This window comes from Balaenoptera acutorostrata, chromosome 3 (genome assembly GCF_949987535.1).
Source record: "Balaenoptera acutorostrata chromosome 3, mBalAcu1.1, whole genome shotgun sequence".
NCBI lineage: Eukaryota > Metazoa > Chordata > Mammalia > Artiodactyla > Balaenopteridae > Balaenoptera > Balaenoptera acutorostrata.
The window spans coordinates 174,855,126-174,926,843 of record NC_080066.1 but is presented as its reverse complement, the minus strand read 5'-3'; the positions used below and the strand labels follow the sequence as shown (position 1 = coordinate 174,926,843).

The 71,718-nt window shown below is 49.0% G+C and overlaps 1 protein-coding gene across 1 annotated transcript; it reads right to left on the bottom strand.

Moving 5' to 3' along the window:
* Positions 1–12,705: 12,705 nt before the first annotated feature.
* C3H14orf132 (chromosome 3 C14orf132 homolog) lies at positions 12,706–58,181 on the bottom strand. Its single transcript, XM_057544024.1, has 2 exons — positions 57,962–58,181; positions 12,706–13,724 (listed from the first exon to the last, which is right to left on the bottom strand). The coding sequence occupies exons 1-2, from the start codon at positions 57,986–57,988 to the stop codon at positions 13,500–13,502; spliced, it is 252 nt and encodes an 83-aa protein (XP_057400007.1). The 5' UTR covers positions 57,989–58,181; the 3' UTR covers positions 12,706–13,499.
* Positions 58,182–71,718: the final 13,537 nt, after the last annotated feature.

Genomic DNA, 71,718 nt, shown 5'->3' with positions numbered 1-71,718 from the left:
GGTCCCCAGGGTCCCTACACTTCTGTCTGACTGGCTATAAATTGGGGGTTCCCACCATCCCTTCCTCGGGTTTGATACTTTGCTAGAAGAGCTCACAGAATTCAGGGAAACACTTGATTTACATTTACCGGTTTATCGTATTATAAAGGATACAGATGAACAGCTGGATGAAGGGGAACATAGAGTTAAGGCCTGGAAGGGTCCCGAGTACAGGAGCTTCTGTCCCGGTGGGGTCTTGGGTGTGCTCCCCTCCTGGCACGTGGATGTGTGTATCACCCAGGAAGTTCTCCCGACCCCACAGTTTGGGGATGTTTATGGAGGCTTCATCGCAACGGCAGGATGGATAATGAGCCCGGTCTCAGCCCGCACACCTCCCCAGAGGATGAGGGATGCGGGCAGCTGAAAGTTCCAAGCTTCTGATCGTGACTTGGTCTTTCTGGTGACCAGCCCCCATCCAGGAGCCCACTAACAGTCACCTCGTTAGAACAAAAGATGCTCCTGTCACCCAGGAAGTCCCAAGGGATTTAGGAGCTCCCTGTGAGGTGCTCTCATCGCTCAGCAAAGGACAAGGGTCTTAGGAATCCTGAGTCAGAGACCAGGGGCAGACACCAAATGTACATTGCCTTTTTTATTTTATTTTATTTTTTTTTTAAAGATTTTCTTTCTTTTTTTTTTTTTTTTTAATGGCTGTGTTGGGTCTTCGTTTCTGTGCGAGGGCTTTCTCTAGTTGCGGCAAGTGGGGGCCACTCTTCATCGCGGTACGCGGGCCTCTCACTGTCGCAGCCTCTCTTGCTGTGGAGCACAGGCTCCAGACGCGCAGGCTCAGTAGTTGTGGCTCACGGGCCCAGTTGCTCCGTGGCATGTGGGATCTTCCCAGACCAGGGCTCGAACCCGTGTCCCCTGCATTAGCAGGCAGATTCTCAACCACTGCGCTACCAGGGAAGCCCTGTACATCTTTAAGGTACCAAACTCGATGAGTTTGGGGATAAGTATCACCATCCCCATCATTTAGGGAAACCATGACCACCATCAAGGCTGTAGACAAATCCATACCTCCTGAAGTTTCCTCCATCCCCCTTTATTATTATTATTCTTGTTGTTGTTGTTACTGTTAGAACAGTTAATGTAAGATCTACCCTGTTAGCAAATTGTAAGTATACAGTGCAGTATTGTCAGCACCAGACACTGTGATATAAATATTTCTTATGATGTCACAGCTATATTATTTAACTATTTCTTTATTTGCTTCTTATCTCCCATCACCATGAGAGGAACATAGTAGGTGCTCAATCATTAATTATTGAATGAACAAGTACATGAACTTCAGTTTTCCTTTCTAAAAACTGGAACCTCGGCCTCTGGTCTGGGCTGCCAGCCCGGTTAGGAGACCCTCCTCTGGCCGCCCCAGGCTTCCCACTGTCCACACTTACACACCGTTGTCTTCAGCTGATCCTTTGTATCACCATCCTCCCAAGACAAAGAATAGGGGCCCTGCCTTGTTCCAGCCCAGACAAGTGGTGTGGCAGGGGCCAGGTAGGCGTTGGTTGGGAGGGGCCTGTCCAGAGGATCGAAGCTGGATTGGAAAGTGTTTTGCAAACCCTGACGGCAGCACCTCCACCAGTGCTGGTTGCCGTGGTAGTTAATGTTATTCGTTTAGTTTGCAGAAACGGCCCCAGCAGCCTGGCTTGTATAAATATTAATCATGGGACCATTTCTGCTGCCCTAGTCAGGCCAGTGCCCTGCAGGACCCTGAACCAACAGGGGCCTGGCTGGGCCAAAGGGAAAGGCGCCCCCGGAGGGTGGGCTCTGGAGCTCTGTAAACAGGCTGGGAGCCCAGAATCACTAGGGGGCCCATCACCTTCCCTCTCCTCCCCTCCTTTTCCCCCATCCTCAAGGCTCCGACAGCTCCAGAAGTGATGCGGGGAGCGGTCATCCCACCAGGCACTAAAGTGCTGCTGCCCAGCTCCTCTCTTTATTCGCTCACTTGTGTGGAAGCACGACACTGTCCCCACTGAGCATTGTGGGGGACACAGGGGGAGCCCAAAGGAGCCTTTGCCCTCCCGGGCTGCACAGCTAATGGGGGAGGCATGCTTGTTCAGGAGACTGGGGCACGACCACCCCCCTCCAAAGCACACGGCTCTTGGACAAAAGTGAAGAGCTGTGGTTGTTTGAATGATTATTTGTTTTACGGGCCCAATGTTGCATCTGGATATTCTGCCCCAGGAAACCCATTTCAGACCATTAAAATATCAAAGATGATCGGTAGCAGGCAAATAGAATGTGAACGTATGTATTTACAAACCAAATTTGTAAAACCAACAATTTAGTATACGTGCTAGCAGGGAGGGGGGCAGTGGGGGCATTTTTTTGGTAAGGGCTTGTTTGGCTGCAGCCTCTTAAAATGGAAATATAGCAGCTTGGGCTGCAGCTGTCTCCTTCGCTTGAAAAATCTTGCCACCTGCTTCCTTTGTTATTTCCAAATGATGCTCATCAGTCTTGAGAACATAGTCTGTTGGGCTGTGTGACTACCTCTGCCATCTTCTCATGCTGTACCATGGGGAGGAAGACCCAAGACTATTGGTCCAAGCTGGGGGCGGGGCAGGTGCTGGGAAGATGACCAGAGGGGCAGGTTTGAGAGGCAAAGTCAGGAGTCACTTCCTAGCTTCCTTGCTGCCTCCCTGTTCCAGACACTGTGCTCCTCCCTCTGAGGACCAGCCCTGCTTGGGTGCTGCTGATGGCAACCCACTACCTACCATGACCCTCACCCTGTTCTTCGGGGCCCCTTCAAGCTGGCTTGATCGGCTTAGCAGCCTTATCCCCATCACTGCCTTGACCTCCAGGCTCCAGCCTGGCTTCCCACAACCCAGCGCCCATGCACCCCTCTGCTGTGCACCTGCTTCAACAGATTTTATGCAAGGTTGAATTTTGCCTCCTCCAGGCAGCCTTCCGTGATTTATTTAGCTTTACTTGGTGCCTCAGGAGCCCCGTGAAGCACTTACATTGTGGGAAACCTTCTTTGCCTTGGCTCACTCACCTGTGGGGCAGTTGGCAGGCTGTGGGCTTGTGACAGAGGGGTAGCCAGGCCCTGGGCTCCCCTCCTCGGGCCGGCTAGCCTCAGCTCCACAGGGTTCCAAGGTCATCAACAGAGAAAGCTGCAAGCCCTCCCAACACCCAGGGCTGGCCGATCGTCAGTCCTAGTAATCCCTCTGTGTGGACGCATGTTACAAAGCCAGTCCATAGAGCCAGATTCTGGGGAGACAGGCTCCCCCTCGGGATGATGGAGCTGCACAGTCACATTGGGAAGGGAGCTTGCATGTAAGCATGGGAATATTTTCTGGCCATTTCTACATCGCCCACAGTCAACATGGACTTCCCTGAGGAGCAGCCTAGGGCAGCAAATTGCACGGTGTGGTGTGGAGTGAGTTAATCTGCCACTTTCTTCCCCTGGCTGCATGGCTCAGAACAGTGGCGGCCAGGGCTGGCTTAGTGGGCAGGTAATCTGGGCAGTCACACGGAGCCCCGTGCTCAGAGGGCCACACACTTGGTTTAATGCCCTGCGGTCACCATCTTGAAATTCTTCATAATTCTGAACAAGAGCCCTGCATTTTCATTCTACAGTGGGACCTGCAAATTAGGTAGCTGGACCTGAGAGTGGCAGATGTCGGTTATCTGCCCAGCCCAGAATGACCCTGCTCTAGGAGCCCCGAGCACCGGAATCTTCTGACAGTGACATTATTTGTGCCTCTCTCCCCCTCAAAAATGTGTTCCAGGGTTTCCCTGGTGGCGCAGTGGTTGAGAATCTGCCTGCCAATGCAGGGGACACGGGTTCGAGCCCTGGTCTGGGAAGATCCCACATGCCGCGGAGCAACTAAGCCCGTGAGCCACAACTACTGAGCCTGCGCGTCTGGAGCCTGTGCTCCGCAACAAGAGAGGCCACGACGGTGAGAGGCCCCCGCACCACGATGAAGAGTGGCCCCCGCTCGCCGCAACTAGAGAAAGCCCTCGCACAGAAACGAAGACCCAACACAGCTTAAAATAAATAAATAAATAAATAAATAAATAGAGTAGCTATTAATTAAAAAAAAAAAAAAAAATGCGTTCCAGGGCAGCATCCCTGCCCCCTGGTGCGGGGCCTCCAACACAATCGATGCTCAGCAAACACTGAGAGGCATTGTAGAGCCTTCAGAATATGGACCCTGAGCCAGTTCTGGGCTCCAGTCCTGGTGCTGCACTCACCAGCCACATAGCCTTGGGCAGGAAACTGTTCCACGCCTCAGTTTCCTCATTTGTGAAAACAGGAAGGAGAGTATGGATGAAAAATACTGCCTGCCGTATCAGAAGACAACGGGTATTGCAGCCATCAAGCTGGCAGCCCCTGCAGCTGCTCCCAGCCGCGCACCCCAAGGGGAATCATGATGGAAGAAAACCAAGATAGCGACCCTAGATAGTTAAGGTGCATATCGGAGGGGTGACGTCAGTGAGACCGGACTCCTGCATCCTCCTATCCGTAGAAAAGCTCTAAATTCATTAACTTGAGATGTCTGGTTTTCTCTAATTAACAGTAATCTTTTGATGTCCGACTACCTGTTTTTTGTTACAAAAACTCCTGTATATCCTGGCTTCTCCCTTATCTCTTTGGAGAAGTCCCTCAGATCTATCTGAAAGGCTGTCTTCCAGGCTTGAGTCCTCAGTTTTGTCTGCCAAATAAAACATAATTCGCAACTTTTAGGTTGTGCTTTTTTTTTTTTAGTCGGCAAGGTAACAATAGTACCTACTTTATACAACTGCTGTGGAGATCAAGTGAGTTAATATCCATGTTAAGAGCTCAGAAGTGCCCTGAACACCTAGTCACTGCCATGTTTGCCGTTACCAGTGAGTGACTGAAAAAAGCTATAACTGCACACTCACCGTACCACGTAATGTTGAAATTTACTGGGCTGGTCCTTCAGATACCATTCATTCATTCATTCATTCCCTGAACGTCTGTTTTGTGTTTGCCATGTGCCTGGCACTGTGCCAGGTGCAGGGTATTAAAAAGTTGAATAAGATAAATTTTGCTCAGAGGTGACTCAGAGGGTGGGGAAAACTGATGGGTAGGTGAGTGTAGCTTCTGTGATTTGCTGCAGGCAGTGTGATGACGGGGAGGTGCGTGAGGGGCACAGGGGGGAAGGGATCTGTTCTGCCTGGGAGAGGCGGGCAGAAGTGAAACTGCGGAAATGCGTCTGGGGGAGGAGGTGCTCCAAGGAGCTCCGGATCTTTTTTTTTTAATATTTTTTTATTTATTTATTTATTTTTGGCTGCTTTGGGTCTTCGTTGCTGTGCGCGGGCTTTCTCTAGTTGCGGCGAGCGGGGGCTACTCTTCGTTGCGGTGTGCGGGCTTCTCATTGCAGTGGCTTCTCTTGTTGCAGCGCACGGGCTCTAGGCGCGTGGGCTTCAGTAGTTGCGGCTCGTGGGCTCAGTAGTTGTGGCTCACGGGCTCTAGAGCGCAGGCTCAGTAGCTGTGGCGCACGGGCTTAGTTGCTCCGCGGCATGTGGGATCTTCCTGGACCAGGGCTCGAACCCATGTCCCCTGCATTGGCAGGCGGATTCTTAACCACTGCGCCACCAGGGAAGGCCCAGAGCTCCAGTTCTTTGTCTCAGCAAAGAAAGAAGTCAGCTAGAGGCAAAGTGATAGGTAAGAAGTGATTTATTAGAACAGGACGCTTGTGAGGTTTACAAGCGGGCAGGCAAGGGAGTGCCACCTTCAGAACTTTGTGGGCTACAGTTTTATAATCGAAGGAAAAGTGGGGAGGAGGAGAAGACCACCTTCTTCCTCATTCTTGAGTAGATGTCACGCTTCCATGATCAGCTCCTCCTCCACGTAGGGCGGGGGAGTTTTCTTGCCCCTATATGGTCAAACTGGGACTGTCGTGGCACAATGGAAATGAGCAAAAAGGCAGTGACTTACATTAAAATACGGTAAATCATACGGTTTCGGTATAATGTCACCTTTTCCTTATATTTTTGTTTCTAGTGTGCGCAGAGAAGCGTGTCCTAGGGATCATTAACTTATGGACCTCCCTGGGCAGGATGTGGGTCTCCTGCCACCACTGTTTTATTGTTTTGGGGGCAAGTCTCATGCTTCTGTTGCACGGTTTTGTTGCTAAGCAAGCCTGTTCAGTATTGTGGTTAAGCAAACCTGCTTTCTTGAGTGATCATTAACTTACAGGGGGCTCCCATACTTTTTCCTTTACTTATGATCCTTCAGTGGGATTAACTATTTAATCACCTACTTCGTCCCTTTACTCTGTCCCCATCAGGAGGAGCACACGAATGGAGGTAACACTGGCACCAAGCCTCACCAAGGTGAGTCGACAGCAGCCTTTAGACAAAGCACAGCTTGGATGCAGACACAAAGGAGTTAACGTTTTCTTTTCTTTTTTTAATGATCATAATAGAAAATGATGACAACAGCAGCAGTGCCATGAGTCAAAGGGACACGATTCCACACGGCCACATTTTTACATCCGTTAAGGTTAGAGATTCTGAATCAAAAGAGCACATTGAAACCCTACATTAAGAAATAGCCTTTTCACTGTAGTAAAAGTTACCTCATCGCGAAACCTGGGGGCTTCAGTAGCAAAGGACTACAAGAATAGTTAAAATTCCTTTTTATTAAGTAAACTGCTTACACTTACAAGTTGAATATGCAAACGTTAGTAAGACACAGAAACATTTCCGATTCTCTCGGCATGAAGAATTGGCATCTGGACTGCGGCTAGTTACAAGAATAAGGTTTAAAACTTTAAATAGTAGAAAGTTTAAATAGTAGAAAGAGTGTTAGTATGCTTTCAACTGGGAGAAATAGGGTGGGAAAAGGTCAGAACAAGAGAAGATGTAGATTTGCCCAAAGGCTGTGGACCAGCTCCCCTACCTCCACCCTATCTAAGATTTTCCCCAAGAAGCATCTCTCAGATATATTGGTGAGGAGCCAGGTCCCTCAAGGTCCCAGAGACCCACAGTTACTGGGTGGGAGGACGTGGGACAAGTTCATCCCCACTGTCATATCCAATTTGTACGGTTCTCTATCCAGGGTGACTCCCCATGAAAGCCCAAGACAATGGAAAGGGAGAGGACTTGGATTTCCAAACAACTTGCTAGATTCCAGATCACTGCCCTTGGCTGGAATTATTTGAACTTGAGGCAGCAACCGTGTTCACTTCTGTAGCTCAGGAGACCTTTGATTTATTAAATGACTCACAAATGGGGAAAGGTGGAGATTTGGAAGATACCCATAGTTTTGGAGTCAGAGATAGCACGGCCTAAACCTGGGTTTCCCAACCTCGGCGCTCTGGGCATTTGGGGGATGGATGATTCTTTGTCCTGGGGGCTCTTCGGCAGCATCCCTGGCTTCTATCTACTAGATGCCAGCAGAACACATCTCTGCAGTTCATGAAAACCGAAATTGTCTTCAGACATTGCCAAAGGTGCCCTGGGGGACAAAATCACCCCCAGTTGAGAACCACAGTTCTAGTGGTTCAGAAACTTCTTTGATAGATGCCCTGGGCTCAAGACCCCGCTCTTCTGCTCACCCAAACAGGACCTGGTAACTCTCCCGAAACTCTTGGAGACTCAGTTTCCTTGAGGAAAGTGTAAAAGTTTGGAAGCCCCCTTCCTGCCAGCTTACAGAGCCTAGGTCAGAACCATCTGGATTGCTGGGACAATGCTTTGAACTATAAATGCAGTGATTCTCTGGTTCATTAAGACACTGGGGGAAAGATAGCTGATGAGACCGATGCTGGGGCCACTGGTGGCTGCTCAGCCATGTGGAGGGGGCTCGGTGGGGAGGGAGGAGGGGGCTCGGTGGGGAGGGAGGAGAGGACTCAGTGGGGAGGGAGGAGGGGGCTCGGTGGGGAGGGAGGAGAGGGCTCGGTGGGGAGGGAGGAGGGGGCTCGGTGGGGAGGGAGGAGGGGGCTCAGTGGGGGCTCGGTGGGGAGGGAGGAGAGGGCTCGGTGGGGAGGGAAGGCTCTGGATTCCCCCAGTAGCTGTGGCACACAAATTCCTGCAAAGGTGACTCGTACATCTGTCAGGATTTATTCCCAAGGCAGCACGGGTCTCAGACCTCCTCCTGGGAATGGAGGAAGTCAGCTTGCAGAAGGATCCAGGAGCAGACGATGGACCTCATCAAACAGCTGGTTGGAGAGGTCTGGGCAGGTGCAAGTGTGCATGGTGGTGAAAAGGCAGGTGCCCAATACATCCCGGGAACTGTGCAGCCCAACCAACCCCTCCAAGGGCTTTCTCTGCTTTTATTCTCTATCTTGACAAAAAAAAATGTATGACTTTTTACCAAGACTCAGAACAAGCCATGCAGACTTTTCCAAAATTTATGTGGTCCTTTTTAGGTACTTTTGATAATTCCATTGCACTCCTGATAGCTGCTGTTTTCTCACTCTGGGGGGAACTTTCCTACCTTTAATCACCATGGTTTACACTGTTTTGTCCCCTGTCCACCCCCAGCCTCCCATCCAAAAAAAAAAAAAGAAGGAAAGAAAATGCTCAAGGTCTGATCTCAGAAGTGACTTGCTGGGGACACCTGGCCACCACGGAATTCTGATTACCTGGGTTTCCCAGAGCGGCTTCTTCTTCCGCTTGGAGATTACAGACTCCACCCCTGTGGGCTCTCAGTGCTCAGTCACCCAGCCTCCCCTCCATCCCTATCGTGACCCTCTCACCACATGACTGACGTCAGGGCCCTGTGGAGCAGGTGCGCCAGGCAAACACGGTACATTCAGGTTCCAACTGCTCCCTTGGGCCAGAAGCACAGCTCCTTGGGCATCTCCATCATGGCAGCCCAGCCCACCCAGGACTTGCTCTGGGGACAGTCAAAGGGGTGAAGGGGGCCAGATGACAACTGGCAGAGAACATGATGCCTGTCCCAAGGCTGGGACTGGCCATCCAGGGCCCCCCCCCACCGTGTTCCCCAGTGAATGCACAGCGCCCTGGGCCAGGCATCCATCTGGGGACCTGTCAGCTCTCCACTAATTTATGATGTGGAACCCAGCTGACCTCCCGAAAGTTAAGGTCCTGACTAGATGCTCTCTAAAGCCTCTTGCTGCTCTGAGGTTCTGCAACTGATAAATACCTGGGCAGTGCTGCCCGCCCCTTTCTAGGACGTACGCTCAAAATCCCTTCTCCAGGACCAGAACAGCCTAGCCTCAGAGGCCCATCCTGGGCTGGTCCATCCCAGAGGGCTCATCATGGAGGGTGCAGATGCAGGGAGACAGAGACGCAGGGTAACCGCCCAGCCTGCAGAGCCAGCAGACCTGGGTCTGAATCACCGCTCCTCGGCTACGGATTCTCGGGCACACAGCCTGGCCTCAGCTTTCTCAACAGAAAAATGTGACAATAATTACTGTGCACCTCTCTGTACCCTCACTCCTGTCCCCGAGGGGTGATTTGAGAAGTAAATGAGATACATACAGCACACAGCACAAGGAAGGTATGTAATGACAGCAATAATCATTGTTAATAATATCACTAGTAATAATGAGGGAAGGTCAAGTTCCTGCAGAAGGAGAGGACCATTTGTCTGGAAGGAATCGGGCAGCAGTGTAGATGGCAGCCAAGTGTCTCCAGTCTCCAGGGAGGGATTCCGACAGATGCCAGTGGGCTGGCGGGCAGCGAGTCCTTCCATTCAGAACAAGCTGAAAAATGGCCTGTTGTCTCTCGAGGCCAGTGGTACTAGCCTGTCCTCCCTGCTTTTCTCCCTCGGATTCCGGGGGACCCCTGAAAGGAAATATGAGCATCTTTCTCTGGGGGGTAGACAGGGTCAAGGGAGTCTCATTTGCCTCTTGATCCCATGGAAAGGGCAGCAATGACAGAGCAGGGGCCGGCAGAGCGGTTGACTCTCCCAAGGCCTACAGGAGGCGGAATCCCCTTGGGACATGCCCAGCTAAAGTGTCCCCTGGCCTGGCCTCTCCTCCAAAGCTCCAAGGACTGCAACTCACGACCTCATAAAGCAAGAGCTGCTCTGTGCGGTGAAGTGCAAACGCACACAGGTGTGCGACACCCACGCTTGCAGAAGGGAGATGGAGGTGCATGCAGGGGGGCATTTCAGCCATGGTAGGACCCCTTCCCTGAGGAGCAGCTACTAAAGAGGCAAGCCCCTCCTTCCTCAGCACGGACCCGTCAAGCCAGGGTGGGCTCAGGGGCCAGCCTCCCCTGGGAGGAGCCAGGACAGGAGCCCCAGGCTGGGGTCCGAGAGAGGAGCAGCCGTCCGCAGCTGCTCGGGAGAACCCTGGGGCTCAGCGGAAGCCTGAGTCTGGGCTGGGGCCCAACGTGCAACATAGACCAGCCCACGACTCTGCTTATCAATTCTGGCTGCGTGAGTCTCACTCCTCATGTGGGTCCCTCCGTGGGGCTCCGGGTCTGGGCCAGGGCCTTCTTCATGGGTCCCGAGAAAGCTGGTCTCGGGGAACTTCTCTGGCCATGCAGAGAGACTTGAGTTCAACTTAAAGGGGGGGGGCAGGCAACAGGGACCACCACTCCCAAAGCCTGGGCAGAGAGAGGGGGATAAGCATGCCGCATTCCAAGGATGGTCAGAGACTTCAACCTGCAGAAGCCAGAGCCGGCTCGGGCCACGTCATGACGCGGGAGCTCGGGAAACGGCCTCTGGAGACTCAGGGCCTGGTTTAAATGTGCCCTGGAGGTGCCACCCAGCCACTGAAGGCAGCATGGGGTTCCGGAAAAAGCCTGGCTTTAAACCAGATGGTTCAAGTTCAGCCTGAGCCTCACTTTCCTGCTGTGTGGCCTCGGGCAAGTCATTCCACTCCTCGGAGCTTCTGGTCCCTTATCTGCGTGTTGGAGCAATGATGCTCTAAGGTAACCGTGAGGATTAAATCTGTGCCTATGAATCCGGCACAAGGCTTGGACACAAGACTCAAGCGATGATGTCAGATCTCTTGGCCTTTACTTAACATCAAAGACACAACCCCAACTGCAGCAGGAGGGAAAGGGCAGTGCACTCTGGCTAGAAATCTAACATGCGCATCGATCCCTGTTGTTATCTGAGTGAAGGGGGAAAAAAAATTAACAAGAGATGGAGATGGGGTGACCCTGGGCAAGTCACTGTGATCCGTATGATGCACAGTTTAGACAAGAAGCTCTTTAAAGCTCTTGACCATCTATGGCCCTGACACTGAAAAGAAAGACTTGAAAGTTGAATTTAACTGACAACATGTCAGTTTTCATGTCAGGGAAAACAAAACCTTCATAGGGGAGACCTCTGTGCCCAGAAACACCCAGCAAACACGGGGCCCACCAGGGCTGCCCCAGAAGGCTGGCGGTCTCCTTAGAGCTAAAAGCCAACCTTTTCTCTCTTCCCCACTCCTCCCCCTGTTATCAAACATAGACCCTTCTCTCCCACAGCCATCTCCACAGGCCATTTGAGAACGGGGAGCTGCCACCTGCCTCTTACAGGGCTGCAGGCTCCCTGGGGATGTGGGGTCAGAAGGCAAAGAATCAGGGTATTTGGGCTGGATGGTACCCATGAAGACACCTTGTCTCCCCACCCTGGCTCTGGAGTTCCCCCCTTGGGTTCCCTCATAGAGCCGCGTGTCTAAGAAAGACCTTGCTCACGGGGCAGATGCCAGGCCTTGACGGAGAGGAGTTTGCTGGAGAAGCAGCTGGAATGATGTGCTCACAATGGCCACCCCCAGCCCCGCCCCCAGGCTGGTCCTGCCTCCAGACCGCAGGGCCCGGTCAGTGATTCCAGAAGGAGTCCAGGCAAAAGGTACCACAGCCCTTCTCCCGCTCCGCAAAGGTCACGCCAGCAGTCTGTGCTCATGACCTCCGCTTGAACTGAAGCACGTGTGGATGGACGCCAGGCGACAGTGACAGATGCAGCCAATAAGAGCTGGCGGTTGGTGCTGTCTGGAGCGTGGGCTGGTAATCCTGTTATCATGGCAGCTCGGTGCCGACCTCCCACAGGCGAGGGGCTGCCTCTGGACAATTAAGATGTCCCTTTGCGTATCAAAAACACTCCTTTCTCCTGAGACCACAGTGACAAATTCAGCCTTTTTGCAATTGTCCCCAGATATGCATGAGGGCTTCTTTACCAGTCTTTTAAGCTTCTCAACCACAGAGGAGGAGTTTATGCCATCTATTTTCTTTTGTACAGTGCAGGGAGGAAGCAAGAAGAAAGCGGCTCCTGGCTTGTAGGCAAGCAAGCCCGTGTCTGAGCTCCTCCCACTCTTGGGGGCACAGGGAGAGCTGTCTCGGGAAGGGGAGACACTGCACCATCAAGAAAAGTGAGCCCTTTCCTATACTGATCCCCCCAGCACGTGGGTGCAGCCAAAGGCCAACAGCGCTCTGGTCCTGATGAGGGGTTCCCAGGTTTGCCAGCGCCCCAGCCGCTGCCTTTTAAGCTTGTAAGGAAACTGACTCAGGCAGAACACATTTACAACCTGCAAGAGTGCATGGTTGCCAAACCAAGTTTACAGTGTGGGTGTCTCAACTCCCTGCCCACCCTGCACACAACTTCGAGACCCTCTGGATATTCTCCCCAGGGCAGCTGAGAAGGCAGGAATCTGCTCAAGACAGTGCTCAGTTGGGGCAGAGAGAGCCCAGAACTGATGGTCAGGAAATGTCCCTCCTGCTCTGACCCCTGCCTTTACATGCCCTGGGACCACAGGCAAACCACGTCCCCCTCCCTCCCACCCGCCAATCGATGAGGTACACACACCACATCCCTAAAATTCCGTGATTTCTCAGGGAGGAAAGAGCATCTTCAGTGGGTGATCTAAAGAGTTAACTGCCGGGCAGATCTAATTTTTAAAGGCACCTTCTCCTCTTTTCGCAAAGAAGAGAAAGTCCATCCAGCAGATAAAAACCATCACCACTACCACCCCTGAAATCCACGTCACCAGGAATCCCCCATCCTTGGGTTTCATAAGGGGCCAGGTGTCTGGTAACAAAGATGCCATTTCCAAGTCAAATGAGGAACGTTCTATGACCCTTCAAGTGACCACCACCAATATTCCGAGGGGCTGACTGGGAAACCAGATTGGGGTGGGAACACTCAACTTCCGAGGGCTGCCCTTGCCCTCAGGTAAGCTGGCAGAAAAACAAGACACAGAAGTGATTATTTAGTGCCAGCAAGGGATCATTCAACCATGTCTGTATTTTAAACTGACTGGCTTCCCTCTGGTCTCATGTTCGTGGAATGCAGTTTCAAGACCTCCCCAGTCTACTCCTCGAAGGCTCTGCCCCGGCGTGCCTCCGGAAGCTGGAAGCCCAGGCTCCCATATTTTCTGGATCAGCTGGACCACAGCCTGGAGTATCTGAGATCAGGGCCGCTTGGGGAAATCCCAGACGCATGGTGGCTCCCCTTGGAGAGACCGCGCACCTGGTCGGAACTCCTGGTTCTAGAACGCGGGTGCAGCCAAAGGCCAGCAGCGCCAGTGCCCCGCTGTGAGCCCAGCGCGGGGGCGGGGGGCGGGGCGTCCCGGAGCTCCCGCGGCTCAGAAGGTGAAGGCATACACCACCCCCACCACGACAATGTTCCCCAGCGTCGCTATGATGGCGATCCAGAGCAGGACGGCGTCGTTGGAGGACCTTGGCGGCTCCTCTGGCTGACCTTGGCCGTTGGAGGCCGCGTGCACGTTGGTGGAGGAGTTAAAGAGGGAGTACTCGGTGCTGAAGTCCTCGTTGGGCGAGTCCATGAAGGCGCCTCCCATCATGGGCAGCTGGGAAGAAGGAGAGAGAGAATTAAGCAGAGCCCGCGGGAGCTGGGAGGCTGCCCGCGGAGGGGCAGCAGGCTGGTAAAGCAGCCCCCTCGAAGATACAGCCCCGAACTGGGCTTTGCTTTGGGTCTTTTAAATAAATGACAGTGCGTATTTTCACCTAGAAAAATTAGCATTCACGGCAACCTTCTGAGGCAGACACTCATGCCCACTTTGCAGATGAAGAGGTTAAGGCCCCGAGCAGCTCAGCAGACTATCTCAAGGCTAGTTGGCAACTCACTGGGACTTACAGACCCTCCCTCTCTAAATGCCAGGCCCTCCACGACAGCACACATCGTCAAATGTCTTTATTCTTCTAATTGTAAAAATAATATCGGCTCAGCATAGAACATTAAGAAAATACAAAAGAGGAGGAAAAAAAAGAGAATCATAATATCACAACTTTGGGATAATCACTGTTCACATCTTCCTTTCTAATCTTTTTCTGTGTGTGTGTGTGTGTGTGTGTGTGTGTGAGAGAGAGAGAGAGAGAGAGAGAGAGAGAGAACTTTTAAACATGTGGTTTTATATTCCTGTATTTAAAAGCCTATCAAGATACTGTTTTACAGTTGGATAATATTCTATCATAAATACAAGCCATAATTTAACCGTTCCTCTAGAATTGGAGATTTAGGAATTTTGATGCTTTCCTATTATAAATAATGTACTGGTAAACATCCTTGTACATACATTTGGGTATGCATACATGCTTGCATGTGCATTTTTTTAAATATCAGTTGCTTATCTTTATTTTATTTTATTTTATATTTTTTATTATTTTATTTATTTTATTTTTGGCTGTGTTGGGTCTTTGTAGCTGCACGCGGGCTTTCTCTGGTTGTGGCGAGCAGGGGCTACTCTTCTTTGCGGTGCGCTGGCTTCTCGTTGCGGTGGCTGCTCTTGTTGCGGAGCATGGGCTCTAGGCGCGCGGGCTTCAGTAGTTGTGGCACATGGGCTCAGCAGTTGTGGCTCACGGGCTCTAGAGTGCAGGCTCAGTAGTTGTGGCACACGGGCTTAGTTGCTCCATGGCATGTGGGATCTTCCCGGACCAGGGCTCGAACCCGTGTCTCCTGCATTGGCAGGAGGATTCTTAACCACTGCGCCACCAGGGAAGCCCTGCATGTGCATTTTTATTTATTAGGCAGACCCAGATACAGAACTTCCCAGTCAGTGGGTATGATGCTTCAGAGCTTCTAATGCACAAGGACAAACTCCCCAGAAGATTGACTAATTCCCAAGGCCTTGCTTTGCTGCACAAGAAGCGGCTGGTTTGCACTCCAGGGACCAGGGCTTCCTCTTAGCGTTTGTAAAGCCCCTTATTCCTGAGACTCAGGTGCGCAGGTGGGGGTGAGTTGGGCTGCTCAAAAGGAGGGCCTGGCCCTGGATACAGTCCAGAAGACCAATGTCGAGGCCATCCAGGCCCATCCAGACCCGTCCAGAGGCTGACATGACTTAAGCCCCAGGGTTGACTCTGGTAAGTATGAGGCCCATAATAAACGTGTTTTTTTAATGGTACATGAACGAATGAGCACTGAACAGTTAAGCCTTCCTTCAATACACATTTATTGAGCTACTACTACTACTACTACCAGCATGGAGGCCCAGCTATGGTCATGGAATGTGCTAGAGATTTTAAAATAGTCTCATTTAATCATCCAACTATCCTGCTGGAGCATACCACGGTACCCCCATTTCAGATGGGTAAGCAAAGGTCAAGGCCACTGTACTCGTCTGTGCCGGGGTCAGGGCTGAGAGTCGGGTGCGTCCGACTGTAGAGCCAGGGTGCTTCCCGTTCTGCCCACAGCCTCTCCGACTCCCGGGTCAGACTCAGTACTGGGCCCCAGAGATGAACCAGCCACTACCCCCAGGGGCCACGCTCCGGCCGGGCCTATGTGCACTGCCCCGGGGGGGGGGGGTGGGAGCAGAGCGGGGTCCGCTCACTCAGCCGCCCGTCTGACTTGTATTAGGGATGATTAACTAGGGGCCTCAGTCCTAGACTCTGTAGACAGTGGTGAGCCAGACGGGTGAGGGCCACGCTCCAGGTGGGGATGAGAGCAGGGAAGGAGAAGGAGCGAGAAAGAGGGGAGGGAGGGAGGGAGGGAGGGAAGGAGTAAAAAAGAAAGAATATCTGAAGGGAACACGAACCATCAGAGAATTCACACAGAGAGGCTCCTTTCAGGCAGCGCCATGTGTGGCCTGCTCTGAACCTCAATGGCCTCTTGTGGAAGGATGCCCACGACTGTGTCAACGGGTGCCTCCGAGCACCTGCTTGGGCTGAGAAGAGCAGCCTTTGACAGACTCGTGCTGAGAGGAGCTTGGCATTTCATCAGTAACACAGCTTGGTCCTTTAGTTCGGTGGGGACCTGGCAGTTGTCAATCTGGGGCTGTAGTAACAGGAAGAGGCCAACAGGGGGCGCTGAGGATAGGCCACGTGCAGATCCTCGATGGGGTTGCTGGTTACAGGGGTGAGTTCACTTTGTGAGACTTCATCCAGGGCTGCATTTATCTATGGGTCCTTCTTATATGTTTATTATAGTAAACGGTATATTAACATATGTAGTATGTATTAAGAGATATGATGACAAGCACAAATGAGAATGACAATTAACATATATCCTATTAAAAATACAATTGAAAGTTTAATTAAATAGGAGAACTGTGACCTCCTTTTGTCCCCCCGCTGGTGATGCAGACGAGATGGGTTACAGATGAATCAGGCACATCCGTCCCAAGGGGGCAGCAGAGGCAGCGATGCTCTGGCCTGCAGGGAGGGGCCCGGGCTTTCCCATTAGACCTACTCATCCTTCGAATCTCAGCCAATGGTCCTGTCCACTGTAGCCTTCCCTCCCAAGTACCCCCAAGACCACATCCTTTCCTTGGGGGCACCCACCCCAAGATGCAGTTCCCATGTGCATCCCCCAGTGGCCTGGAAGCTCTGAGGGGGGGAGCAGATGAGTTTATTCTCATCGTGGAACTCCTAGAGCCTTGCCCAGGTCGGGAGCACAGTTGTGCCTGATAAATCCCTGTTGAGTGACGGGTGAATGACACCCACCCTCAACTTGAACCAACAACATTGTTGGCTGATTCTGCCTCTCCAGCAGCCCCCCACTGACCCCACCCCTACCTGGCGGATACCCTTTCCTCCTGCTGCCCTGGGACAGCACCGCCCTTCTCTAGGGGAAATCGGCAGAATCTTCATCTGACCCACCCACGGCGAAAGCATCACTCAGGTGAGCGCATGGAGACTATCTGTCAGAGAGCGGGGATCAGGCCAGACAGGAAGCTGCCCTTCTCCCTCCCCTGCTGGTTCCACAGCCCCCTCCCCTGGCGCCCCTGCTGCACTCCCCCTCCCCGGAATTAATCACATGCCCGTTGTCCTCTGCCCAGCGGCCCGCCTCAGCCTCTCCTCCCTCCCCCAGGGCACTGGGGTTTTGGACAGATGCCCCCACCTCGACTCCACTCTTCCGTCCTGTTGAGATCTCTGGACGTAAGCCTGCTCCGCCCTCTCCTCTCTTCAGGACATATGTGGGTTCGATGAGCATTTTCATCCAATTCATTGGGGGAGAAAAAAAGGGGGCACTGGACAAAGTCTTTGGTGGGGGGAGGAGAGAGCGGCCCCCAGGCTGACACAGCCCTGCTGCCAACCTGCACGGGGGCAGCTGCCCTCCCCCTGCGCCCCTCTCCTGTTCTCTGCTTCCCTGTGGGTAGTTAATGCCCTGTGTCAGTTTCCTATGGCTGCTATAATAAATTGCCACACACTCAGTGGCTTAAAATGACACACATTTGTTATCTTACCGTTCTGGAGGTCAGAAGTCTAACTGCGCTCATTCTATTGGGCTCACTTGGATCGTCTCCCATCTCCAGATCCTACACCTTCATCACGTCTGCAAGGTCTCTGGCCACGTAAGGTGACAACCACAGGCTCGGTTAACTGGAGGTAGGTCTCCCACCACACAGGGAACTCTTGAAGGCAAAGCCATGGCCCACTCATCTCATGCTCCCTCAACCCCATTTGTAACACAGAAAGAGTGACAAGTACGACCGTGTGGAATTAATGAACTTGAAATCAGCAGACAGCCTCCCCATCGGCTGCACTTCATACACCGGCTCTCAGAGCTCCCTGGCGCTGAGCCCCTCTCTGCCCTGCACCTCATTGACGGACAGCCCAGCACTGCCAGAGGTCACAGCCAGTGGCGTCCGATTCTGCCGCCTCAGTGTGAGGGATGGAGTGGGTTCTAGTGTCAGAAAGACTCGGGGGTGAATCCTGCTTCATTACAGATAGTACAGCCAAGCGAATCATTTAACCAACCTGCTTCCATTTCTGTCCCTGTAAGTAATGAAGATGATACCGTGGAGCCAGCAGGACCCTCGCAAGGAGGGAATCAGATCATATGTGATAAATCAAACGTGGTACCAGTCGCTCAGTCATTCCTAATGTTCTTTCCTCTTGTTCGTGTAGTAATTCAAAACCGAGAGACATGCATCTCCTATCCAATTGCTTAAGCTAAAGTGAGGGAATCGGGAACCTGGCATTTCCAGTTGTGTGCTTTTGTGCAATCAATTAATCAGACACTCATCTGCATACAGGCGGCCCTCCACTCCCACCAAGTTCTGTTGAGTTCAGCCAGCACTGTCGCTCAATCCAACCCCTCAGGTTTGTTGGTTTTGATGTTTTTTCCTTTGTAAAACAGATTCTACTTCAAAGTGCCGGGTTACACATGAAAATAACTTTACACGGCAAAATCCCACGAATAGAAAACCAAAAAAGGTCAGCCTCAATTCAGCCTCATTTGGAAGTTGGGAAGACTTGATCAGAAACTGACTCATGGTAAGAACGAAGGAATGATGGCTGAAGTCACTTCAGAAGCAGGTGATGGCAGAAGCCTCTGGAAGGTCTTTCCGAAAGGCCCTCCAGCCGGCCAGGTCTAATTTTAAGCCATTTTTGGAAATGACCTCCGGGTCATGCCCTTACTGAGATGAGCAACTGGGCCTTCTCGACCCCGTGGGCAGGTGTAGTCACTGGACCCCTGAGGATGGGGATGAGTGGCTTGGATAAGGTTACGGCTCAGAGCAGATTTGAGGGCGATGATTCCTAACTTCAAACACTAGGAGGTCCACCATGAAGAAGAGAGTGTGACCCGAGGAGGCAGAACAAGAGAAGAAGTCTCCTCTTGCTCAGTTAGACATTAACAATCAGAAGGACACAGGGTGGGGGACTCGTCTCCTCATCAGAGATGATCTTGTCAAGATCAGAAAAACTCTTGTTGGCTTGCTGAAGAGGGGATACCAGGACAGAGTGTCAAGGTCAATGGCCAGTGTTCAAGGTCAATGTTACCTATACAGGCCTCCCGACTGTAACTGCCAGGAAGGCAGGGACCTTCCCTCTTTCCCACAGTATCCTCGAGCCTACAAGAGAGCCAACACTCAAAACATACTCGGTGGGCTTCCCTGGTGGCGCAGTGGTTGAGAATCTGCCTGCCAATGCAGGGGACATGGGTTCAAGGCCCGGTCTGGGAAGATCCCACATGCCATGAAGCAACTAGGCCCGTGAGCCACAACTACTGAGCCTGCGCGTCTGGAGCCTGTGCTCCGCAACAAGAGAGGCTGTGACAGTGAGAGGCCCGCGCACCGCGATGAAGAGTGGCCCCCGCTCGCCGCAACTAGAGAAAGCCCTCGCGCAGAAACGAAGACCCAACACAGCCAAAAATAAATAAATAAATAAAACAAAAAAACACAAAAAAACAAAAAACATACTTCGTGAATGAATGAATTCTTGGACCATCAGCCAAGAATCCTGAGGGCAAGCTGAGATTTGGGCCCAGAGCCAACATTTCCCCTCTGTGGGACCGAGACCCATTTCTTAACCTGAGGCTCAGGTTTTTCATTTAAAAATGGGGAAAATAATATAGACTGCTTCAGAGAAGAAGGGAGATGCTGGGAGACCCTTACACTACGTGAAAAACGCTTTCTGGGGAGAAAGGCGAGTCACAAAATAAACTCAGTTGCCATCCCTGAAATTAAAAACACGCCTAACAGTAATATTATATATTATGCATGGATCCACATATATGTAAACGCACAGACATGGATTGTAAATACATCAGCCAGATTTACAACAGCAGCTGCCTCTGAGAAAGGGGGAGATGGGGGAAAGAGACTGATTTTGTTTGTAATATTTTATTATAAGAAAAGATGAATACACATGATAAAATATTAAAAAGTGGTCTATTCTGGTTAGTGGGCATATGGATGTCTGTCACTTTTTGGTGTTTTAAACTTTATAACATTAAAAGCAATTCTTTGAACACTGGAGAGCATCACACACGAGACGGTAGGACCAGCCACCCTCGGAAGCAAAGATGGTACCCAGAGCTCCGGGTCCCCATCCTTCAGTGTCGGGGTCACCGCGTGGCATGTGTGGCCAAGCGTGATGTGTAGGGGCTCCAGGAGGGCGTGGCTGTCATGGACACTGCGGAACCATCCTCCAGGGTGCCCACCCTGTCCCCCACAGAAGCGCCGCTCCGTGGAGGTGGGCCCTCCAGGTCCCCATCTGTTCCCACTGAGGAGACGGAGGTTACATAAATCTCCCCTAAGCTGGGCCCCTCCAGGGAAAGGAACAGAAGATGCTTTCAAAAGGAAATCTTCAAAGCACGGTCACCGGAGGTGGCCCAGGCAGACACTTTCCTGAATAATGAGCACCTTTCAGAGGAGGGGAAATGAGAGAGAATGGGCATTTGTTGGTGGCGGCTCTGTGAAGGGGAGCTTGTTGGCTGTACCCTGGGCTCCACCAGACTCTTTTCCCTAGAAGGCCATCCTCAGGTCCCTGGCACTGCAGGATCCTGGCCGAGCCACAGCTACATTCACTGCTCCTGGGCTGTGGATTTCAAAGTTGTACCGCAGTAAAAACATTCGTATTGTCCCCTGTCTCTTTGGGGCCAGGGGACTTGGGTTCTGGCCCTGCTGGAGCCCTGCCTCCCTCTCTGAGCCTTACTTACCAGGGAGCAGCTCAGATGAGTGAGCGCCAAGGTCAAGCCCAGTGCTCAGAAGTCTTGCCAGATACTAACTGACCAGAGTCAGTTATAAATGGCCCTAAAGAGAGAGCCTGAGTGGTGAGGATTGTCACATAAGCCCTTAGATAAAATCCTCAGAACTAATAAGGACCTACTGTACAGCACAGGGAACTCTACTATGTACTCTGTAATGGCCTATACGGGAAAAGAATCTAAAAAAGAGTGGATATATGTATATGTATAACTGATTCACTTTGCTGTACACCTGAAACTAACACAACATTGTCAATCAACTCTACTCCAATAAAAATTTAAAAAAAGAAAATCCAGGCTTCCCTGGTGGCGCAGTGGTTGAGAGTCCGCCTGCCAATGCAGGGGACACGGGTTTGAGCCCTGGTCTGGGAAGATCCCACATGCCATGGAGCGGCTGGGCGCATGAGCCACAACTGCTGAGCCTGCGTGTCTGGAGCCTGTGCTCCGCAACAAGAGAGGCCGCGATGGTGAGAGGCCAGCGCACCGCGATGAAGAGTGGCCCCCACTTGCCGCAACCTGAGAAAGCCCTCGTGCAGAGGTGAAGACCCAACACAGCCAAAAAGTAAAAAAATAAAAAAAAAAGATCCTTAATTAAAAAAAAAAAAGAAAATCCTCAGATAAAATACAGGACACCCAATTAAATCTGAATTTCAGATAAACAACAAAATAATTTTTAGTATAATAATAGTAAAGTAATTTTATATAAGTATATCCCAAATATTGCATTGGACATACAGCAAAAATTTATATTTGTACTAAAAAATTATCTGACATTCAAATTTAATTGGGCCTCTGTCTTGTGTTTTTATTTGCTAAATCTGGCACCTCCATGCAATCTGAGACAGAGCTGCAATTTCAGAATTTGTACAAAGAATCATCCCCTCGGTTTTGTCTCTGCAGAAGCCTGCCACCTGTGGCCCAGGCTCCTGTGTGACCTAGTTCATCGGAAAATTCCAGGGACGCCTCCAGCCAGACTACAAACATTACAAAGATAATTTCTCTCATTTCTAAATTCTTGAGGGGTCTCTGTGTTCCAAATATAAAGGCTGGATAGATACAGAGTGTCATTCACCCATTCATTATTCATTCAACAAATGCTGAAGGCCCACTCTGCTCCAGCAGGTGTGGGACAGACATGAGGGATGCCAAGGGGTAACCCGTGACCTCGGACCTTGCAGGGCTCACACTTTAGAGGAATACAGACTCAAACACACTGTCATAAAATGGAATTACCTGCACTTTAACAGAGATAAGAACAAGGCAAGTTGAGGTCAATTCCGTGGGCTGAAGAATCAGGCATGAGGTAGAGCCCTAGCTCTGTTCCTTCCTGGCTGTGTGACACACGCAAGTGGCAGACTCTCTCTGGACCTCAGTTTCTTTATCTGTAAAATAGGCTAATAGTGGGACTCCCTACGCCCACCCCAGGGTGCTCGTGTCTGAAATATGCAATGTCCCAGCTGTCAGTACCCAATGCTCACGAGCCATAATTGTTAGTGTCACCCTTGCTGTCATGGCTGTGTGGACCCCAAGGGCCCAGGGCAGAAAGCCGGGCCTGCTGTCCTCTCAAGGCCTTGCCACAGTGAATCTCTTTTGATTTTCTCCATTTTGTGCTTTTGGATCTGGTTAATTTCCAGTGAATTCCATTGGGAACATGAGAAAGGGAATTCAAGGCCCACTGCAGGATAAACCATGATCCCCTTCCAATGCATTCTGAAGGTGAGGCTTAAAGGCCCATCAGGGCAGGAGAGAGAAAGGGACCAAGTTTCCGTTTCCTGCCTGTGGATATTACTAATCATAACGACTCCCAGGAGGTCTGGGTTGAAGGGTGCACCACGCTGGCTGCAAGGGCGCTTTGCCTCCAGACCCGAGGAGGGGAGTAACCACGCGGCCGTGACTGGGCAGGGATGCCTGGAGATGCCCCAGGAGGACATGCCATCCTGGCTCCAGGCCCAGCTGGGCCACTTCTACTGCTGGGTACATTTCCTGTCTGAACAATGAGGATTCTTGCCCCGGACCCAGGGAACCCTTATAAAAACATTAAACTACAATGAAAGGCTTCTGCTGCCAAGACACAGCACAACTAGGAACTCTGGGCCCAGGGACTCTGCCGAGGAAGCACAGCAGGTGGGCTGGGGGCGGGCGGACCCTGAAGGCAGACAGCAGGGGATGCTTTCTGGGGCTCTCCCTCCTTCCCTTCTGGCTTCCACAGAAAAGCCCTGGGAGAAACCCCTCTTTCTAGATGGAGGACTGAGAGGAGGGGGCTCCTGGGAGCCGGGGGTTCTGGCAGAATCTCCAATTTCTTTCTTTTTTTCTCTTTTCTCTCTCCTGGACTTGCCCCAGGGCCGGTCTCAGTCTCTGGACTGTGCTTGGATGGCAGTGACGGTGGTGGCTGTGACACGGGACCTAAAACACAAGAGAAAACCCTTCTTTCTGGCCAGCAGGACAGAGAAAAGGGCCCCCATAGTCTGAAGAGTGTGGGGAGATCCCCTTATCTTTTCTTTCTCTTTTCTCACCTGCTTTGCAGAGCAGGCATCCTGGCTGTGCAGAGCTGGGTGACAGCACAGGAGGAGAAAGTTGACAGAAACATTGACTTTCTAGCTAGAGGGTTAGGAAAGACCATTCCTGGAGCCAAAGAGCGTCCCAGGGGGTAAATTTCAGGGGGGAGAGAGTGGAGAAGGGGTCCCCTGATTCCGTGTGTAAACCTCACACATTCTGGGCTCGCTCCAAGCTGTGCATGCACGGAAACGAACCAAGGAATCGTAATAAAGGCTTTGAGAACAGAACTAAGACCCCTGCCGAAGCCCAGACTCACCCCTGAGTCTGAACAACATTGCAAAGCCGTCACAGTCAGAACTGACATCAGGACCATTGCTTACATAAAATGAGGCAAAATTTCCAAAAAAAGAAATCTCTAAATGGTTTCACTGACAAATTCTATCAAACGTGTAAGGAAGAATAATACCAGTTCTATACAATCTCTTCCAGAAAACAGAAGAGAAAACACTTTCCAGTTTATTTTTTGGAACACTTCCCAAATTATGTTTATGACGCTAGCATTATCCTGCTACAAAAATCAAAGATATGACAAGAAGAGAAGATGGAAGATCGATTTCCTAATTGAACACAGACAAAAAGTAGACAACAGATATTAGCAAATTGAATCCAGCAACATATAAGAAAGGATAATGCAAGACTGGGTCAACATTCGAAAATCAATTAATGTAATTCACTATACTAACAGAAGTAAGAAGAAACAAAACATAATCATATTAATAGATGCAGGAAAAGCGTTTGACAAAACTTAACATATATTAGTGGTAAAAACTCTTAGCAAAATAGAAATAGAAGGGAACTCCCTAAATCTGATAAAGAGCACATACAAAAAACAAACAAACAAACAATCTAGAGCTAATATCATACTTAATGGTGAGAAACTGAATGCTTTCCCTCTAAGATCTAAGGAATAGGCAAGGATGTCATACTGGAAGTTCTAGGCAGTGCAATAAAGCAAGAAAAAGAAATAAAAGGTACATAGATGGGAAAGGAAGAAATAAAATTGTCTCTAATTGCAGATGACATGATTGTCTACATAGAAAATCCCAAAGAATTTACAAAACGATCATTAACTCATAAGTGAGCTTAACAAGGTCACAGACTACAAGGTGAATATTAAAAATTAATTATATCTCTATATTCAAGCAATTGAATATGGAACAATTGGAATTCAAAATTTTAAAAGTTTCATTTACAAGAGTACCATAAAACAGAACACTACTATAAATCTAACAAAATATGTACGTGATCTGGCACACAGGAAAGAAGGGAGGGAGGGAGGGACAGAGGAAGGAAGGAGGGAAGGAAGGGAGGAAGAAAACATAGAGTTTGATTTGAGGGCTGGCAAGTTTAACATCCAAATCCTGCCACCTTGGTCAGCACATAACATGGGTCAGAAGAACATTCTGATCAAGGAAAGTGACAATCATGTGAAAAGTCATCAGAATAGGAACTGCTGCCTGTCACCCTTCCCCCAGGGCCCATCTTGGAGTACAGGATCCCAAGGTTGAGTGGCCCCATCCCCTGGGGCTATAGGGTTAGTCAACAGGCTTCCCCCAGACCCCATCAGGAGAGAGCACTCAGTTGTGGTGATGAGTTGGCCAGAGGCTGGGGGTCCCTGCTGGGCAGTGTGGTGAGTGTTAGTGGCTTCACTGGAGTGATGCACCAGCTGTGATGGAAATCAGAACACCGGAGTTTATGCCACCAGGTCCAGGAGAAGGCTGAAGGGGGCAGGAGTTTAGCCAGGGCATTTCACCATATGAGGAAGTTCCCTTGTGATGGAGGCATGGAAGCCACATGGGGGCTGGCAGGAGAGGCAAAAAGACATCACAAAACAGACTATACACCTAACAGAAAGGTGTGCATGTGCTCAACACCGGTACCCAAATGTCCATAGCGACACCATCCAGAACAGCCCCAAGCTGGAAATAATCCAAGTGCCCATCAGCAGTAGAAGGATACATAAATTGTGGCATATTTACACAATGGCATTCTACACAGCAATGATTATGAACCACAATTATACACAGTAGCATGGATGAATCTCACAAACACGATGATGACAAAAACAAAACAAAATACCCAGACACAAATAAGAACACACAATGTGATTCCATTTCTATCAGTGGTTCTCAACTGGGAGTGATTCCGTCCCTTAGGGGACTTCTGGTGATGTCTGCAGACATTTTTGATTGTCTCAGCTGGCGGAGAGGGGGTGCTACTGGCATCTAGTGGGATGCGGGCAGGGTTGCTGCTCGACACGCTATAGTGCACAGGGCAGCCCCTGACAACACAGAATCATCCAGCCCTAAGCGTCAATAGTGTCCAGGCTGGGAAATTGTGGCTTTTATAAAGGTCAAAAACAGACAAAACTAATATCCTGTGTCAGAGTGAGAATTGCTCCTGCGGTGGGGGGTGAGGGCTGGCTGTGTTCTGATCTGGGTGCTGGTCACATGCGCGTGACTGTGAAAGCTGTCCACTTTCCTACGTGTCTATCTTACTTCAAAAGTTGTCCTTTAACACATATATATGGAATCTAAGGGAAAATAAAGGTCATGAAGAACCTAGTGGCAAGACGGGAATAAAGACACAGACCTACTACAGAATGGACTTGAGGCCATGGGGAGGGGGAAGGGTAAGCTGGGACGAAGTGAGAGAGTGGCATGGACATATATACACTACCAAATGTAAAATAGATAGCTAGTGGGAAGCAGCCGCATAGCACAGGGAGATCAGCTTGGTGCTTTGTGACCACCTAGAGGGGTGGGATAGGGAGGGTGGGAGGGAGGGAGATGCAAGAGGGAAGAGCTATGGGAACATATGTATATGTATAACCGATTCACTTTGTTATAAAGCAGAAACTAACACACCACTGTAAAGCAATTATACTCCAATAAAGATGTTTAAAAAAAAAAAAGTTGTCCTTTAAGAAGGTGGGAAGAGAGAAGTTCGTACACGAATCTTGAATTTGATTCAAATGACTTTTGAGACGGAACCTCTATTCAGACAATTCACACTTCATGGGATGTTGTTTCCCTTTCTCAACAGATCAGAGGACGCTTAGAATGAGCTCGCCTGTCCCTGCAAACCGCAGGCAGAGAGCATCGCGGGATGGCAGTCATTCACCCACACCCGTTCGGCTGCCTGCCAGGGACCTGCGGGCCGATGGAGAGGCCAAGATGACACAGGGGCATCCTGAGCGCAGAGGCTAGAGCCAGGTGTGGGGTGTGCGGCCACTTCCCCGCACGCCTTCAGTCTGGATCTTCAAACTGCTAATGGGCCTGGTGCGGGTCACTTTTATTAAGGCCTTCAACAAAAACGAATGCAGAAACTGCCTCCGGAAAGGGTCAAGGAGTTTGCCCGAGGTCGGTCCCTTAGCTAGCAAGAGGCAGGAGTCAGAAGTTTGTGTGTGTGTGTGTTTGTGTGTGTGTGTGTGTGTGTGTGTGTGTGTGTGTGTGAGAGAGAGAGAGAGAGACAGAGAGACAGAGAGAGGGAATGGTTTCCAGGCCTCCGGACCACCAATCCTGAAGGCCTTCTCGTGAAGTCACGTGATACCTGGGGATGATATCCTGGCAGAGAACTGGCCTCCAAGCTTGGCTATTTTGTTGAAAAAGCACAAGGAGAAAAACAGTTCTGCCCTTTTATCAAACTTGACAGCACACAGCCAGCTACCCACCTTCCTGTGTGTTTCTTCCATGGAGACTGAAGTTAATGGCAATATTTGCTTCCTAATGTCAATACCTGCCACTCTTGTTGGCTGAAGAGTTTTTAATTAAAAACAAAATGAAGGAAATAAAAATAGAAGCTAATATTTACTGAGAGCCTGCTCTATGCCAGGTATGCACTGGGCATCTTATGCGCACGATCATATTTTGTCATGAACAATCCCTCGGGTTGGGTACCATCATCACAGTCGTTGGACAGGCGGGGAGGGGAAACGGAGGCACGTGCTGAGAGGGGGAGAGTGTGGTGAGGCATCGCCCCACAACCGTCTCCATCGCCGCTATATGTGGATGCCTTCGTGTGCCAATGTTGCGCTGGACCAAGAGGAGAGATGCTTCATTCCCTCAAAGAGAGAGGTGGAGATCACGCCTGCAGCACCCCCAAATGTGACAAGGCACAATGCCATCAGGACCAGTGCTGAGTACACACCAAGAACTGTTAGCACAGCTCCTGTGTTTATTTTGGTACCTCCCTCAGTAGCATGGTACCACTGTGACATCAGTCTTGTGCAACGGTGACTCTCAACAAGCTTCCTGACCAGGGATGGTGACGGGTCAGATCCCCTCACCTGCATGGGCCACACTGCCCTTCTTACCTCCCCCTGAGCTCTACTCGCCAGGCATTTTCACAAAGCCACCTCACGGCTCAGGCTGCTCACCTGCCCCTCTACTGCCTGTGGGTCCTCCACCTGTGTTCGTGTCCTCTCCTGAGGCTCTCCTGAGCACCCAGGGGCCCAGCAGCGATGAGCAGGAAGTCCCAAGGAAGAGCTGCTCTGGGCTGGGTGGGTGCTCTTTCACCCTCACACCAGCCCAGCACCAGGGGGATAACAGGGGGCTCAGAGAGGGGCGGTCATTTCCCTGAGCTTGCACAGCTATAAGTAACTGATCAGAAATCAACATTCATGTCTGCCAGCTCCTAACCCTTGTTGTCATTCTAGGCTGAACGGCTTTCTCCACTAATTTATTCCTACAACTGATGAAATATTTATTATGTTACATTACATTTATTATATTATGTTACATCACATTATATCATATTGCATTACATTATATTGTTACATTACATTGTATTATAGTTCACTATGTACTAACATTACATCATGTCATGTTACATTATATTATAGTTAGCTATGTACTAGTGTTACATTAGAGTATATAATGTTAAGTTACATTATATTACATTGCATTATGGCTAGCTGTGTACTTGTTTATCTTTTTTAGGGGCTGTGAGCTTTTTAAGGACAAGAGCTGAGTTTAATTTCTCTTTGTATCCCTGATGCTTAGCACATCAACTCACACAAAGTAGCTAAAAAAATATATATATTTTAAATGTTTTCTCAATTACTTGCTGCACCTTGCACTCTTTGACACAATATCTACATGGTGGATGAGGTGGTCCTACTTGCTGTGGCAGAATATTTCTAGACCCACATAAGGCCCAGAAAAATAAGGATATTTTTGGAAAGCCTGAGAGCATTACAGAAGGAAGAGGAAAAATCAAATTCACCATCTTTGAAACCGTTGCCATAGGAACTCAGCAGGAGAAAATGCTGTCTCGTCAGAACACATCATCCTTGATTACCAGGAATAAAGGGAACACTTGCCTTGGAGAGAGAAAGGCCAGACATCATTGTGGTGGTCCCGGGCTCCCAGGACCCTATCCTTCACAGGGCATCCACATGGACCGCAGTGAGAATTCAGGGGCCATCACTTGTTTCTAGAGGACTGAGGCTGAGAACCTCAAGGAGAAACAGCCAAGACCAGTTCGGGATGATGCCACCTTCACTGGCTATTTGCAGTTGAGCAAACACAAAACAAAGGGGAGGTTTGAAGTTCTCCCTTAGGGAATAGTTGGCAAAGGTTGTCATAACTTAGTACCTATTCTGCCCCAATGAATTCAGTAGCATCTTTGGAGTGATTCAATAGCATCACTGTAACCAAATGAGTGTCCCCTGTGGGGACCCATGGCCTGAGGGTGATGGTGGGAAATTTGTTCCGCTGTTCACTCATTGGCTAAACAGGCATCTACTACATGGGGCGGGGGTGGGGGTGGGGGTGGGGGTGGGGGTGTGGAAGCCAGAGGTGCAAAGATAAAAACCATGTGATCTTTATTTTGGAGGAAGAGAGAGGGAGAAAGGGAAAGAGAGAGAAGGAGGGAGAGAGAGAGAGGAAGGGAGGGGGTGGGGACAGAATTAACCAATGAAATAAAATTAAAACAGAGTGCGTTTTACATCTGCGAGTGTGTGCATCCCAGAGAGAAGGCAGGATGGAGTGACGGCATACCCAGCATCTTTATCCCCTAAGTGGATCCTTTTGGGTCATTTTTAAAATCTCCCCTCCTCTATAGGACAAAACGACAAAATCATTTTCAGTAGTAATCATGACATGAAACAAATAACAACACTGGAGATAGACACTGGGGTCTCCACGGAACGTTTTTAAGACACCAGTCTCCTCCAACCTATAAAGGTCCCAGTGAATCGCCACACCCCTCCTCCCCAGGGAAACCTGTGTGTGCAGGAAGAAGAAGGGACAGACACAGCACAAGGCAGGGTATGACAAGGAAGCTTCCAGGTTTCCATGGGGATGAGAAACGGACTATTTCTTGCCATATCAGTAAACAAAGGATGTCACAGTCGTCAACGATTGCAGCCCTCCAACGTGAGCCAGGGAGCCGAGGAAACTCAGGGCTGAAAAGAATGCCTGTCATCTAGCAGCCATCAAAGGAATGATTTCAATGAGCCCAGACTCTTGCATCCTCCCACACACAGAGAAGCGCTAAATTCCTGCACTTGAGATGTCTGGTTTTCTTTAACTAACAATAACCTTTTGACGTTCCCAACTACCTGCCCTTTGTTGCAAAAACTCCTACATATCCTCCCCTCGCCTCGCCCGCTCAGAGCAGGTTCTCAGCGTTATCTGAAACGCCGTCTCCCGCGCTGCGGTCCTCATTTTGCCCAGATAAAACTTAACTCGCAACTCTCATGTTGTGGATATATATTTTTTAAGTCGACAAGGAGCTGTCCCTTGAGAACGGTCTTGATAGATGAACAGGAAGGAGTCTGTCAGGCTGAGAGAGGGGGTTGGTCTGTCCAACTCCTTCTGACATTGTGAGCTGGGACCTGGTTAGTAGCAATCTCGCCCCATCCTTCATTGGCTGTGCCGGGTACCATCTTGGAAAGCTGGCTCTGGCTCACACAAGCCCACTCAGGACACGTACAGCCGCACGGACAGGTGTTTCTGGTCAGAATCCAAAGAAAGACCGTTCTCGCCCATTGAGAAGCCGTGTCAAAGCCCCCGCCTGAGCACGGGAGGGGAAGAGAGCCCAGTGTGTTGTGAAGAAAACAGGGCACAGAAGAGACAAAAGGCCAGTGTCATATACGTAATCCCTGCCAGAGAGCACAGTGGTTCCAGAGTCGGCCCGAACAGTATCTCAGTGTGCCAGGAAAGCAAATAAAGACCGGGCCGTGACTTCTGTTATCCCCCAAAAGCCCCACAGTCCTGTTCTTGGGTCAAGAGGACTTTTTAAGAAGTAACTGCTTACAAGGAACCTTAATTCCTTTTCAGCTGGCATGGCCAGTGAGAGCTACTCCTTCTTCTGTCCCCGAGGGTAACCATCAACCGTCGGGGGTCTTGCAGGGACCAGGAGGGCTGAGACCTTGTCTGCAGCTGCAAATCAACAGCTGCTTAAGAACCTCTCTGGCCTCAGCTTACCAAACAAACATCTCCCACCTCCTGATCTCTGCCTCATCTACCTCCCAGGGTTTTTTCACTCATCAGATGAAAAGATTTTTCTTTTTATGCGATGATAAGAGTCATGGTTTTACTGTGTACTGACACCCTCTTGTTTTGAGGTTCAGGGCACGAGCACTTGTGCTATTTTTGATCCTGAGTGTTTTGAAACACAGCAGGAACTCAATAAATGCTCACTGGCTTGTTCGGGCAAAATCAAATCTGTATTATGCACCATAGGAAACCTGCCTGTTGGAGCGAAATCATCTTAGAAACAAGGTTGTAGTCTTCCCCAAGAGTATTTAAAAACACTCGAGGACAAACGAGGCCCAGGGCACCCCAAGAGAGGGTGTGTTTGACAGCCAAGAGCAAAGAAAGCACTTCAATCCTCTTTGGAAAAACCCTGGTCCAGTTTAAGCTGAAAAGGCATCTGGGCCTATTCCCTAAGGGGTCTGACAATGATGCTGGGGCGGAGGACTGGTGTTAAGGGTATCTGATTGTTACCAGCAGCTGGAGGGAACAGGGTGAGGATGGGGGAGGAGGAATTTGCTCTAAGAAGAGGCAGAAAACGCCTCCTTCCCAATCGAAAAAGACAGTCCTGTTGTTTCAAATAATTAATGTAAAGACACACGTGGGTGGCTGTAAACTCCACATCAGCTTTTGCAACACGCAGGCAAGAAAGAAGAGCAGATAAATGAAAGGGTAAGAGAGACAAAGATCCATTGGTCCTTTTGGCTTTCTGTCCTGATGAATCGGGAGCAATCAAAGACCATGATGCTCATCCCATAAGTGAAGTGGAAAGAAGGGCTGGGGTTCAGGTCAGGGTGCAAATTCAGGCTCTGTCTCCCACGGATGGTGTGGCCAGAGGCATGCCACTTCACCCCAAGCTCAATTGCTTCACCTGACCTGCGGGGCAACACCCCTACTTCCCGACCGTAGGGAAGTTCAGAGATGATGTGTACACAGCAGGCACTCAATAAGTGAAGCGACTTGCTGGAGAAACGCAGCGAGCAGATAAGAAAGCTGCCTGCGAGGGCTTTTGACTTCAAAACGTGCCGAAGGTCCAGGCCCCTTGGATAGAGGATTTATCATCAGGAATTTTGATTAACTCCTCATTAAGGAGGGATGTGGTTACCGAGAGAGAGACTCAGTATTAGAGGAATTATCTCACTGAGAACTAGTGAGAAAGCTAGGGAATTAGGCTGAGGCGTTTCTTTAAATGTTGCTCACCCGCAGTTGTCATCTGTTACATACTGGTTCTACTGTGGCTAAAGAGCTCTACTTAAAAGAAAACACAGGAAATGAAACAGACACCCACAAACATCATATTTGCTACTGTAGCTTCGATGTTCATCACACCCAGCGCCAGCAACCGCTCTGGGCTCTCCTGGTGGCCCTGTTTGCTATTTGTCAAACACTTTAAACCAAAAAACGGGCAGCTCTTTGAGTGAATTTACGGACTGAAATCTGGGGCAACAAATACACGTGCCTAACGGCAACAAGTTATACCAAACCCCAGCTACTCCAACAGAGAGAAAGCGCAGGACAAGGAGCTGGGCCATCTGATGTCAACATCTGATTTGGCTACCAAGCAGCTGTGTGACCACGGACGAATCCCTCACCCTCTCTGAGCCTTACTTTTCTCACCTGTAAAATGGGACCAATGAGAGCACTTCCGTCCTTGGGGTGCTGTGAGGACTTCATGAGCCCACAGATATAAAGACCTGAGCTCAATGCTTGCAACAGGGTGTTAAGCACAGGGCCTGGCACTGCGTGAACAAGCATTTAATAGTAACCATATTTCTACCATATTTCTAGTAACTAGTGCTACTACTATTATTATTAGCAGTAGTAGTTGGTGGTTCTTTCCACTTTGTTTTTACTACTTTAAGGTGGTGCATCTCTGAAGAGAACCTTTTCAAACTCTGGAATTAGGAGCTCAGCATTTTCCTTCCAACTCAATCATCTGTAGCAAACAATGAGCTGGGGAAATGGGCTGGAGGGGTGTGTAGGGGGATCAGGGAATCCTTTGCCCACCCCCTTCCCAGATGGCATCTTGGACCCTCTGATGTTTGGTGGGACGGATGGGATGTAGGGCTTATCCCTCTTTGGGCAGATATGTGTTTGTTGATTGGCTGGTGGTGAGCGGAGGGAAGAGGCGCCTGGCCAAGGAGGAAAGCAAGTGAGTGGGTGAGGCAGGAGGAGGGTGAGTCCCCAGCTAAGAGCAAGAGAAAGAGAGCGTGGGGAACGCAAACCATCTGCTGGGATGAGCTCAACCTATTGGTTATCCACGGGCCCAAGAAACACGCACAACGCTGGAAACTTCTACACCCCACGAAGCACATCTCCACTGGCTCTGCTCATTCTGCGCTCGCTGTGTACACAGGGCCACTATCCATCCATACCAGCCAAGAGACTGTGGCTCTGGGGGGGTGAGGACTTGCCTGAGGTCCCGCACCGAGTGTGGGGGTCCAGCTCAGACCTGGGCAGTCCCACCTGCCTTCATGCCAGCCCCATGTTCCACGCTGCGGAGGCTGGGAACAATGACACAGTTTGGGCCACAGGAGATGCACCTGACGTCCCTCTGCACCAACGCCAGCCCAGTGATGGGAGGGAGCAGTGCCGAGATATTGGTACAGAAGAAGAGCACTGCCTTGGAATGAGAGGTCTAAGGCACCTGGCTTCCCAGAGAGGGGGTTCTGAACCTGGCCTTGAAGGAGGGGAGGGGGCATTCCGGGGAAAGCACAGAGGATTCGGGCGGCACCTGGCGGAAGCGGGGACCAGGAAGGCGCATGTGGGGCCCCAGGTCTGGAGAGGACGCCTGGGTCTGCTCACGGGGATGGAGAGTCAGCCCAAGAATTGGGATGTTCTCCCATGGGCCGGGGGCGGGTCACTGAGGAACCTTAGCAGGATAAAGCTCCTCCGGCAGGGGTGAGGAAAGGAAAGTGGATCAGGAAGGAACCAGACACAACCCATCAGTTGAGAAGCACCTGCAATGGTCCCGGGAGGAGATGAGGCTTGGCCAAGAGCTGCGGCAGCCTCATGGGAATTTGGGGATGAATGTTTCCATGTCAGGAAACATCCCACTCTGCTAGCACCCCCTCAGCAGAGGCCGCCCCCAGGCAGACAGTATCCTACAAGTTACGCTGCAGTTGACAGGTGAGGATGGCACAGGGGTTGAGAGCTAGGAAGTCCAAGTGCAGACCTTCAAACCCCCTCTGCCACTCATTCGTTGTAGGACTTGGGCAAGAGATGTAACCTTTGAGTCTCAGTTTCCTCACCCGCAGAATGGGAGTGATGGTAAAAGCACTTCCTGCTCCAGGGTGTTGTGAAGATGAACACATATAAAGTGCTTAGAGTAGTACTGGGCACTTAGTAAGTGCTCAATAAATGCCAGGCTGCATCCTTACTGCCACTGTTATATCTGCAAAGCTGTTTGCGTACATTAGCGCATCAATGTTCAGAATAAAGTGGGATGGCAGGTAGTACTGAGCCCGTTTTCAGACATATGAATGGACTCAACTTGCCCAGGTACCCAAGGATCGTGGCTGAGCTGGGACTGTGGACTTGGGGCTCCCTGAGCAATCTGTGGCCACTCCGCATGCAGGATGCATGCTGCTAGCAGCGTTGAGGCTGCACTCCAGAGGCGCCCAGAATCCTGGGAAGGCTGGTCCTTCCGGCTCCGTTTTATGTCCATTCTCTCTGATCCATCATGTGTCTGGATGAGCCAGGCGGCTGTTGGTCCTCACCCCACAAAGCTCTCTGCCTGAGAGGACAGACTCACTTGGCATTTGCCAGTGTCGCACGCAAACCTCTGCAATGTGCTTGAGTGTCTGGCTGTGTGGGAAAAACCACAAAGTTAACTTCAATTAAAAACTGTTCGGATAAATCCTGCTCTGCTTTAAAATGTTCTCAGAGCAGGTGAAGGATTAGAGCCTTTTAAGAAGCCTCAAGCAAGAAGGCAAACTTTTAAAACCCCTGACGGCATTTTAATAAGGTGCATCATTTTCAATAAACCAATATTCACAAGGTTTTAAAAAAGTCAGAAGGGGGAGTTAAGGGCTGGGGGTCAGGGGAGAGGCAGGCAGAAATGGTGTCATTAAGAAACATTCTTCCAGTGGATAATATGTTCTGGTATAATGTTATAAGTCATAATTCTAGTTATTACTTTAAAATGTATATCTCAGAAATAACTAAATTTCCTTGTCAATTGCATTATTATGAACTTTCATCAAATCTTTAACCGTGGCCATTTTTAAGTCTTTTGTCATTTACAGACAGTTCTGGGTGTACTCTGATGCTTTTGCAAATATGTTCCTATAAAAGGGTTTCATCTTCAAGGAATTCATGGAAAAGACTCTGACAAGTACAGGTTCCTGGTAACTGACTGTACTGCTGAACTGAATGAATAAGCATTTTCAGAACTCTAATGGAAAACTGATGAATTCATAAAAGTGCTAACAAAAGATCAAGATGAAAAACAAATTAATTACATGGGACTGAGTGAACTGATGAGGAGGATTGTAATTTTTGTGACTTTCTGTTTGAATTTAAAAAAAAAAAATCCCACAAGGACTCAGAGGCAAAGAATATACAAATCAATTTTCACTGCAAAGTAAAGGAGCTGTTACAGTGGAGGATTACTGGACTGAATGTCAATATTATGACATAGTATGAGTGTGTTTCGTGTTTGGTAATTGCAAACATTGTTGCTTTTGTTGTGGTCATCCATTTACAATGCTTGGTGTCAGTCTATCTCTTGTAAAAATAAAATACAGTGTGTGTGTGTGTGAAAAAAAAAAAAAAAGAAACATTCTTCCAGTGGATAATGGGACAGGGCACAGCTGTTTCCAGGAGACAAAAGATGCACCCCAAGAACTACCGGCAGGGATGGGGGGATGGTCAGAGCAGTGGGTGACAAGGGTCAAGTCCTTGAGGACACTGGCTGGGGGAGGACATACGGAAGTCTTCCACTTCTTGATCTGGGTGGTAGTTATCGGGGTGTCTACATATGTATGTTGGGGTCCCCAAGACCACCCCAGGTTCGGAGATTCTCTGGGAGGACTCATGGTTCCCATTTATCACAGCACAGGACACAAAGCCAAACCAGCAAAGGGAAAAGGCATGTGGGGTGAAGAGGCCACAGGAAACCAAGGACAAGCTTCCAAGATCCCTCCCAGTGGAGTCAACACAGGATGCACTTAATTCCCCAGCAATAGGTTGTGATGCAACGTCTAAGATGTAGCCAACTCAGGTTACTCAGCGCCCAGGGTTTTTACTGGGGGCTAGTCAGTAGGTACCCTCTGCCCAGCACATACCCAATCCCGGACTCCCAGAAGGAAAGCAGGTGCTCCACATAAACTGTACTGTTTGCGTGAACAGCGTAGGCACAGAGAACCATCCTTATCAGTCAGGACAGAGGGGACCCCAGCCAAGGGCCAACCTTGTAAGCAGGGCTTTTCCAGGACAGCAGTCAGGCTTGTTACGGAAATTATCTGCACAATATGTAGGTTCATTGGGCTGGGCGCTTAAGATCTGTGCTCTGTATTGCCTGTAAGTTATCCTTTGATTAAAATAATAAACCCAGAAACAAACAATAAAATAAAATCCACAGCATGTCTGCGTGAAACTTGAGACACACTTGGGCTTTTTATCTTCGTTTAAACAGATAAAAGATTATTGAGTATTTACATAAGAGTTACCATAACATTTAAGTTAAAGCTGTACCAATTCTGCATCTGTCCTCAAAAGGTCAAGCTTCTTTCTATTTGCCAAGGAAAGCCACCAGCTTTGCTGTTATAATGACTACTTTAACAATTCTAAGGGCTGCTGACTTATAACCTTGAGTCTATGAATGTTTGTTATCATTTGTTAGAATATCTGCTGCAGAAAACTCTTTGGCCACCCAAGGTTATGAACTGTTTGCTTCGGAAGGATTTTCTCCACCACCCTGGCTGTTAAGTAGCCTGATGACGGCCAATTCTCTAAACTGACGGGAATCAGCTCAATAGCGCTGGCGCTGATTTTCTTAAAAACCTGGATCACAGCTAAAGGCTTTTTGCTTCCTTGCGCACAACTGTTTTGCAAGTAGAACAATGTGGCTGACAGATGAGCTTCTAAATGCAATGAGATTCTTACCCTACCACCCAGCACCACCTTTGACCTGCAGAAGGAGCTCAGAAAATGGGAACTGATCGTCATATTTGAGACGAAGTCCTGGGAGAAGGGGCTGGCCTGGGTGAGGAGCCTTCGCCAGCTGGCGCCAGACTGGTCAGAGGGAGCACAGGGCAGTCAGAACACCCACGTATGGGCGACAGGCAAGCCCAATGCCACGGGCTTGTGCCCTTGAACCAGAGATGGCACACAGCCTTTGCCCTCCCTGGGCCTCCCTTCCTTGCATCTAGATAAGGCTCAGTGCCAGGCACTGTACACCCGATCCTCCTCATCTTCGCCCAATCTTCCAGACCAAGGTCATTCACTCGGTTTTGCAGGCAAGGGAACAGTTGTAGAGCGTCAGGTGGCTGGCTCAAGTCACGCGCCAGCCTGGATGACGGAATTTGAAGGCAGGTATGTCTTCCTCCAAAGGCAGAATCATAGCTGGGGTAGGGGTCACAGGTGAGCAGCTTGTTTCCCCGAACTGGAGGCTTTTTAGGGGATTGTGAGGATGGGACAGTTGCTAAAGCTGGTGAAAGGAAGGTAGCGAAGAGCTGGTGGCCTAAGAGGGCACTTCTTCTAGAGGCCAGCTCCAACCCAGGGCGCAGACCTTGCCCTGGGTTCATTCCCGCACCCCCAACGCTGTCGCACGCAGGACTTGCACTGGCTCTGTGCGGACGCAGACCCAGCACCTCAGGCCAAGGCCCTGCTAAGGGCGGCAGGATGCGAGTGTGTGACTGGCGGTCTGAGCCCGACTCGCTTTCCCTTGCAGCGTCTCCTGACTGAATGGAGAACCAACGTTCCCAGGTGGCAGTTGCCCCAGGGCAGACACCCCGAGACCAAGCATCCACACAGGGGTCTCAGGGAGGAGCCAGGCCAAGTCCAGAATGAACCTGGCAGGGATGGGGCCCCCTGGGCTCAAAGCTGGCCTCTGACAGTGGGCCTTGTATATTACGGGGGTGGGGGATGAGGAGCGGGGTACAGGCAGGGGCTCTGAGCCTCACTGGGTGGGAGAAGATGGGAGAGACAACCCAGACTTCACTTCTGCCCCGGCCTGCCTTCCTTCCTGAGGGGCCCTCACGGCCCCAGTGTCAAAATGTGGGTGCCCCAAGCCAGACTGGCTGGAATCCAGAATACAGAACGCAGGGACCTGCCAGCCTGTTCCCTCCGGAGCCCTGGCCACACCAGAGCTGCCGCGACCTACGAGGAGGGCTCAAGTGTGCAGAAGCAGAGCAGCAGGAGAGGAAGCCCTGTAATGGCAGGCTTGAGATGACACCTCCTCCAGGAAGGTCTCCTACAAAGCCTGCCCCTGCTAACTGCCTGAGGTGCCCCCTCTGTGGCCCAGCCCTACCCTTCTCTCCGAGTACTGTCGGATCTCTCGGCTCCTCTGCTGTCCCTCCAGATGGCTGGCCCCTGGGTGGCAGGGACTGTCCTTGTCACCTCTTCTTCCAATACCCAGCACAGAACCAGGCCCAGGGGACCACTGTTGAATGAATTAAGTGGCTAAGGAATGAAAACAAGGCTTGGCAGGAAGCCCTGGGTGGCATGGTCGGCTCACGCTGTGGTCTGGGGGGCTCATCCCCAGTGAGCCCTGAAGCCAAAGGATCCAGCATGTGTCCCGCATTCGGTCCATCAGTGCAGCTCTCTCCCACCAGCCCCCGCTGCCCCTTCACCGCAGGGCTCTTCTCTGCAGGCAGAGAGCACCCTTCAGACACGGCTCGGGAACCTCCCTGAGCCCCTCACCAGCCGTTTCCTCAGCTCCCACAGAGCAGCTCCCTGCACATCCCACTTGCTTCCCTTTCTATCCCTGTCTGCCCCCTTTGGAATGTCCGGGATCCAGCCTGGCATGGAGGTGGCATCCCGTGTGGCTAGACGGTGCCCGTTTCTCCCCTCTGCACCTTGGTCTCTGCTTTGAAAACGAAGGCGGTAACCCCTGCTCCCCTCTCAGACTCGCTGGACTCAAAGCTCTGTGTTGCAAATCACGGTGGAAATGTAAGGGTGGCCAATTATTGCCACTCTCTGATTCCCCGCTCAGGCTGAGTTCAGATCGAAGAACCAAGCAGCCCAACTGCAGAGCCACTGAGTCCAGAGAGGAAGCCACGAGAAAGAGTCCGTGGGTGCCTGGCGGCCGGTTCAAAACGCAACCGTGCTACTTATTTCACCTCTTCGAGCCTCAGTTGCTTCGTCTGAAAAATGGGCAGAACTGGAATTTCTAGTTCAGCGTGTGGTGGTGAGGCTTGGCTGTGTTGGTGCAGGTAAAGCACTCAGAAGAGAGCCTGGCACCCAGCAAACGGTGGAAGTTACCGTGGTCGACACTGTCACAGTGACCCACGGGACTGCCAGCTCCTGGAAGGTCCATTCCTCCAATCCACATGATGTGAACTGAGAGGCGGCAGGAGCCTCCTCTCTGCAATGGAGCTGCGTGCTCCTCCCCCCGGAACACCCATGAGCGCCACTCAATTTTCCTGACCAGAAGTATAAAAAATAGACTTCACCCCCTGAGAGTCCAGTAAACATCATTTGTCAGGAGAAGGCTGAGCAGATTTTCCTTTTGCAAAAGATGCTGCTCCTCCCCGTCTGCCCATGGGATGGTCCATCCTGCTTGCCACTGGGGTGCCACGAGCTGCAGGGACCATCAGCCTAAGCCACTCCAGTGGCTCCAAAAAACATCCCAAGGACGAATCCTTGGGTAAGGGCAGAGCAACGGGCAGCTCCAGCCATTGGGACCTGCCTGTAGCCCACTTTAACAACCCTGTGTGCTCCTCTGGCCCACCCCATTGTCCCGTGTGTGTTACCTTCCTGCTCGGTACATCCTGAATACACAGGATGCTCTCTGAAGCTGGCAGCCTTGCAGATTGACAAGCTCAGAGCTGAGAGGGGCCCTGAGCACTGACCAGGGTCCCAGGCCAGGCATGGTGACTAGTGTTTTCACCATACATGGTGGAAGGAGACGTGATGAGCGGACCCATGGATGGTGTGGTGCAGAGACGTAAAGCGACTTGTTCAGGTCACACACAACCAGAAAGAGGCTAAAGAGAATTTGGAGCAGGATTCTTTGACCTTGACCTTGATTCCAGGAGTCTTCCATTGCTCCTAGCAGTAAGAGATTCTGTGCTCCCACCCTCCCACTCCATATTGTAGACCAAGAAACAGAAAATAATGCAGCATCAGAGTAGGCACCATCTCCTGGGCAGGCTCTGCACACGCGTGGCCTTGTCTGATCCTCCCAACAGCTCTGCGAGGCGGGAAAGGTCATTATCCCACTTTAGAGATGAGGAAACTGAGGCTTAGGAAGTTGTATGACATGCTGGAGTCTTCCGGCTGGTTTCCAACTCAGGATTCAAAGCCAGGTCTGTCTGACTCTGCATCTCAAACATTTAACCATCAAGCTACACTGAGTTCCTAAATGGAGCCCGGAGAGGGTATATTAATCACCCCGTCCCAAGGTCAAACAGTAAGTAAACAGCCATTGCCAAGGCCAGAGAGAAGATCTGCAGAGTTCCAAGCTCCTCATCTCTGGACCCCAAAGAAGGATGCGTTGGGCAGTTCGATCTGTATTCCCTGCAGGAGGCAGAACACAGAGGGTCCTGCCATGCGAATGCCCATAAACTGCTACTGAGTGCCGCCAGCATGCTGAGCAGATCTGCAAGAAGCTTGCAAAACAAGCTCACACCCCACAGCCTTCTTTCTTTTGCTTTTCCTAATCAGCTCCCTCCAGGGAGCAGCTAGAATGGCCACTTTCCTCACCAGGCAGCAAGCTCCTGTCTTCAACCCCACACTGCATTCAGGAGTCTCGGGCTACCGAAACGAAAAGGCATAAAAGGCATCATAATGGCTTTGCTGAGCATCTGTCACATGCGTTCCGAACAGTCCCTGTTTATCATCTCCTTTCATTCTTCCTTAAATCCTAGGAGGTGGGTTCTGTGTTACAGATGAGGAAGCTGAGGCTCAGAAACTAACTCATCCGGGTCCCGGAGCCCCGATGTGAACCAGGCTCTGCTCTCTCTGCTCTGGGCTTCCCGACACCAGCTTCCCAGGTCCTCGCCACTGGCTGGTGGGCTCGGGGCCAGGATGGCAACTCTACTCCATTTGACAGGAGCCACGAGGACTAGGTCGGGGAGGGATGAAGACAGACGGGAGAGAATCAAGTACCGGAAGGATGACCTCCAGATCATGGTGACTGCGGTTCTGCTGCCTCCTCTCTGTGGTCTGCTCTATACCAGGCACAGTGAGGATGCTTCAAGGACACTACTACAAAGAACTCCTTATAGCACTTTGCGAAAGTAGGAATTATGCCTTTTGCAGGCTGCAGAAACTGAGGATCAGAGAGGCTAGGAGTTTGCCCAAGGTGGCACAGCTCCGGAATGGCCAAGGGAGATGCAAGCCCAGATCTGTGCAGTTTCGAAGGATAAGTATAAACACATTGTTGGGAGACAATTCTTCATGAGTCTTTGTGTTCTGCACGCCTTCTGAGTAAAGGCATAACAGCGCTTGTTCCGGACTAGCTTTTCAACGTTTGTACAACAATGATGTTTGTACAGCAAACTGTGCCTCCTAAGAAAGAGACAGCGTCCCCTCTGGGGCAGAGGGCACATTTATTTCCCAACCAGGATGATTATCTCCCTCTGAGATAATATCTCCCTCTGAGACAAAGGTTGGGCAGGTTTGCTAGCAGCTCCTTTTGAAAGAGCGGAGTTTCCTAACTGTGGGGTTCCTCACTGGTACACAAACCCACTGCGCTCACAGAATCCACCCGGGCTGCTATTCCTGGCCCCCGTGGGACCTGCGGGGTCAGAGGCACTGATGTGAACACGAAGTTCATGCTGCTGACGGTGCTGTGAGCAATAAAGCCCTCTGTCTGTGAGTCTAGGGTCTTTGGTCAGCATCTTCTATGTCACGGCAGGCTAGCTTGCAAGCAGGTAAAATTTCACACCCTTCACCGTTCTTGATGTATCTGTGCTAAGGTTCACAAAAATCAGCTGCACCAGTCCTGGAAGGGAGAACTGGTTGAACAGCAGCACTCAGGAAAGAGGGACCTCTCATTAGCATGAGGCAAAGGTACAGCATTACACAGGGCAAGACTCAGCTCCCAGTGGCCATATTAATGGGTATATCAGGGCTAGATCCAAGGAGGTGATAGGTTCTTCTGGAGCATCATGTCTTGTTCTGAGAAAACTGATTTACAAGAAGACTGACAGACCAGAGCCTGACCTGGTTCCAGAGAGAAGAGTCATTTGGAAAAATGGTTGAAGGAAATGGCCACATTTAATCCAAAAAAAAGGGATGATGCAGGAGGATGCAGAATGATGGTTCAAACGTAATAATTGTTACTGGCATTTGTGCAGTCCTGTACAGTGTGTACTTTAACATCCATCCTTTCATTTTATTCTCCTGCGCATGCTGTGAGCTAGGTGTTACTATTCCCATTTAACAGACAGAGAAACTCAGGCTCGAAAAAGTTAAGTATCTTGCTCCAAGTCATGAGGGGCAGAGCCAGGCCTGGGACATGGGCATCCGGCTTCCCCATCTCAGGTGCTCTCTGCAGCCCCAGGCAATTACAGCCCCAGGCTACCACATGCAAGCAGGATTAGACTTGCTTCCGAGGACCAATGGGCAGAGTTAAAGGGAAGATGATTTTTGACTCAAGAGAGGAAGCTCATAATGAGTAATTCCCATTTACTGACCCCTTACAAGGTGCCACATTACCATATTTAAGCCTCAAAATCCTGACATCGTAAGTTACCACAACGACCATCATCCCACTGCACAGGTACGAATGCCGAGGCTTGGAGAGATGGAGTGATTTCCCCAGATGCACAGTGGCAGGGCCATGTCTGAGCCCAAGGCTACCTGTGTCTAGTGGAAGTCACTGCCTTGCGAGGTGGTGTGAGCTCCCCACCGGTAAAGATACACAGAGAGTGACTCAACCTTCATAGGAATACTGGAGAGGGATTCTGGCATTTTAGGGTAGATCTGCCCAGGTGATCTGGCCAGGGTTCGAAAGCAATGCAAACACATGAGTCAGAATTCACATGCACACAGGTGAGGCAGAAGCCACCCTTAGGTGGTAGAAGAAGGAGGCAGATGGTGTAGACGAACCCGAGCACCTGCTGAGGGGCGGGCTCTGTGCCGCACGACCCCCCTGTGAGGGCAGTGCTGTTACACACCCATTTTTCAGAGGGGGAAAGCGAGGCTCAGAGAGCCTGAGGGTCTGGCCCGAAGTCACCGAGGCAGGAAGGACTAAGACAGGCTGTCTTGTGCTGAATGGAAAGCCCTAGCCCTGGGTCCCACATGTGGCAGATACCCTGCAGAGGGCAAGGGAGGGCGCTGGGGCCTGGGAGTTTGAGGGACAGGATGCAGGTTGCGGTGGCAGGACTCGGTGTAACTGGTGCCTTTGGGGAAGGTACGATGCAGGCCAAGGAGGAAAGGCCAGCAAGCTGACGTAGCCCATGGTTTTCTATCCAGCTTTTCCCATGCTTTTATTGATTCCCTGCTCTCCTTTGATCCCTTTATTAATGATTTACCAGCTCTGGCCCTGGACTGGGCAGCAGCAATGCTGGCATAAATGAGACACGAACCTTTGCCTTCGGGGACCCTCAGACACAGGGGTGCTCTGAGAGAGAGCAGGACGGAGCGTCGGGGGCTCCGAGGAGGAGGGAGGGCCAAGCACTTCCAGAGGGAGCGAGCCTCCACTCCCCCAAACCCCTCCCCGCTTCTTTCAACCTCCTGTGGGCTCCGCCTCTGCCTCTGGCGACCGCCTGTCTGAGCTTTGGGCCTGTCTGAGCTTTGGAACAACTTGCTTCAGCCACAATCCGCTCTGCCCACACAGGCCCAGGGAGGGAGACGCAGGCTAACAGAGGGCTGGGCCGCGGAGGTCTGTGACACAGAATCACACCTGCTTGGGGCTCAGGTCCCCCTCCACTCCCACTTCAACGCTCTGCAATCTGTCAGCTGTTATTCAGCATTGGTATCCGGGCCCTGGGCGCAGACCCAGCCTGTCTTAGCCCCTCCTGCCTGGGTGACTTCGGGCCAGACCCTCAGGGTCTCCAAGCCTCGCTCTCCTCTTCTCTAAAATGGGCGTGCGAGAGCACCGCCCTCACAGGGGGGTCGTGCGGCACAGAACCTGCCCCTCAGCAGGTGCTCGAGTTCATCTACACCATCTGCCCCCTTCTTCTTCCACCCGAGGATGTCTCCTGCCTCACCTGTGTGCTTGAGGTTGATATTCTGTATGTAATCTGTGCTCACATGATGTTGGTGAGGGTGACAAAGATGACGAAGGCTGGTGATAGCTTCTTTCTGGTTCCTTGACATCCCCCAACACAGCACAGGGGGTGTCCCACGGCATGCTGCCTCCATGGCCCTCCCTGCCGGATTGATTTGGTTACTGGGATACACAGCGGGGCCTAGGTGGGATCTCCAGTGGGAGGGAAGAGGGGTTGGCAGGATGTCAGAGAGGGGGCAGGAGATGCAGGCAGCAGAGCCACGGCTCAGCCAAGAGAGGCGAGGGTGCAGGGGGCCCGGGGAGTGCATTAGTCACCTCCCTCAGGTCTCCCTCAGAGCTGCCGGAAGCCAAGTCTTAATACATTTCTAATCCGCTGCCAGAGCTCCGTGCCGAGGAGACGGGTGAGGGGCTGTAACGGGGTCTGGGGAGGACAAACAGGGCCCCAGCTGTTGGCTGCCACCCTGGGTGGGCCTGAGGCTGGAGCAGCCTGCTTCCCACCCCCTCACTTTCATCCCCCTGGGGAATGAGGCTCCCCCGAGTCCAGGTGCCTGGGATGGAGGCGCAAGGAAGCCAGCCCTGCTCAGTAGGCTGCCCAACGTCTGGCTGCCAAACCTGACACCCGGATCACTCCCTGGCTCTCACGATGTCCCATGGGGCATCCTGTCACAAGACTCTCTGCAGGAACTCAAGTGACAATGGCAGCGCAGAAAGGAATTTGGGCAGTCCACGCACTGTTTGGCTTTCTAAGTCTGGTGTCAGAGACTCACCTGTGAGCTTCCATACATTACCCACATTTTATGACATTCAGAAGAGGCAGAGAAATGCCAGATCAAGGTTCCACAGAGGGGAGGGAGAGGCCGTGGGCCAGGTTCAGACTTAATGTTATATTCCTTTTCCCACAACGGGAGGAAAGGAGTAGGGGTGGAAGCATACTTCTTAAAAACACAGGGTTAAGAAAACTCTGCTTCCAGCCAAGATGGAGTAACAAGGACTGGATCTACCCTCCCAACGGAACCAATAAAAAAATGGACAAAACATAGGGAAATGGTTTTCAAGACACTGGACATCAGGCAGTGAGGGACAGTGACCTTTGAGAGATGGGAAACAAGTAATTGACTCTGTTTACTGCCTGGGAAGAGTTTCCAGGCTGTGGAGCAGGAAAGGGGAACCCAGACAGAGCCCAGTGGACTCTGGGGTTGAAGAGATGACACTGAGAGTCTGGGGAGACCAAGGCAGCTGGAGACCATGAGGGAGAGGATGCAGAGGAGAGAGCTAAACAGAGATCTGCAGAAGGACCGCTCAAATATTTAGCAGAGGACTGGTGAGCACGTGTGCGTGAGGAAAACACCTGAGGCAGCAAAGACTCACCCTGAAGGATGACAGGGAATAGTACCTGGCATCCATACAGGCCAGAAATAGTACCTGTTTCCACCAGCCATTCTGAAAAATCTCATAATTCACAGGGCATTGGGTAGAATACTCAGAGGAGCCTTGCCTCGGTAGTGGGAAAATATTACTCTTAGACTAAAGATGGCTCTGGTCCTGCCTAACAGATCTTAAAAGCAAGACCCAAAAGGATCAAACTGTTTCCAAGTAACATAACTGCATCTCAGAACAAAGCTTGAGACTATTTATAAGAACACAGAAATATCTAACATCCAACAAGGTAAAATTCACGATGTCTGGCATCCAATCAAAAATTATCAGGCATGCAAAGCAGCAGGAAAATATGATTCATAAGGAGGAGAAAAAGCAATCCATCAAAACCAGCCCAGAGCTGATGCACATTTAGAATTAGTACTTTTGAACAGTTGTTATAACTGTATTCCATATGTTAAAAAGCTAGAGGAAACACTGAACATGTTAAGAAGAGGACTGAAAATATAAGAAAGATCCAAATTAAACTTCTAGATATGAAAACTACAATGTCTGAGGTCGAAAATACACTGGATGGGATTAGCAGAGATTAGATATTCAAAAAAATATTGCTGAGCTTGAAGATATGTCAATAATAACTATCCAAAATGAAACACAAACAGAAAAAAAAAAGCCTCAAAAAAATGAACAAGCATCAGGAAGCTGTGAGACAATGTCAGGCAGCCTGATATACGTGCAAATAGAATCTCCAAAGGAGCGGAGAGAGACAGGGGAAGAGAGAATCTGTAAAGAAATAATGGAAAACTCATAGAACTCAACAATCAAAAATAATCTAATTAAAAATGGGCAGAGGGGGCTTCCCTGGTGGTGCAGTGGTTGAGAGTCTGCCTGCCGGTGCGGGGGACACGGGTTCGGGCCCTGGTCTGGAAAGATCCCACATGCCGCAGAGCGGCTGGGCCCGTGAGCCACAACTGCTGGGCCTGCACGTCTGGAGCCTGTGCTCCGCGGCGGGGGAGGCCGTGATGGTGAGAGGCCCGCGCACCGCGATGAAGAGTGGCCCCCGCTTGCCGCGACTGGAGAAGGCCCTTGCACAGAAACGAAGACCCAACACAGCCATAAATAAAAAAAAAAAAAAAAAAAAATGGGCAGAGGACCTGAATAGGCACTTTTCCAAAGAAGATATTCAAATGGCCAACAGGTACATGAAAAGGTGCTCAACATCACAAGTCATCAGGGAAAAATACAAATCAGAACCACAGTGAGATATCACCTCAGGCCTGTTAGAATGGCTACTGTCAAAAAGACAGAGATAACAAGTGTTGGAGAAGATGTAGAGACAAAGGATCCCTTGTACATTGTTGATGGGAATGTAAATTGGTGCAGCCACTATGGAAAACAGTATGGGGGTTCAAAAATTAAATTGAATAATTAAAAATAGAACTACCGTATGATCCAGCAATTCCACTTCTGGGTATGTATCTGAAGGAAAAGAAATCACTGTCCTGAAGAGACATCCACACACACAATACAATAACCAGGACACTGAAACAAACTAAGTGTCTATTAACAGATGAATACTTAAGGAAAATGTGGTATATTAATATCTACATACATGTATATGTGTGTATATATATGTGTATATATAAAATTCAGTCATGAAAAAGAAGGAAAGCTTGTCATTTGAGACATACTGGATGGACCTTGAGGGCATAATGCTAGGTGAAATAAGTCAGAGAAAGATACTCTCACTTATATGTGGAATCTAAAAATAATAAACTCATAGGAACAGACCAGATTGGTGTTTTCCAGAGGCAGGAGGCAGGGAACTGGGTGAAAGCAGTCAAAAAGTACAAACCTCCAGTTATAAGATAAATAAGTCCTGGGGATATAATGTACAGCATGGTGATTATAGCTAAATACTGTATTGTATATATGAAAGTTGCTAAGAGAGTACGTCTTAAAAGTTCTCATCCCAAGAAAAAAAGAATTGTAACTATGTGAGGTGACAGATGTCAACTAAACTTATTGTGGTAATCTTTTTTGCAGTATATACATGTATGAAATCATTGTGTTGTACACCTTAAATTTATACAATGTTATATGTCAACTATATCTCAATAAAACTGGAGGGGGGAGAAAGAATGGCAGAGAATTTTCCAAATGTGATAAAAAGTATAAACTCACAGATACAGGAAGCTCCCAAACCCTAAGGACGAGAAGCAGGAAGAAAACTACACTAAGGTACATTATAATCAAAGTGCTCAAAAATCAATACGGAAAAAACTGTAAACACAGCCAAAGGAAAAAAAAGACACATTATGTTTGAAGGAACAAGATAAGGACGGCAGCAGATTTCTCAGTGGAAACAAGGGAAGCAGGAAGATGGTTGAATAATATCTTTAAAGTATTGAAAAACAGTCAATCTAGAATTCTATGCCAAGTAAAAAATAAACATTCAGGGCTTCCCTGGTGGCGCAGTGGTTGAGAATCTGCCTGCCAATGCAGGGGACACAGGTTCGAGCCCTGGTCTGGGAAGATCCCACATGCCGCGGAGCAACTAGACCCGTGAGCCACAACTACTGAGCCTGCGCATCTGGAGCCTGTGCTCCGCAACAGGAGAGGCCGCGACAGTGAGAGGCCCGCACACTGCGATGAAGAGTGGCCCCCGCTTGCCACAACTAGAGAAAGCCCTCGCACAGAAATAAAGACCCAACACAGCCAAAAATAAATAAATAAAAATAAAAAATAAAATAAAATAAACATTCAAAAATGAAAGCCAAAAAAAAAAAAGACTTTTTTCCTCAGACATACAAAAACTGAAAGAATTCATCACCAGCACTTTTGAACTACTAGAAATGTTAAAGTCCTTTAGACAGAAAGAAAGTGATAACACATAGAAATATGGACCTACACAAAGGAATAAAGAGCACTGGAAATAGTACCCATATGGGAAAATCTTTAAGTTTTTCCCTTACTATTTAAATCTCTTTAAAAGGTAATTAACTTTTAACAAAAATGATAACAATACAATGTGAAGTTTAAAACACACATAGAAGTGAAATGTACAACAATAATAGCACAAAAGTTTAGAGGGGAGAAATAGAAGTGTATTGTTATAAGGTTCTTACACTGAATGTGAAGTGGCATAATATCACTTGTAGATAGGCTGTGCTAAGCTAAAGATATACACTATAAATCCTAAAGCAACCACTAAAATAACAAAACAGGTATAGCCAATAAGCCAAGAGAGGAGACAACATGAGATAATAAAAAATTCTCAATGAATCCAAAAGAAGGCAGAAAAAGAAGAAAAGGGGAACAAAGAACAGGTGGGACCAATAGGAAACAGTGAGATAGTAAATTTAAGCCCAACTATAAAAAAAACACATTACACATAAATGGTTTAAACACTCCAGTCAGAAAGCAGAGATTGTAAAATTGGATTTAAAAAATAAGCTGAAGAGGCACAGAGATCTGGGTTTGAATCCCAGCCTATGTGCCCTGGGGCAAGTGACTTTGCCTCTCTAAGCCTCAGTTTTTTCATCTGTAAAATGGATCTTAAAATTGCCTATTCCATGGGGGTGTCATAGGATTTAGAAGTGAGATTCTATGTATTATTCAACCCAGGGCCTGCCTGGTACCTCCTAAACATTTGATAAAAGGCAGCTATGATGGGAAGGTACAAGGGCATCTTGAGGGGACAGAACCGGGAGGGAGTAAACAGAGATGGGTTTCCATCATCTCAGAGTAGAGAAGCTGGAGTTTGGACCCCCAAAGTTGGGCTGAGTTCACAGCAGGTGCTCCACAAACACTCAAGTGTTCAATTGGAGATTTGCAATCCACTTCCAGACGACCTGGTTCTCTTAGCTCTGTGAGATATAATTGTTTCAAGTCAGATGGAATGTCTTGATCCTTAAAACACTATCTAGAAATTTGGTCTACAAAATGTACTACAGATTTTTACTTCTTTAACTTCTCATTACACCCCTGCAAAAACGTAGCACTATCTGCTCTCCTGAGGCAGGTCTAATTAGAATGATAAAATATTTAAATCTTTAAAATCGGAATTCAAAGTTCAAGACAAGCCCTTTGGTTGAAAACATCTGAGATAACAGACAATTTGTATTTTAATAATTCTTGCTTAAAGAAAAAGGAGCAGGGCTTCCCTGGTGGCACAGTGGTTGAGAATCTGCCTGCCAATGCAGGAGGAACGGGTTCGAGCCCTGGTCTGGGAAGATCCCACATGCCGCGGAGCAACTAGGCCCATGAGCCACAACTACTGATCCTGCGCGTCTGGAGCCTGTGCTCCACAACAAGAGAGGCCGCGATAGTGAGAGGCCCGCGCACCACGATAAGAGTAGCCCCCGCCCGCCCCAACTAGAGAAAGCCCTCACACAGAAACGAAGACCCAACACAGCCATAAATAAATAAATTTTAAAAAAAGAAAAAGGAGCAGTTGCTGGCAGGGGAAAACAGTCTCTAAGTAGCAGATTGCCAGACTCCCTAGAATTCTCTTTCTCTGGGAAGCGCTGTATTTCTCTGGGAAGGGAAAACTGCTGCTGGTTTCTTGCAAATCTTTGGTAATGCTCCCACTGGCCCTTGAGAATAGCTACGACCATTTCAAGAGATAACAGAATCGCCTCTTCAACTTGACCAGAAGTCTTTTGTGGATTTTCCCCCTCCACGAAAAATGATTAAAATGCAAATTAACCGTGAGACTCCCAAGGCCCAGGGGGAGGGAGGGTGGGAGAAGGGAGACAAGCAGTGAATGTTATCAGCATCTCAGCTATGATTCGACCATGCATCTTATCTTCCAGAAAGACCCACTCAGTGGGACATAATATTCCAGGTGGGACTGTGTCGTCCCACCAGCAAGGCCAAGGTTCTAAGAGCTGGGCTGAGGGGGGAAAGGCAGGGGAGGGCACTGCTCCTTAAACCCACGAAGCCTCCTCAGATCTCCCCCCAGCAGGTAGTGATCCCCCTTCCCACGTCTCCTCACTCCATCCCGTGTCCCACAGCTCTTCTTCCCTCCATAACTCAAGGAACCTACTGTCTTTCCAGTTAGTACCTGTTAGGCTGAACTCTATGAAATTTTCATTTTGTAGGTCAAAATGGTCCAACATCAGCAACTTCGTATGGTTCAGTCTAGTAAAGTTATGGTGTAGCTCCTTAGGAATAATTTACTTCTCTCCTGGGCTTGGAAATTTTTTATAAGGTTTTGTCAAGCTCCACACACATCTGTCTAGTCTAGAGATACTTTTCACAATGGCAGTCCCAGGATGAATCCAGCCCACATACCTATTCTGTTTGGACCAGGTGTAGCCTGTGTCCAAAGATGTTTGCCATTCATCCCTCCCTCCCCCTTGGACATGCGTGCTGCTTCCTGCATCAAGAGGTAGAATCTGGTTCCCTTGTCCTTAAATCTGGGCTGGCCTTCGGATTTTCTTGACCAAACGAATGTGGAGTTAGTGACATTCTGGGACTTCCCAGTCTGGTTCATAAGAAGCTTCGCAGCGTCCACCTAGGAATGCTGATTCGAGAGGGAAGGCGGTGCTACACAAGAAGTTCGATGACCCTGATACCACCATGCTGGGAGGAAGCCCCACTTGCCTAAAGAAACATTTGCAGGATGTTTCACTGAAGATGAAACATTGAAGATGAAACATTTGCATCTTCAGACATGTGTGTGAAGCTGTGAGACTCCAGCCCCAGGCCCCAGCTGATGCCATCAGGGCAGAAACAAACTGCCTAGCCCACTTCTTCCTAAATTCTGGTCCCACAAAAGAAATTATTGCTTTAAGCCACGGAGTAACTGAAATCGTAAGCAATAAGTAATTATTAAAACAGCCCACATCATGGTTGGTCGGTTAGTTTAAAATTTTTAATTAGTTGCCAACATTTGAAAATCCAGACTGCTTATAAGCATCGGAGTTTTCAGCTTTCTTAAAAACCCACAAGCACCCGCAGCCCTGGGCCTGTGAGTTTGCACAGCATGGGCAAGTTGCTGGAGCTCAGAGACACTGTCTGTGCCCCCTCCAGGCCACAGCCCTGCTCTCCGGGTCACCGCAGCCCCCCACCCCACCCTGCTCCACTCCATGAGGCCACCTGCCTGGCCCTGGTCCCTCCGGCTTCATCTCCGCTCCCTCCCACCTGCCCCTGGGCCCAACCAAATGGTCACTTGCAACCTTCATTCCCAATAAGAGACATTATTCCATTTCAAGCCATTTCATGTCATTACCCCCCGCCTGGAGTGTCCTCCTTCGTCTATATAACAGCTATGCATCCTTCAAACTCAGCTCAATTCAAACCTCCGGAAGCCTTCCCCGACCTCCAGAGCTGGATGAGGTGCCTCTTCTGCCGTACCAGGGCACCTATGTTTACCTCCACCCTGTCACATATCACACAGCAGGGCCTGTGACCCTCTGCCCCCCAGCGCTCCATGTAGGGAGGGCCTAGCACACAGGAAATGATTGTTAAATGACTAGATGAACAGTTCCACGAGGTAGGCCATTTGTCCCCATTTCACAGATGATGAAACTGAGGTTTAGAGAAGTGATCTCTCCACTGCCTCTCAAAGACCAGTGACCACCAACACAAAAACCAAGATCCTTATTCTTCAGGGATCTTCAGACCCTATTATAGGTTGAGCTGTGTCTCCCCAAAAGATATACTGAAGTCCTAATTCCCAGTACCTGTGAATGTGACCTTATTTGAAAATAAGATCTCTGCAGATGTCATCAAAAGAAGATGAGGTCAATAGGGTGGGCCCTAATCCAATATGACTGGTGTCCTGATAGGAACAGAAGAACAGACAAGCTACGGAACACCAATGATTGCAGACCACACCCATGAGGCTAAGAGAGAGTCACGGGCTTGTCCTCCCCAAAGCCTTCAGAGAGACCACAGCCCTGTCGACTTTGGACTTGGAGCCTCCAGAACTGGGAGAGATTACATTTCTGCTGTTTTAAGTCACCCAGTTTTTGGTAATTTGTTACGGCAGCCGTAGGAAATGAATACAGATTTCTTTAAAAACTTGTTTCAAAATGTACGTAAACAGGGGCTTCCCTGGTGGCGCAGTGGTTGAGAATCTGCCTGCCAATGCAGGGGACACGAGTTCGAGCCCTGGTCTGGGAAGATCCCACATGCCGCAGAGCAACTAGGCCCGTGAGCCACAATTACTGAGCCTGCGCGTCTGGAGCCTGTGCTCCGCAACAAGAGAGGCCGCAATAATGAAAGGCCCGCGCACCGCGATAAGGAGTGGTCCCCACTTGCCGCAGCTAGAGAAAGCCCTCGCACAGAAACGAAGACCCAACACAGCCACAAATAAATAAAAAAAAATTGTATAACTTTAAAAAAAAAAAATGTACGTAAACATGCTACTTTGTGTACCTCGGGGGGCTCAACGATTCCCTGAAGCTGATCCATGGAAGGGTCCCGGGTCCTCCCACCGTCCCCCAGCACTTGGACTGCTCTGGGAGGTGGTATGATGATGTGAAGAATGCTCCTGTGTCAGCCCCACTCATGGCTCCCCAGCCTGTCAGCCAAACCACCTGGGCTCTCCATTTTTCCTCCCTGTCTGTACCATGACAGTAATATGGGCACCCATTCCAACTCTAGGTTTCCCACCTGTGCCAGGTGTGGTCTGGAGGAAGGGAGAACCTCAATTTTCTTTCTTTTTTTTAAAATTTATTTTATTGATGTATATAGTTGATTTACAATGTTGCGTTAGTTTCTGGTGTACAGCAAAGTGATTCAGTTATACACACGCACACACACACACACACACGTATTTTTTCACATTCTTTTCCATTATGGTTTATCACAAGATATTGAATATAGTTCCCTGCGTTATATAGTAGGACCTCGTTGTTTATCCATTCCATATTATATATTATATATATTCCATATATATTATATAGTTTGCATCTGCTAATCCCAAACAAGAACCTCAATTTTGGAGCAAGCTCCCAGGTTACATTATTTTGGGCCTGAATATTTTAATTTGCTGAATTGGTATTGGAGTGACTTCCAGGGACGACATGACTTTTTATGACCTAAAAGGGACCAAGGACCTGCTCCATGCAAAGACGGGGGAGGGGAACAGCCCCACAGTGTGGGTTTAGGGTCCGGGTCTCAACCTTGATCGCACACTGGAATCAATTAGGGGATGAAAAGAAAACACTGATGCTGGCTCCCAGCTCCAGACTCAGATGGGAGTGTCTGGGGCAGGACCTGGGCCGCAAGACCCTTAAAAGCTCCCAGGTGACTCTAGTGGGAGCAACATTTGGGAACTACTGGGTTTAAACTAGTCACTGCAAGGACAATGCAAGACAAAAATGAGAGCGAGCTCTTATGCCATAGGCATGCTTGTCCTACAAGGAGTTACAACCTAGAAACATGTAAACGGGGCTCCTTGTCCCTCTAGCTCATTCCATGCGCTGGCCCAGCACACAGTAGGTCTCTTAAATGTTCATTCCCTTCCCGAGGTCTCAGGGTCTCTGAATTCCACGCATGATGCTGGGCTTCCCCCAGAGCAAGCGCTCCAAGAGTCCCAGGTGGAAGCTGCAGGCTTCTTACAAACCAATCTCAGAATGTCAAGCTAACCTCAGAATGTCACTCACACTGCATTGTCTTGGTCAGAAAAATCACTAAGGCCAGCTCACATTAAGGGGAGGGGAATCAGATCTTAACCTCCCTCATGGGGGGCCAACATGTACCTCCAGGAGGTAGGGAAGGAATGGATGGGGCCGTCTTTGGAGACAGGCTAGCCCACCGACAACAAAGGGATTTGAGGACCAGTCTTCAAGATCTGTGATTCTCCCCTCCCCTCCAGCTCCTAGGGGGTCCGGGTAGCCTTGCCCTCCTGGCCATCCCTGGCCATAGGGAAATGCATGCCCCTGTTTACTATTCAACCCCCCAGAATCTCCAGGGACTGTGTAGAGTGGGGCTAGGGTGTTTCCAGGGTGGGGGAAAGAGAGGCCGAGTGCCTCCAGGGCTCAGGGTCGAGCTGAGTCTTTACATCTTCGGCGACCACAGCCTCTTCTAAGCCCAAGCCCACAGCCCGGTGTACCCGCACCAGGGAGGGCACATCTGCATAAGAGGATTTGTTGGATAACTGACGTCCACTCTGTACATCCAAGAACAGTGTCTTTTTGATGCTTAGCTTTTGAGAGGGAAACCTATCTAAAATGGCATGTATCCTCCAGGTCTTTTTAAGCCATGAAGAGGAATCATATTTCACAACTTGGTGAAGGGGAAGAGACTTGGGTTTTGGAGCCACAAGAATATGGTTTTTTTTCACTCCATCAGTGAATCAAACAGGTGTGCACTTCCGACTCCATCCATCCCTCCAGCTTCTGGCCTCTACGGGGGCTGGGGTTTTCCCAGGGCACTGCTTCAATTATAAACTATTCTTGCTCAGTCACCTACAATGGCTCCCACTGTCTACTGATTAAACGTGAACTTCTCATCCTGGGCAGTTAGTACCTTACAACCTGGCCCTGGCCTCTGTCTCCCAGTTCTACTGTGCTCCCTACCCTCCAGTTTCCTAAAGGATTCTGTGAACATATTCTGGGCTTTCCTACCTCCATGCCTCTCTGCTTATTTTTTATTTTTTTGGCCGCTCCGTGTGGCTTTTGGGATCTTAGCTCCCCGACCAGGAATTGAACCCAGGGCCATGGCAGTGAAAGCGCCAAGCCCCAACCACTGGACCGCCAGGGAAGTTCCGTACCTCTCTGCTTAGAATGCCCTTATTCCCAGGCCCGCTAGGGGAAATCTGCCTCTAGTTCCCATCCATCAGAACCCCCAGCCTCAAGTACCAATGAACAGGTGTTTGGGGGGGGCGGTATGTGACACCTCAAACTCACTATCTTTTCCTGTTAATGGTTTTTCCTGCACATACATCTTGTCTTATCCTCATCCAATCATCTAACAGATGCTTGTGGAGGGCCTACTTTATACCAGGCATTTTGGTCGCCCTTTCTAGGAATGGCCTGGTCCATCGTTTCTCCACTACTCTCCAAGCATCCAGAAAGAAAATCTACATCCCATTCAACTTTGTCCCCCAGCATCCCTATCCCAGTGCCTGACACAGAGCTTGGCACAAGGCAGGCACTCAACATTAGCTGAACAAGTGGACGGAGGCCTTCACACGTCTCTATCAAACTGCCTTCTGCTGACGCGTGGGGACATCGACTTGGTCACATGCAGCAGTCACCGTACACCCACAGCATATGCTGCGCACTCACTGTGCCCAAGCACTGCTAAGTGCTACAGACAAAGACGTAAAAGTCTTGTGAGGATAAGAGGGACAGAGCAACAGCAGAATGAAATCCATTAGATCACGACGCACCACGAGGAGAGCACTTCCTGGGGGGAGGAGGAGAGATGAGTCATCTTTAAATATGTCCTTCCTGTCCCTTATTTTGTGTCTTTCTCAGGGGGAAGCAATAAGGTGGAAACCCAGCAGCTTCGCAGATCCTCAGACCCAGATTTGAAACCCATTTTCCTCCTTGCTAATGGTGTGTCCTGGGCAAATTGTTTCATTTCGCTGAAGTTTGGTATCCTGATCTGTAAAATGGGGATAACAGTGCCAGTGTCACAGACATGTAAGGATTTACTGTAATCAAGTGTGTAAGCGCCCGCGTCTGGCTCATAGCAGATGCTCAGCAAAACGTCAGCATCTCTCCCCGTTTGGTGGCACTTCACGTTTCTGTCCCTGCAGCTAACCCAGGACTGAGTGTGTAATCAATGCCCAAACATCTGTCCACAGTAATAAACTGACCACATTAAACTTGAATCGTAAACAAAAAAGAAAAAAAAAAAAAAAAAAACAGAACTCCATCTCTGCGCAGGCTCTGCCTATAGGTGCTGAAAAGCCCTACGTTTATTTTGTCAAGTTACCATAGCAACTCCTGATGCTCCAGCCAGCCCCAGGATTAGCAGTAATCAATTTATCTTGTAACCATGGAAATGCCAGCTGTTTGGTGGGATCCAGAGCTGGGAGGCAGAGGTAGATATTGTGTGAGCTCTTCTCCCCTCTAGAAATAAATCCGGTGAAGCCTCCTCAGTCATCACGCAGTTACAGTCAGCACTATCTAAAATGATGTCCATATGACAATATTTATAAACATGGGTTTAGGAACAGGAGACAGAAAATTAGGCAAAAAAAAAGACCAGCATGGCTCATGGGAGCAATTAGCATTATGGAAAACCTGTTAAGAGACTGCCAAGAGCTGGAATCTGGGTTCCCTTGAGCCAACTTGGGGATCCTGCACCCATTCCTGCTTGCGCTGGGAGCTCGCTGTCCCTACAGCCTAGATTTTGCTGCTACTTTTTAAACAGATTTCCACCATGGTGAAGTTTGGGGGAAAAGGAAAGTGTCCCCTGAAACTCCATTCCCTGGAAAAGTAAACAGCAGCCAGTGGAGCCCCTGCCACATGCCCAGGGGACAGAGGGAACCTGGGGGGCCTTCCTACCACTGGGCTCCCAACATAACCAACTCGATAGAAGGTGCAAGGTCTGAATTTGGTACATGGGGACTTACTTCCCTAGCCCAAATGCGGTGGCCCTTCCCTGGAGCCAGACTGTAACTCCAAAAGGCCACAGACAGCTCCAGCTCCGGAAAGCAGGCGTCTGCCTTTGTTCTGGCTCCAGAGTTAAGGCACCAAACATAAAGATCACTCCACGCTCAGAGCTTCAGGGGATTCCCCTGGAGAAAAAAATCCAAGCAATGAGAGGTCATCTGTTTTGTCTACCACTGGGAACCTGTTTTGTGTCGAGAGAAGAGTTATGGTCGCGCCAGGCACTGATGGCTACAGACTCAGCACAAAGCAGAAAAAGGAGAAAACGACCGCTGCGCTCTGGCGCTTGGCTGGTCACAGAGCGGGTCTCGCCGCCTTCCTCGGGCTACAGAGTCTGTGGTCTCCACCAAACGGGAGAAAAGTGAGGTGGGAGGCGTCCGAGGTCAGCAGCAAGTGACAGATTACCCGGCGCTTCGGGAAGATACAGAATGGGGAAGAGCGAGGTTGCCTGCCCAGCCGGGTACGCACGGATCTGGGCTGCCCCGCCTTGGAGGGCTCCGGGGCAACGGAGGGAGGACCGCAGGTGGGGGATGGGCAGGGAGGGGACCCCTGCCGAGGCCCCTCGCACAGGTCGATCCGGGTAACACTGGGCGCACAGCCTGCCCCACCCCCGGGAGCCATGCTCGCCGCCCCAGACGCGCGCACCCAGTGGGGATGCCAGCTCCGGACAAAGGACCCGCGCTCGGGTCGCCGGCGGGCGCCACCGCCCGACCTGAACCCTCCCGGTGCGCTCAGCCCCGGCGGGGAGGGCGAGACCGTGGCCCGGAACCTGCCCAAACTTGGCGGCCCGGGGCGCGCGTGGAAGGAGCCCCATTACCTGTGCGGCCATAAAGGACAGATCCATGGTGTCGCTGCTGCCGCCGGCGCTCGAGTCCTCCCTGCCGCTGCTGGTCCAGCCGCCCGCACAGCTGCCCGGGAGAAGGCCACGCAGCGAGTAGGCCTCCCCGAAACCCCGCGGCGGCGACGCCGACCTCGGCAACCGGGTGGGGGCGGCAGGTCCCGAGCCCGCGCGGCGCGCTCAGCTCCCTCTGCGCGCACAGGGTTGAGGGCTTGGAGCCTGGGGGCGGGGCGGGGCGGGGCGGGGCGGGGCTCGGGGGCGGGGAGGGGGGGGGGCAAGGCGCCCCTTCACGTGACCACTCCCTGCCCCACCCCCGAGGGCGGGGCTCGGTGGAACCCCGGACGGCTGGCAGTCGCTTCTCTTCGCGTGCTGGAGGGAGGAACTGAGGCAGGAGGTCGCCTACCTGGTGGGTGCAAGAACCAGCCCTGAGCCCAAGTCCAGTGCTGTTGGCGCCCTGCCCCGTGCTGTTGAGACCAGTTCCCTAGGGGGTGCCAGCGGGGCTTTCGCGGGGCTGGCCTGCCAGGGTCAGGGTTAACAGGCTTTTTGTGCCGACACTGCGCCCAGAGTCCGCTGTCCTCGGGGCTCTGGAACTGCGCAGAAGAAGGTTTAAATCCTAGCTCTGCTCTTGCGGCTTGGGCAAGGTAGTGGCTCTCTGAGCCTGGGTTTTGTCATCTGTAAAATGAAGAAAACAGAACCGGAGAATTTCATGAGATCATGAATCTGGTACATAGTGTCTTCAATAAATGTGAGCTCTAACATGGCTAATAACGTAACAGAGACTAAACTGTGAATGGTGCCTTCTAGAATTGCACAGTGCACAACTTCCACAGCTGGTACCTTATGGCCCTGTTTTAATCTTTCCGTACCTCCAACAAGTATCCCAAACGTGCGTCTGCAATAGCTAAAATGAGGACAATGGCAGAGATGCCGGAAGGAGCCCATTCCCATGTGTGCCTGTGTGTGTGTGACACCCCAGACCTGGTGACTGGCCCACAGGAGAGCAGGTGGGAGCTTTGTCCATCTTGAAGGGCTCACTGGTAGGGACTGGGTTGTGCGTTACCTGTGCGGCCATAAAGGACAGATCCGTATATGTCCCTACTGCTGCCTGTGCCGGAAACCTCGCTGCACAGCTGACGGGGAGAAGGTCATGCAGCGAGCAGGCGTCCCCAAAACCCCCTGCGGCGGCAGCGCTGACCTCAGCGAATGGGACCAGTGCCTTACTGACAATGCTTGTGTCCCCTCAAAATTCACATGTTGAAACCAGTCTGATAGTATTTGGAGGTGGGACCTTGGAGAAGTAATTAGGTCACTAGGTCATGAGGGTGGAGCTCTCGTAAGGGGATTAATGCCCTTTTAAGAAGAGACACCAGAACAGAAGTTCATTTTAATTGAGTCAAAGTTTATTAATATTTAACTATACACTTAGCCCTTGTTGAAGAAATCCTTTCTCAACTTGAGACCATAGAGATAGTCTCCTGTAGTTTTTAATTTTTATTTTATTTTTTCATATTTCGGCCCTTTTCTTACTGATTATTTTTTTGGTATGGGTTAAGGAAGAAATCTCATCTTTTCCGTATTAATAATCCATTATCCCATCCCTTTTATTGACCAGTCCAGCCCTTTTTGTTTGGTGTTGATTAGCAACACGAAATTTGTCAAGCTTCAATCTAGGTGTGGGCCTGTTGATGGGTTGTCTATTCTAGTCCATTGAATGTTCCTCTATTTCTACAGTAATGCTATTCTGACTTAGTTACCATGGTGGTTAATTTTATCTGTCAAGTTGACTGGGCCACAGGATGCCCAGATAGCTGGTTAAACATTATTCTGTATCAAATTGGGAAGAAATTACATCTTTACTATGTTGAGTCTTCCAATCCAGTATGTTCAGAGACATACTGAAGACAATATGTTCCTCCATTTATTTAGATCTTTTTCGATTTTTTTTTTTTTTTTAATCAGTGTTGTGTAGTTTACAGCATACAAGGCCTGGACATGTTTGTTAAATGCTCACCTAAACATTTCTTTCTTTTCTTTTCCTTTTTTTTTAGTGATTATAAATTTTTAGGTATTACACTTTTAATTTTGATGTCCATGTGTTCACTACTAGTATATAAAAATATCATTGATTTTGTATGTTTGTCTTGCATTCTATGACCTAGAACTTATAAGTTCTTGGAATTTTGTGGTAGATTCCTTGGGATTTTCTATGTGGGCAGTCATGTCATCTGCAAATAGGGACCATTTTATTTCTTTCTTTCTGATCTGTTTGTTCTTTACATCCTTGCTTTGCCTTATTGCAGTGACCAGATGTCTAGGTTCAGTAAGAGTGCTGGGAACAGGCACCCGTGTTTTCATGTTCGCACATGGACCCTGGGAGGCAGGGAGGGCAATGATGAAGGTGGGGAGACCAGCACGAGGTGGTGTCAGCTGAAAAGCAGGGCTCACGGTCCTTTACCCTCACTGCTTCATGATGGCGGTGTTCTCGGATGGGGTGGCTCTTCTCTGCAGAAGAGCGGAGAAGAAGAAGATGCTCTGCAGACAAGGTTTGTGCAGTTACCAGCCTGTAGACCTTTACCAGCCTGTAGACCTTTACCAGCCTGTAGACCTGGCCTTCCTCAGGGGAATCCAGACCTCTCCCAGAGCTCGGCTCTGAAGAAAAAGAGAGACGGGACCAATGCAAACTGTCTGATGGCTTGTTTTGTTTTTATGTTTTAAACCCAAACGTCCCCAAGCGACACCTTGTAGTCAAAACCTATATAACGCTGTGTGTCCTTGGATGAGTCTCTCTTACTCTCTGGGCCCCAGTTCCCTCATCTCTAAATAAAGGGGCAGGCATGGACCCCCGCCAATCTTTTTTTTTTTTTCCTTTGGCTGTGTTGAGTCTTCGTTGCTGCATGCAGGCTTTCTCTAGTTGTGGTGAGTGGGGGCCACTCTTTGTTGCGGTGTGCGGGCTTCACATTACGGTGGCTTCTCTTGTTGTGGAGCACGGGCTGTAGGTGCGAGGGCTTCAGTAGCTGTAGCACACAAGCTCAGTAGTTGGGGCGCACGGGCTTAGTTGCTCCACAGCATATGGGATCTTCCCGGACCAGAGATCGCACCCACGTCCCCTGCATTGGCAGGCGGATTCTTAACCACTGCACCACCCAGGAAGTCCCGACCCGCCAATCTTGAGTCAATTTTTTTTTTATAAGTATACGACTTTATTTATTTTGGCTGCACTGGGTCTTAGTTGCAGCACACGGGATCTTCGTTGCTGCATTGCTGCATGCGAGATCTTCATTGCAGCGTGTGGAATCTTTAATTGTGGCACGTGGGCTCTTAGTTTTGGCATTCAGGATCTAGTTCCCTGACCAGGGATCGAACCCGGGCCCCCTGCATTGGGAGCGGAGTCTTAACTGTTGGACCACCAGGGAAGTCCCCTGAGTCCATTTTTTAACACCCACCATGTCCTGCAGGTGGACAGAACTATTTAATCATCACATCCTGAAGAAAGAAAACATTCTTACATTACCACACTCAGAGTGACAAGGAGGACCAGAGGACTGGTTGTCAGCTAAAGCCTGAACTGAGGTATTTTTAAGTCACTCTATTGATGCATAATTTACATAAATGTACCCATTTTACATATACAGGTTGATGAGTCTTGATACACATGGACACCTGTGTAACCAAAACTATAATCAAGGTATAGAGCATTCCACTCACCCATAAAAGTTCTCTTTTATCACTTTGCAGTCAACCCCCAGCCCCCAGCCTCAGGTAAACATTGATCACGTTTCCGTGACTACAGATTACATTCGTCTTTTCTAGATTTTTCTATAGATGGAATCATACAGATTGTACTCTTTTCTTTGTCCAGCTTCCTTTGAGAATCATCCATATTGTTGCATGTAACTGTAGTTCCATTTTTATTGCTGAAAAGCATTGATGTCTGGTAAAAACCTAAGAGTGGAACTGCTTAGTTGTATGTTTATAATAAACTGCCAGACTGTTTTATAAAGTGTTTGTACATTTTACATTCCCAGCAGCAGTGTTTGAGAATTCCAGTTGCTTCATATTCTCACCAGTCCTTGGTATTTTCATCGGTTTTAATTTAAGCCGTTCGAGGGGCTATAAAGTGGTACTTTATTACGGTTTAAATTTGCGCTTCCCTGATGAATGTTGATGCTGAACCTCTCTTTTACTTGCTCATTATTGGCCATTGGTATAGTTTCTTTTGTGAAGGGTCTATTCCAATCTTTTTCCATTTAAAAGGAATTGGATCAATTGTCTTTTTATTACTGAGTTGTAAGAGTTCCTTATGTGTTTGAGGTACAAGTCCTACGTCAGATATATGTACTGCACATATTTTCTCTCAGTCTGTGGTTTGTTAAATTTTCTTAATGATGTTTTTCAAAGGAAAGTTCTCAGTTTTGATAAAATCCACTTGATCTTTACTTTCTTTTAGGGTTCATGCTTTTTGTGTCCTATTTAAGAAATCTTTGCCTATCTCAAGGTCATGAAGATTCTCTCTGTTTTTCTTTCCCCCAAAGTTTTATAGTTATGGCTTCTGTGTTTAGGTCTGTGATCTATTTTTGTTTTTATATATGGTGTGAAATAAAGGTTGAGGTTCTTTTTTTTTCTTTCCCAAATGAATTTTCAATTGTGCCAGCACCACTGACTATCCTTTCTCCGTTGAATTACCCCAGACCAGGACTAGATTTAAGAAGACACAAAATTTAAGATGGCAGGTACTTCAGGTGCCAGCTTTGCACCTGTGTGACCTTGAGAGTGCCTCCTTAAATTTTAATTCCTAGGCACCTTGCTGGCCTCACCCACTGACTAAGTACTTCGCAGGCAGATCTGCATGTTAGAAATATCACTCTGTAGCTCTCCCTGGGCGACCGCATCCAGGCATGTAATGATCCAGTGAGGACACCCAGACTTCTGTCCTGAGCTCCAGACAGGCCTATCCAACTGTCTGTTCAGCAGCTTCTCCTGGGTGGCTAATGGCATCTCGAATTTAACCTAGCCGGCACTGAGCTGTGATTTCCACCCTGCTGCATCACAAGCAGATAGCGGCTCTACCCAGGTCCTCCATGTACAGTTCTGCATGTTGCACACTGCACAAGGGTGCCTGGCAGGGAGTCAGGTGGGGTTAAAATCCAGCCACGCTCCTCTTGTGGAATCCGGTATGTGAGTTAAAGGTCGTGTATGCCCAGAGGAAGGTGTGCCTTTGCTAATTCTCCCAAAGGCCTCCCAGTAGACCCAGGAGTCGTCCTTCAGTCCTCTCTCCCTTACACTCCACTCTCAGCTCACCAACCCTCTCGTTCACTGTGCTCTGGCCACACAGGCCTTTTTTTCTGTCTCAACACCACACCCAGTACATTTCCCTGCAGGGACATAGACTTTGCTATTCCTTCAGCTTGGAACTCTTTTACTGCAGATCTTTCTTTTGATGGTTCAGGTTTCACTTCAAAAACCACCTCCTCTAGGAAGCCGTTCCGACCTTAAGTAATCCATCCTTAAAATAAAAACAGCTTATTTTATTTTTCCGTAGCATCTCTCCCTTTTTGAACGCATTTACTTGTTGGGAGAGGCAATCTGCCGTGCGCTCTGAGTGTCCTGGGCCTCAGGCCACCTGCATGCTCTCGGTCCTGGCAGCTTGGCATGGGGACAGGGCAAGGGAATGCGTCTTTGCACTGCAAACTTAGAGGATTTGGGTTCCAGGAACAGTCTCCAGACTGCTGTTCTGCCAAGTATTGGATGCATAATTCATGTGCGCTGAGAACTTGGGATCCTGTGAAGAGGAAAATTCCATTCCCTAAAAGGCTCTCGGCCTGTAGGCTACAGCAGGGGGACCTGACCCTGTCATTTCACCTCATCTGGGACCCAGATGGACGGGGCAGGGGACCACTGAGACCCTGGAGCAGATGCCCTCTCTTCCTGGGAGGGCTTTAAAAAAGGGTTTAAGAATTCATGAGCTTCTCACTAAGCCACTTGATATATTATTTACAGCACATCACAGGGGTGGAGATGGCCCAAGACCCACCCCTCTTTTTAGCAGGCAGAGAAAATGGAAAGTAGCAGTGGGGACAGCAAAATGCCCAGGAAATTCCTTTGAAGTCAGACCCCAACACTCCCTCCCCTGTCAATTCTCACAGCGAGACATGTTTCTTTTGACCGGTCAGCAAATAGGGGCTGATCCAGGATTTGACCCCAGATCCATCTGATTCCAGAATCCACATGTCTTGTGCACTATGGTTCCTGCCCGTAAGGAACCTATATGTTAGACCAATGCAAAACCAAATCATTATAAAGTGAGGAAGAATTCATCCATTCATTAGTTCTTTAATTCAACAAGTATTCTATCCATCCATTCAGTACGTGTTTCCTGAGCCTCTCCTGTGTGCTGGGCACTGCATGTCTGGAAAGGGTGGAGAGAGCTGTGTAGAGCTTCAACAGCAATGACAAGGGGTCCAAAGCTCCCTGTGAGGGGAGGCTGAAGAATCGGGTTTGCATCTTGGCTATGCCACTTGCTAGCTGGGTGACATTAGGCAAGCTACTTAACCTCTCTGAGCCAGAGTTTTTTCTTCTCTAAAAGTGGAGAATTGAGTGAGATGATGGAAAGAGTGCCTAGCACTGAACCTGCACATAGTAGGTGTGTTGTCCATGGAAAGAGAGAAGAAAAATTAAAGTCCATGGGGAGAGGGGAGGGTGTTAGTTTGATACAGAGATTGCTCGTTTGCTTATGTTTATTCTAGTTAAACACGTGTTCTGCTAGAACAAGTACTCCAGGGGATTACAGAGCGAGAGGAAGGATGGTTTCTTACTTATCGATGAAACACACCAGCACCTAGCAAATGCCTGGCTTAAATAAAGCGCTTTGGGAATGTTTCCCGAATGAACAAACTAATAAGTTAATAAGCATTTTATGGTTCAATAAACGAATGGATGAAATTAAGTAGGAGGATGCAGGAAGTAAAACGTCTCCCTCTGTCCCCTCACCTGCTTTCCTTTGCCTGTGCACACACATCAGGTCTGATGTTTAAAATGAGTGATTGCCAGATACTAGAAGCTCAGCTGCCCAGCCCTCCTCTGTTTCCTCGTTGGTGTGGAGCTCCTACAGCATGGGAAGGAAAACCTGGAGCAGGATTCCTGGGCCATTGCCACGCCCAGAGAGAGCTAGAGACCCACATCTCCTAACATCACTTGTAGTTTTTTTTTTTTTTTTTTTGGCCATGCTTCGCACCTTGCGGAATCTTAGTTCTCAGACCGGGGATTGAACCCAGGGCGTCGAGTCTCGGCCTCGTTGAGTCCTAACCACTGGCCCGGCAAGGAATTCCTCTAGCATCACTTCTTAATACAAAGGCAGAGAGACCCCTCCTACAATCATTCATTCACTCCAAAACAATTACTAAGTTCCTCCCAAGAGCCAGGCCTGTGCAGGGCTCCCTGGAGGGGTGAATACAGCCTCACTGGGCCATAGTTCCACGGGAGGGAAATGTACCAAGTTGATAAATGGAGACAAGGCCATCTCCCAATGTCAACACAATACAGACCTGCACTATCTAATACGGTAACCAGTGACCACATGTGGCTGTTGAGCATATGGCTGATGATCTCATTTTAGTTAAAGCTGTGATTGCGTTGGGAGGAAAGAGTTGGGGATGTGCGGGTCTGCTGGGGAGGGCAGCGGGGCTGTGTGCAGGAAGAGGCTTCTTCCTGCAGCTCTGCCTGCCCAAGGCAGCCACATCCACGAGTCCGCCAGGAACAACCACCACCAGAATGATGGTGATGAGAGTGATCTTGTGGTTGCCAGGCTGCTCCTGTTTTCCTGCATGTGGATTTTCCAGGTCCTTTCGGTCACTGCCGATAGCAGCCCTGCCAGGATGAAGTGTCTGCATGTTAGAGCCACTGTTCAGAGGGAAGCAGCTTCCCTAAAGTCCTGAGCTAATGAGCAGAAGGGCAGGACTTGAGCTCAGCACGCTGGTGATCTGTCCACTGTCACCACCTCATATCCCAGGTCCCAGGAGCAAGGGGATCCTCAGAGCTTGGCCACATTGTACCTCTGCCTGTACCTAGCCCACTTGATCTCTGGCAGTCTCAATTTCTATGTTGTATAAAATGGGGTTAATATCAGCCCGTCCATTGGAACCCTGCGCTTGTCCTCCCACGGCTCCTGGCCAGGACAGAGTGTGGGTTCCTCAGCATGACTCACCCACCCTCCCAGTTCTGCCCCCACCAACCTCTTCAGCTTCCTCTTCCAACTTCCGTCCTGGACTTCTCTGCCCTGGCCATGCTGAACTCTTTGGACAGATCCAAACAAGCCCCATTCCTTCTCTCCCCCAGCCTCTGCCCATGATTTCCTTCTGCCTGGGACACACCCCTCCCCTCCCGTCCCAGCCCTCCTGCTTGCGTTCTCCTCATCCCTCACGGCCCCATGCAGTCACCCCCTCCCCTGGGAACCTGCCCGGGACAGAATAGTGTGCAGTTTCCGTGACCACCCTCATCAGCACCTTCATTGCTCACTACACAGACAATGTCTCCCTATAGGGCAAAAGCCCCTGGGAGGTACACACTCGGCTGTCCCACGGCTGTGACCCCAGGAGCTGTGTCCCAGACTTGAGGCTAGAGGCAAGCAGGGACTCTGGAGCCAGGCCTGGCTTGGATGTTGTTGTGGATTGAATTGTGTCCCTCCCAAAGATATGTTGAAGTCCTAACCCCCAATACCAGTGATGTGACCTTACTTGAAAGTAGAGTCTTGCAGATGTAATTAAATTAAAATAAAGTCAATGGGCCCTAGTCCAATATGATTGGTGCCCTTATAAGAAGAAGTGAAGAGACAAAAGAAAAACACATGGGAAGAGGATGGTCATGTGATAATGGTGGCAAAGATTGGAGGGATGCAGCTTCAAGCCAAGGAAAGCCAAGGATTACCGACCACACCCGAAGCCAGGAAGAAACAAGGAAGGATTCTCTCTAGAGTCTCAAGGGAGCAGGGCCCTCCTGACACCTTGATTTCAGACTCCTAGCATCTAGAACTAACAATAAATGTCTGTTGTGTTAAGCCACCCAGCTTGGGGTTCATTGTGACAGTAGCCCTAGGAAACTAATACAGATGCCCAGCTCTACAACTAACTAAATAATTTGCTCTCTGCTTCAGTTTCTTGTAAAATGGGGATATAATTACAGTACTTACCTTGCAGAGCTGTGAGGTTTAAATGAATTAAGTGTGAACCCTAGTAAACAATAGATGCTATATAAGAATTAGCTGTTATTATTTATCATAATAGGTGTTCAAAAATTTATGTTGAAAAAATAAGCAGATAAAAGACACACAGTAGGTGTTCCAGAATTGTTCATTCCCTTTTTCTTTGTACTCTCCAGGAATAGCTGCTATTTAATTCTGGAAACATACAGTGCGTGTGTGTTCTTTGTGCCTTGCCAGCATTCCTTCTCTTTCTTCCAATGACAGTGCCCCAATTTTCCTTGGACAGCCCCCAGTCTCAGCTCTCTGCCCATGTGGCTCAGCTGGGGCTGTTCCTACCTCCCACTACCAAGGAATTTGATTCAGGGGAGGACATGTAATCCCAGGTTGGTTGAGTGAGAGTTAGCCCTGGAATTTTAACTGGAAAGGGAAGCTGTCTTTCTGTGAAGTTGCTAAAGTGGTAGAACCTAAATCTGGAGTTGCTAGTAGCCATCGTCCTACCAAAGTTAACCCACAGGGAAGCAGAGCTGAGAGACAAAGAAAGAAAGTATCCAATACCATCATATGAGCACCTGGATCCAGTGGTACCTGAAGACACATCTACCTCTGGACTTTTCAGTCACTGGAGGAAATAAATTGGAGTTCTATCTCCTGAAGCCAAAATATCTGACTCAATATTGAAATTAGCAGCAGAAATGGGGTGTTGTGATAGAACCTAAAATGAGGGATCAGTTGAATGGTGAATGGCATGGAGCAATGAGGGAAGCTGGCAGCCCTGTGACACAGGAAAACACCAGCTGGCTGAGAGTCACTTGCTAGTCTTGGGACTGGGTCCATGTTCCCATGGGTACTGGACTTTAGGACACATGGCAGGAAAATGATATTAGAGCATGTTGGCTGCCTCTTGTGGATTTCAGTAAGTTCTTACAAGAAAGAGACAAACATTGATGGAAACTGGCCCATTCAAATGATAAGTGAGAATAAAATCTGACTTCCCTAAAAGAGGTTTATTCTGCCTGTGGTCAATAATCCAAGTTGACTGAGACAGATAAGCTTCCCCCTCATAGGATTAGAAAAGCCAGATCTGCCTCCAAAGCAAGTTCATTTAGTGGAAAGAAACAGAGCAAGCCATGTAAGGATCCTAAAAATGTGTGACACTCATCCTCCTCCCCTGATCCCTCCCAAGTACCACCTTCATGTCCTCTGTATGCCACTGACAAGGGTGAGCCTTGCCCTGGGATAAAGAGATATCCCTGGGATGCAGCCTGAGTACAGAGCAGATGAGCACACCTGTCTGCCTAGGCTTTGTTGGCAAGGTTACCTGGCCAAATGGGGTATACAGGGAATGGAGGGAGACTTGTTTCTAACCTGTAGAATTTCCCAAGCCACAGCCTGGCTGCAAGGACCCCACTTCAAGCAGAGTTCTGGCTTTGGATGCTGGCCCAAAATGTTGTCCTGAAACAAGCAGGATCTTTTTTTAAAAAATTGAGATATAATTGATATATAACACTATATCAGTTTCAAGTATACGATATAATGATTTGATATTTATATATGTTGCCAAATGATCAACACAATACGTCTAGTTAACATCCATGACTATGCATGGTTACAGAATTGTTTTTCTTGTGATGAGAACATTTAAGATCTAGTCTCTTAACTTTCAAATACAAAATACAGTATTTTTAACCATAGTCACATGCTGCACATTATATTCTCATGACATTTATTTTGTAACTGGAAGTTTGTACCTCTTGAGCCCCTTCACTTATATTGTCCTACCCCACCCCCTGCCTCTGGCAACCACTACTTTGTTCTTTGTATCTATGAGTTTGGGGGGGTTTTTTAGATTTCACATATAAGTGAGATCATATGGTATTTGTCTTTCTCTGTCTGACTTATTTCACTTAGCCTTAATGACCTCAAGGTCCATTCGTGTTATTGCAAATGGCAAAATTTCCTTCTTTTCTATGGCTGGAGAGTATTTGTAGTATATACACCACATTTTCCTTATCCATTTATCCACCAATGGACACTTAGGTTGCTTCCATGTCTTGGCTATTATAAAGAATGCTGCAATGAACATAGGGGTGCATATATTTTTTTCAAGTCAGTTGTTTTCATTTTCTTCAGATAAATACCCAAAGTGGAATTACAGGATCATATCGTATTTCTATTTTTAATTTTTTGAGGAACCTCCATAATGTTTTCCATAGGGGCTGCATCAATTTACACTCCCAACAAAAATGCACAAGGGCTCCCTTTTCTCTGCATCCTCGCCAATACTTGTTATTTCTTGTCTTTTTGATAACAGCCATCCTAACAAGTATGAAGTGATATCTCATTGTGGTTTTGATTTGCATTTCCCTGATGATTAGTGAGCACCTTTTCACGTACCTGTTGGCCATCTATGTCTTCTTCGGAAAAATGTATATTCAGATCTCCTGCCCATTTTTTAATCAAATTGTTTGGGGTTTTTTGCTATTGAGTTGACTAGAATCTTAATGAGATTGTAATATCATTGAATTTCTAGAGAAACCCCAATCCTGGGAAACTGAAAGCCTGAGTTGCTCAACCCTCAAGGGAATCATGAAGCCTTGTACCTACACCAACAGAAACTGGATTGCCAAAGACATGTAGCTTCCAAAGGAGCATTCTTCACAATCCAGCAGGGAAGATAAGCAGATGACGGGGGGGGTGGGGGGTCTTCTCAGATAGTAGAAGCAGGGCAGCCCAAAGTGGCTGACCAAGGAACTCATGCATCACCAGGAGAGAGTCCTTGCTATTATCCATAAGCTAAACACCATGGACAGTGGCAGTCTTATATTGTTTCTCCTTATCTTCTTTCCCAAAGGGAGTTTTGTTGTTATTTTTCTTTTCCTTTCTCCACTGTTGTATAAGAGATGTGTTAAGAAAGGGAGTTAATTTATCATTCAGCCATATGCTGCTGCACCTCTAGAAACTATACTCAGATCTAATTGAGATTAATGAAATTCACCCAGAAACAATGGATTCAGATCTAGATAAAGACATGCCTTTAAGTTGTCTCTATTTTGGGGTGGGACAGAGGACAGTGTTTGATTGTACATGATTTTGTTGCATTTTGGTAGGTGGAGGCATTTTTGAAGGGGTGGTACGTGGAAGTGGGTAGTCAAAACACAGGATATAATTGACATCTATTATTTTATTTGCCCAACATCCACCCTTGCCTTTTTTGCTCTCAACACCCTGATTTCACCTTGGGGAACAGACTTCCCCAACTGTCACACAGAATGATTAGACCAGGTCTACAACTCCTCCACTTTCCAATTTCTCTGCCTTAAGGATTACTCTATGACCCAAACCTGGACGATCAGTTATCCTAATGGATCCCACAGTCTATTAGGGATAGACGTGTTATTCCAATAAGCGTCAAGCAAATACATTTTCTGGAAATACCAGGGAAAAAGAGATTCCCTCTCCCCTGAGGCTATGAAGGTGGTAGAAGGCAAGTCTGGACTTACTGGTAGCATCTCAATCCTATGAAGGGAAATCCTGCCTGGAAACAGAAGTGTCAGAATTGAAAGACTGAGTGAGACAGACTTATGACAACACCCTCTGGACTCCTGGCACTCTGGAGCCCTAGAACTTGCAGCTAAGTGAGCCAATAAATCTCTCCTGCTAAGCCAGTTTGAACTGAGTTTCTGCTATTTGCAGTTGAAAGAGTCTTGACAAAGAACTCAACTTGATTCTTGGAATGGGAGTGGGTGGCATATAAGAGCACTGGGAATTTTTGTAAGACTTTGGATTTCAGCATTTGCCTCCAACTACATGTAAATGACTTGGGAAACTCCCCATCGACAACTGTAGTATTTCCACAGCTGTGTAAACCCAACAGAAATGTGGACCTAGTTAGCTACTGAGGTGTGGAAATCTTTAGTTTGACTGAATTTAGCCTTTTTTCCGTTACATGTTGGAGGTGTATAGGTGAATATAGTTAACTTTGGACTTTATTGGGTAGCTCTCTATTCTGATATGTATTTTCAAACACCAAAAATTTGCAATAGTACCAAAAACTCCCTATATATGCTTCGCCCAGATTCACCAATTACTAATATTTTGTTGCATTTGCTTTATCATTCTCTTTCCATATATAAATATACAAATTTTATTTTTTTCTGAACCATTTGAGACTAAGGTTGCAGATACCATGCATCTTTACTCATAAATAGTTATTGTGTGTTTTTAAGAACACGAATATTCATCTTACAGTACAATGATCAAAATCAGATAATTTAACATTAATATAATACTATTATTTAATCTCTAGGACTTATTCAAATTTCACCAATTGTCCCGTAACAATGCCCTTTATGGTCATTTTTATTCTTATCCAGGATTCAGTTTTGGGATTAAGCATTGCATTTAATTTTTGTTGCTTTTTAGTCTCCTTTAGTCTGGAATGGTTCATTAGTTTATTTTTGTTTTTCTTTCCTTTCTTTTTTTTGGGGAGGAGTTAAGTTTTATTTGGGGTGAAATGAGGACTATAGCCCAGGAGACAGCATTT

What these genes read in the sequence shown, in the direction of transcription:
- C3H14orf132 (XM_057544024.1), bottom strand. Translation starts at nt 57,988, where the DNA reads ATGGATCTGTCCTTTATGGCCGCACAG. An exon ending in TGTCCTTTATGGCCGCACAG is followed by an intron (nt 13,725 to 57,961) that starts GTAATGGGGCTC and finishes CCTTCTTCCCAG; the next exon opens with CTGCCCATGATGGGAGGCGC.